The following is a 67,102-nucleotide window of genomic DNA, read 5'->3' as shown; positions in this document are numbered from 1 at the left end:
AATGCATGTCCAATCATAAATTCTCAATTGAAGTGTTGAATCATGACCATAGGCAAGCCAGCGCATTCGTTATTCACCTAATCAAGGAAAGGTTGGTGTTGATCGGGGGGGACAAACCGCACCATATTATTGAGGATATGCGATAGCAATACGTTGTCAATATTAGTTATGACAAATGTCGTCTTGCATGCATATGGACGAATGTGGTCTTGCATGCATATGTTGTCTTTAAATCAATATATCACATATTTGATTTTACAATAAACAACTTCCCCTTATTCACCTTGATATTGACTCATGCAAAAACTTTCCGAATGAAGGTCACTCTCAAGGTGACACGAAATGTCGCATGAACCTCACGGTGTGAAATCTTTTAGGGATGTGAGAATTAAAACCAAAACATTGTATATTTGATTTTACTGTGAACCCTATTCACCTAGATCTTGATTCATGCAAACACTTTTCGAATGGAGGTCACTCCCAAGGTGACACGAAGCAAAGTATGAATCTCAATGTGAACTCTTAGGGACGCAAGAGCTAAAAATAATATATCATATATGTTATTAATCTCCCACTGAAGCATTTTAACAACATATCATATATGTTATTAAATTCCCACTTGAAGCGTTCTAACAACATATCATATACATTTTTAAATTCTCACTGAAGTGTTCTACAAATTGTTAGGGTATATTTATACTTAGGTTTATTCTGGCTAATTAAACAACCTAAGTCTATGTGGTTTATGAAAGTATAACACTTATAAATGGATTTAGCCTATGATGTATAGGTGATAAACCATTTTATTACCTCACACTACTCACACTAAGCGATCGTGTAGCAGAGCTCAGCGATCGTGTAGCATTTGGTAGGCAATCTTATAACATTTAGTAGGCGATCGTATATAAACTGGTAATATTTTGTCAGCAATCGTGTAGTTCCGAGTAAGCGGTTGCGGGGGTTTATGGGCGATCGTCTAGTGTTACTCATCGATCATGTAGAGACTTTACTATTTTAATTTTCCTCTCAAATTAAACACTCTTTCTCTCCTCCTTTACTTTACTCAGCGATCATGTAGTGACTTTATTTTTTGATTTCCTCCCTCTCCCATTTTCATTTCCCTCTCAAATTTGGTTTCCCTCCTACCAAAATTATCAAATAAAATAACATTTCCCTCTCCCATTTTCATTTCCCTCTCAAATTAAAAACTCTTTTTCTCCTCCTTCACCATCTCACTCACGACCTTCCCTTTCCCCCCAATTTTTTTTTCTTCTTCCATGCGCCCGAGAGCCCTGGCCGTTGTCAGCCTTCATTTTCCCCTTGCCTCCGTTTGCATCGTTGTTATTGAGTTTTTCATTCCGTCGTCTACTCAGTCGTACCAGCCCTCTCCCTCGTCGTCTGTTCAGCTCCCTCGTTGTCTGCTTAGTCGCGCCAGCCAGCCAACTGTGCACGTCGTTCACGAGTCTTCAGCCTTGCCCAGATTTGTAGTCGAACGCCCCCAACCGCTTCCATCATTTCAATCGCGTCCAGATCTGTAGCCGAACGCTTTTGTCGCTTCAGTCCTGCCCAGATCTATAGCCGAACGCCCCCAACCACTTCCGTCGCTTCAGCCCCGCCCAGATCTATAGCCAAACGCCCCCAACCGCTTCCGTCGCTTCAGCCCCACCCAGATCTGTAGCCAAACGCCCTCAATCCTTGTTTTGGGTAAGGTTTGGTAATTTTGTGGGTTTATATGCATAATCTTGATTATTGTTTGATTTTGGGTTAGTTCTGATAAAAACCCATTATGTTTGGGTCGTAGATTCAGGTTGTAGCGGAGTTTGAAGATTGGAAGCGTGTTGCGGGGTTGCAAGGTTTTGACTTTGGCAAATTTTTTTAACTTTTAGTAACATGTTATTAAACTTTGGTTTGATGTATATTCAGACTGGACAAATAAATCAGTGTATGAGTGTTCTTGTTCCTCTTTTGCTTTCTTTTTAGAAAAGTTGGTCGAGGCTCGAGTGAAGCATCGATTTGAGCAAACACTTCGGATAAGTGTTTTAGATGTATTTGAATGAATTTGTGATTTGGGTTTTAATGTAGCATCTTCTATAATGATTTGCTTGTTTGAATGTTTGATGATGAGATTGATTTTGAAGTGCTGGAAGGAGCTGAGTTGCTGTCCAATAGGTTTGAGACCAATCTTGGCAAGGTTTTGATAAGTTTGGAGGTTAGTATTAATAGTTTTTTTGTTACCCATTGAAGTATTGGTCTAATAATTGAGTTATTTTCAATTTTTGATGTTCAATTCAAAGATTTCATAGGATTGGACGTTTTGATAGGTATTAAGGCCTTAAAACTCTTTTGGAATTGTACATAGTTGCTGGAATTTGCATTTTGTAACCATTATTATTGAACTTTTCGTAGGTTGGATTATGTTGTTGTATTTTAACACTTATTTATATATTTTGAAATTTGATGTTATCGCCCTTTATTCTATTTTGCAGGTTGACTTGCTTAAACATGGCTTGCTTGACCCTTAGTTCTCGATCTTTAGACTTCAAAGCTCAATGTATAAATTAAATAATGTACTTTGTTGAGAGGTTATTTATTAAATAATTTGTCACTTTTGTGTTTGTTGAAAGTTCAGTTTTGTATACAAAAGCAATAGTTGAGATTTTATTTTGTGCATATACATGTGAAAGAGAAATATTGTTGTAATTTGTGAAGAGTGTTCATAGTTGAACATATGGATTTTTAGTGAATATATTGAGTTGATAGATCTTAAATGTATAATATTTATTTATTTGATGTAATTTTATTGTTGGAATACAAGGCAGAAAATGAGAATATCGATTGGGGTATTTAATTTGAAAACAAAAAGACATATACTTGACACATAAAAAACATCAAAGAGTATCATACTATACTTGACACTCGAATAAACTTGACATTCCACTAATGTCAAGTGTATTATCTTTCTTGACACAAAAATTGTATCAAGAAACATTTGCCTTGACGTTTTTTCGGAGTCAAGTTATCACACTATTCTTGACACTTGAATAGTTGACACTTTTATAAGTGTCAAGTATAGTCTTTACTTGACATTGGAAAAACGTTAAGTAATCCAGTTTCTGTAGTAGTATATGTTTATAAAACTGTTTAACAACGCTCAATTATTCGGCCATGATCCCTAGGTAGGAGGTGTTCCGTAGACCGTCAACTTAAAAACCTCCAGCCTTAGACAGGATTATAGACCGGTTGAGTTTGTAACCGTGATTTATAAGATAATGACATTTTAACTATTAAAACAAGTGTTTAACCTATGTGAGCTTGTAGCTTATCTTTGTTATGAATTTTAATGTCTAATTCAATTTTATAACAACTTATAAAATTAGACATTCTTTGCATCCATAACATTCAACAAAGGTATTCATCATTTAATATAACACTTATATTAAACAAAAGAAGCCATAAACATGCATACTATATATTTTAACAATTTATAACATATATCCAATGCATGTAACATGCTTCCTATGGTGGAATTTTAAATCTACATGGCATACAATATGCACAAACATGTTTTTTTATTTAAATATAACATACATCACATGCATAAATATTTAAACAACATTGATATGGTTCAATTTTGGCATTCAAAACAAGCAATAATAACTAAATTATTACAAAATAGGTCAAAAGACACTTCAAAACTATTTTGGACCACATGAACCAACCCGAATTGCCCGAACTAGACCTCCAGGCCTTCAAAAGATGCTGAACCGGTCCAAGGTTGGTTGACCCAGACCAAAATGGTTGAAAATCGATCAAACCAGACCTCCCACGTGAACTAGCTCACGAACGCACGCATTGCTAGACTGGGATGAGTAGCATTGCAATGCTCATCCAACGTTGCGACGCTTCGGACTGCATATGAGCAGCGTTGCAATGTTGCCTGGCAGAAGGCACTCCTTCCAGTTTTTGCTGTTGACCTTGCTTACTTCAATCTTCAAATTACAACCTAATTTTGATTTTATTGACTCCAAATAAATTACAGACTCTACAACACATATATAAGCTCATCAATCAAGAGACAATTACAAATTTAACTTAGGAATCAAAGAGAAAATTAATGTCAAATCTGATTAAAGCACCATATCAGTCCCCAAACATGCAATCATAGAAATTCACCCACCAAACTCAAATTAACATTAATTGAGTACTTAAATTACGTTCTGATACCAATTGATGGAATGTATAATTGTGTAATAGAAGCAATCAGAATCAATAAGCACTCTAATTACATTTAATTTGAGCTCTAAAAGCATGCAAAAACATATTTTACAGAAGAGGGTTTCAAACAACATACCTTTGAAGAATTCCTCCAATTCTAAGCTGCTTTTCACGAAATCTCAATTCCAAATCTACAGTGAATCACCAAGAGATCTTCTCTACTATTCTTAGCCTTGAATTTGAGTGGTGGAACTCAAGATTAGAGTGAATTTGATAAGAATTGAAGTGAGTTTTAAGGGAGGGAAATTATTTTATGTAGAAAACCATTTCCAGTAGCAAAAATCTCTCTCTAGATTTAAGAAATGCAGATAATTTTTATCTTAGATCTTCATGCAGGCACTCATGGAGACTGCCATTGACATTTTAACTACAACAAATTAATGGCCTAGATGTTTGAATGGAAAAGATCCACCTCCTACTTCCTCAAAGATTGGATTTCTCCACTAAGAGGTTTTAATTTCTAATTTTTTAATTTTATTTTTAATTAATTAAATTCAAAATTTCAAATTTTAATTTCTCAAATTGAATTAAAATTAAAAATTAATTTGATTTTAATTAATTAAACAATAATTTAATATCAAATATTAAATTAATCAAATACCTCATTTTATACATGAATCCTATTCATGTTATTAATATTTAAATATTATAATCTCTTCAATTTTATTTGATTTCATTAATTATATCAAATATAATTATACAAACCCTAATTTGAAATTGAACAATTTAAATTCAAATCCTAATTTGCAATTTAAACACTTCAAATTGAAATCATTTCAAATTCATTGAATTTTTTAATCCAATGTGTCTATGTTTTACAAGCTAGTAAAGGGACCTTATGGACCTACAAATCATGAGCTCCAACGATTTGAGATTAATTAGCTAAAACTCTTTAGACCGAATTAATCAATACTTGTTAACTACCAAGTCACACCACTATAGCTCGATAGTTGCACTCTCCTCACTATAAATATATTTATGTCCACTTGATTTAACCATAATCAGTAAATTGACCATTCACAGGTTGTTCGTAATAATGGCTGGGTCAATATGTTGTGTTACCCCAAAATTACATCTTGCTCCTTAAGTTCCACTGTTTCTCTAATGAACAATTGGTTTATGATCCATCACTAAACCAGATCCCTCTCGGGACAATGAGAGAGTGGGACCCCTTGTTCAGGAACTAGATTCAGCACTTAAGAGAACAACCTTCCTCCTATCCATAAATCGGATAAGCGTGAATTCCATCTTGCACCCTATGTCCCCAACTATCTACTCGATCTTACCCCTGAAATGGGAGGCTTATTGAGCCAGCACTGTTGAACCAACCATCACCTATGAAAATCTAAAGATAATCTCAAATAAACAGGAGTTCATAGTTAGCTTAGGATTAATATCGAGTTACCTAGGTTATCTAAGCGAAATAGTCAATCTTAAACAGTAAACAGTGTTATAAAATAAGAATGGCTTATTTCTTGGCCCAATTTTATGCAAACTCATTGCATAGGATGCCCCCACTCCTCATGTCAATACATGAATGAATCAGGATCACTTCGTTCGTAGCACTTTACAACAAATTGTAATAACTATAGAATGGGCCGCATCTGATAATGTTACCAAAATAAGGCACACAACCTTATTTGTATCCTATAGACCGTTTTGGCTATTTACTCGAACTTGATTCATCTTTATGTCTCCACATAAAATTCAAGTATTCGCATAATAGTCATGGATCTTAGTTTATTAGATTTAGTCTTTACAAATGTAATTTACAAATTCAATAACAACTTTATTGAATAAATGTTGAATGAGATTTTTATTGATAATAGAAAATGTTTAACTTTACAAATTGCGAGTTTTAGAACATTCAACCCAACAACACGATACTTGACAATACTCGATAAACATTGACTATTTAAATGATTGATTTACATGTACTATATACTCGGTGTATGTTACACGATACTCGACAATACTCGATAAACATTGACTATATATATGGTTGATTTACATGTACTATATACTCAGTTATATTGTCTCAGATTTACAAATAATGTCAAAATTTACATAGATGGTATAGGTTTACAAATAGTGGCAAAATTTACATGGAAAACCCCAATAAAAAAATTGATCTGCCCACAACTCGACATCATACTATATACAATTCAGATTCGGTTTGATTTATAAATAATGTCAAAATATTGTGTTAGATTTACAAATAATGTCAAAATTCACATAGATGGTATAAAAATTCATATAAATAATGTCAAAATTTACATAGAAAAATTGATCTGCCCTAATAAAAAAAGTGATCTGCCCATAACTTGGCACCATACTGCAACCTGAAATCATGCATCTTATCCTATCATAAGCTCTCTATACTCGTCCCGGTCACCAAGGACTCAAAGTACTTGAGACTGAATATCCCACAGTCAGGTGTATGCCCTTGTAGTACGTCTGTATTGATACGGCTCAGCTTCCAAAGACTGGGTGTAAGGTTAGGTTTTGCATCATATAGGCTGCAAAATTGTGCCAGTGAAGGGAAAGTAAAGCATAGAGGCACCAAGAATTTTAGTAGATCCTTCGTTGTGATGTACTTCAGTAGTGATTCATACAAAAGGATGCATCCGATATTCATGTCCACGACCAACATAAACAAATGTTACTTGTAGTTGACTGGGCTATAGATGTAATCAACATCTGCCCATCCGAGCTAATGTTCAGGTATCAGTCCAAGCACGTAACCGATATACTGTGCTCATTCTCCCATACTTTAGCAGCTTCTTCCATCGTTTTCCCATGTATGGCCTCGAACAAGCTATCTGGACCTTAGAGGTTCAATTGACTCTGTAAAATAGATAACAATAGATTCAAGTGTATATCAATAATGAAAAATTGTACATTAAAATTTAAACAATCTATAATATATACCAATATGTCATGTGGCAATGTCGTGAACCGATGAGCACATATCTCTAACCGGCTAATAAAATTCAGACGGAGAAACATGAATAAAGAGTTGAGAACCTGTAATTTGCAAGTTAAGTCAAAGAATGTGAATAGTAATTAACAAGCATATAAATGTAATAAAGGATGGTAATTTACGTCGTTCTCAACCTAATTACTATCACGTGTCAACTCCCGGAACAACCCCATCGTGCAATTTATCTTAAATAAGACTTCATTCCCTGGTTAGTGAGGACCCATGTCCAAGCTATTCAACCAGACCAAGAACTCATTCATCAAGTCCTCTAGAATAACGTGTGTCGGGTCGTAGGGGACGATGTCAATCAGATATTCATCGAGCTGAATGAATTTCTGTTTTTTTCCAGTCGCTCTTACCGTGTCAATTGGAAAGGTGTATGGTTGTGTTGGCTTCCTCTTCCTACTTGTTTTTCTTTGTTTCCCCTCACAGTTCAGAAGTTCTGTTGAAGGTGGAGGAATGGGGTTCTGAATCTCAGTGGCTGATGGAGGAATAGATTCACATGACTCAGTGGAAGGTGGAGGAATGGGGTCACTGGTCTTGGTGGTGGGTGGAAGAATGAGGTCCTAGAACTCTGGGTCACGAGATCAATGGCTGATGAAAGGGTTAGGTCATAGGTCTCGATGGAATGTGGAGGAATGAGGTTAATAGTCTCGATGGACTCCATGCGTAAACCCTATATAATTTACGAAGCATGTTAGGTCAAACACAACATGATATAGATTTATATTAGAATAAGTTTAAGATGATATTAGGTATCCAACACAATGACCGCAGTAGGCTGGTGATTGTTTGTACGTTGGCCTGAAGGACACACAAGTCAGACTTCACATCTTTCAAGTATGATTGTACATTGTCCAATTTATGTTCCATCATAACCACTCTCTGATCTATGTCACGGAGCAATGTATGAATGCCCATACCCCTCATGGGCTCAGAATGCGTTGTATTTAACTGAGGTGACCCTCGCTTCTTATGGGGGCATATGCTCATCAGTAGGGAGCTCGTGAAACTCACTATGAAGAGGGTAAATCTCACACTTGTCGGTAGGGAGCTCGTGAGACTGATGCTCATCGAGTTCTGGCTCGTGGGTTTGATGTTTGTGACTTTCGTAGTCATTAGAGTGACTATGAGCATCCTCATCATAGTGTGATCTATGTGTCTCTAAGAAGGTCACTCGGCATCAATGCACTCGTATACGGGTCGTTCATCGATCCTAGTGTCCCTATACCACCTATCCCTATCGGACAAGATCAATGATATGGGTGTGATCCTTGTCTATACAAAAAAACGAACAATTTGTTAGTTATATGTGACATTCACCTTAAATCCAAGTAAATTGTGATGTAATACACTAACCTCGATGGACTCAAACACATCTCGCATTATTGTTTTGGTTGGGAGTGAGTACGTACACTCCCACCTCGGGAATTGAGGTACGACATGCCCATTGAGTCAGGTTGCAACTTTTCCGGCAACCATTGAAATGATCTCGTATGCCCACACCTTCCACAATTCATAAACGATTATAAGATAAGCATAAGTAGTAACTGACATTGGCGTTACAATTAGTAGATCTCCTATGGCCAATGAATAAATATTACCTAAAAAGCATGACGAAATCCCCATTATGTTGTACTAGACGATGTAGTTTTTATTGATTTTGGACCTTTTTTTGTAGTTCTCAGACGTGCCACTCAATCCTCTATGTAGTCCAAGTAACGTCCTCTCCCACAACACATTTCCCCAATCCATGGAGTTGAAGTAATCTAAATCCTCCATGTCAATTAATAAGGTCTTGTCGACATTGGCCCTCATCTTCTCCCTTCCCATCATAACCAATTCAGTGTAGTAGACCAATGTCATCTTCACAACATCCATATCATTCTCAAACTTCATCTCTTTGTACATTGTCTCTAAAGTACCAATATGGATGTGCCCTGTGAAATCATTCTTCAAGTACTTATTACGTAGAGATTCAGTTCCTTCAGCCCTCCTCATAACTATTCGATTAGGTGACCACCACAATCCCGTCACCAATAGGAAGTCTTCTTTGGTGAATGTTACAATTGTAACATTCAAATTGAATGTCATTGAGCCCTTCCTATGGTCTTCAACCTCCCTCAATAGAATGTAAAGGACCAATGGACTATTGAAGATAATGTTCATGTCCACAAATCACCCAAATACAGTCTTCCTGAAGAGGGCAAGCTGAGTGGGAGTAAGGAATCTTGAATTTTCTAGCCATACTATACAGAACAACAAAAAAACAGGGATAAATAAGAATTCTGTTCAATACTCGATATATGATGCACGTTCCTCGATGCATGATACAAGATACTCGATTTCTCATATCCGATACATGCTACATGGTGTCCCTTACTCGCTACATTACAAGTGACTAGATGGTCGATTGTTAAGCATTCAGTTTGATTTTCCACCTTCATGCATTATCCAACTCAAACCCTAAACTCCAAACGGTCTGAAATAACAAAAATATGAAAATTGAAACGAAATAAACTTGAAGTCCAGCCAAACATGCAAGATATGAAAACAAAAATGAAAATCGTGTCGGTCGAGCATCAAGTAACATGGAAGCGTATATCAAGGAACATGATGCAGAGATAGTCAAGTTTTGAGTGAATAGTGCCAAAATACAAAAAAGAAGAAGGATGTTACCTGATGATAGTCGAGTTTCGAGTTAATGGTGCCAAACTACAAACAAGGAGAAGAATGTTACCTGAACTAGAGATAATGGAGTTTCGAGTGTAGAGGTGTTGTCGTCGAAGAATATACAATCGGACAAACAAAAAGAATAGTCTGAGCTCGTGGGAAGTGGTGAAATAATGGACTTCAAATGCCTAAAAACAGGTTATGAATTCAAAATAATCGAGTATAAATTAATCGAGCATCGAGTATGACGTTGATATGATCAAGTATACACGTGTCAATTGCAGCCATATCAAGTGACCATGAAGCTGGTATCGAGTGACCTTCAAATAGGTTATGAATTCAAAATAATCGAGTATAAAGTAATCAAGCGTCGAGTATGACGTGGATATGATCGAGTATACACGTGACGATTGCAACCGTATCGAGTGACCATGAAGTTGGGTATTGAATGACCGTGCATCGAAGAACATGTAACAAGCCATCGAGGATTGAGTAAATTCGTATTGGCAAGCGCAAGAGGTGCATCTCAAGGACGAATTAGTAAAATCACATATTTATGATGTAAGCAGAATACCACTTTCCATTTCTCATTTGGGCCTTTCAAATGAGATCATTTGTACAAAAAAAAAAAACCCTAACTTACTAATTTTTCAAACGCATTTAATGGTGTTGGTGTTCTTAGTCCACAAGCCTTGAGAAACGAGCTTTTTTTTCTCTCACTCTCTAGTTTTAGTTGAACGACATTTGGAGGTGGGGACATATTGACATATCGACAAATATTCTTGCTCCGTCCAACTAAATCAAATTGGTTGAATTAGTTTTCACTTGTTCCCCTACATGCTTCAGTCATAAGCTATGAGAATAGAAAACGCTTTTAAGGGTAACATTAGACTTGGTATAATTTCATATAAAGATACTCAATTCTCTTGTTCCCCTACATGCTCCAGTCATAAGCTATGAGAATAGAAAACGGTTTAAGGGTAACATTAGACTTGGTATAATTTTCATATAAAGATACTCAATTCTCACAGTATGAATGTTATCTCTTACCGTCTATGGGTATTATCAATATACTTATATGGTGATACTCTAAAGTTTGGCTGTCACTAAAGCAGCCTCAAAATCTGGTCTATGAATTATGTACATGGAGAAGGATCTTGATGTGAAACTCAACTGGTTGTGGCCACGCCCATAGCTTTCCTGCAGTGAGAGTTAGACATCGAAATATATGAGACCTTTTGAATATGTACACAAATATTAAGAGTAGTTGAAGACACTGGTTGCTAATGATTCATAGCCTGTTGCAAACAAATGGTTCAGTCAAGAACTTAGAACTCTCAGTAAATTTCAAAGTTGCTCTCTATTTCGAGTCTGGACTTATCAAAAGGATTGAACCATCAAAGTACTTATTTCATGGCAATCCTTTGGTGAAGAAGCATTTATGGTTCTTGAACTTTCATTGAAGAGTTTCTTAAACTTCTGTTATCCAAATTTAAAACAATTTGATCATTGCCGTGAAAAATCTCATCAAAATTAAGCGTCAGTTTTTATTATGGATAATTTAGTTTTTTTAGTTTCTAAGAACATCCAATCTCTAATCAGTTACTCAATCTACATATGCAAAGAGGTATTAAAAAAAATCTACATATCCAAGGAATTCCAATAAATCTTAATATTATTGTTCACGATAGAGATTAAATGGTTACAAACTTTAAAGTTGCTACATATTAAAGTTTAGGAACTAAATAGTTACAAATTTGAAAGCACGAAGACTAGATTATTACAAACTTAAACCTTTCTAATCTCAAGTTAGTGTTTACCTGATCAAGTTTACTGGAAAAAGGGTCTGTTCTTTAGGATTCTTTCGGTCCACTAGTTTTTGAAGGACCAGCTCTTTCCACCATGACATCATACAGTTGCTTCCCATTCTGATCATTAAAGAAAATTGCAGTTTGCTAACAAACTTCCCACCAGTCAAATTCTTCTAGTGAAGATAACAAGGTATCATTAGGAAAACCTCATTTGCATCAATTAGAACTTACAAATATTACTGGGAAGAAGTGCACTTGGCCTTCTGGCTTTGTTTGAGTTTCTTTGAAGTACACCAGAATGGGAAAATTTGGCCACCATAACTCCCAGTTCACGAAAGTGGAATATCTGCAGTAATTAGTAAATAACATGGATTCAATTCACTTTATATATGCAGTTCATTCGGGTGCGTAAAGCTACCTACTTCCAACGATTCTTTCCACCCACAAAGGCATTTTCACCAGAGTCTTCAAGCTGATCGCCTATTTTTACCTCCTAAATCACATAACATAAGACTGATCTTGTCATTCTTGAATCTAGATAACTTTTGCAGAGACATGGGTCTCAAGAGAATCAAAAAGAAATTTAAACTCCTTCACCAATGCAAAGAAAAACGAAAAATATCTCCACTTTTCCAGATTCCATATTGGATATGACGATAAACAAATATTTTCCGAATTTCAGCAGACATACCAATGCCTCATTGTCAAAGACAAATCTTACTCGAGTAGCCTGGAAGAAGGAAGAAAAACCATCAACTGATACTTAGAAAAACATACATGCATTTTCAATACCTTATTAAGAAATTTGAAGGCATCTTCTGAATATATCTTAAGATCTTAGGAGTGAAACTTTCTTTCTTGAAGGTCTATTCTTTTTTATTATTACCTGGACCAGTAGCAGTAGCCCAAGAAGACCAATAGGTACAGCTGGTAGCAAATTATCAGTATAAGCTAACCCGCCAGCAGCACCTGTTACAATTATGATGTACTTAAAAGATGAAGTGGAAGGGTAAACTGCTAAGAAAGATAATGGTCTGCATTAATTTGTTAGAGATGTAAACACAGTTCTACGTAAAATCTTAGTAAAAAAGAAAGGACAAATCCTCAATGATACAAGGTATTTCATGTAGAATCCAGAGATAAAGCAATGTGCTCGGCTAAAGTGGACTACATTAGATGATTATGAAAATACAAAATGCATTATTCTCCAAGCATAGCTTAGTCAGAGGAGTGACTTTGACACTAGAGAACCTTGCTTTCTAACATGCCAAATGATATTCACAATGTACTTTGGAGAAAGTAGAAAGTGCAATTATATGTATGTTTTATCACTGTCACCTTTTTTTACCTGGATTTTACACGACATTTGAGAACTAACCCCAAAACCCGTCAATTTTCAACAGCAGTTTTTATCCTCAAAATGTCTGGACTTCTAAAGTGTGCAAATCAAGACTTAGCAGGCAAAGAGTTCTTTAGTACCCACCAAGTAAAATTATTGGAATTCTGTAATCTGGATCAGGAATTACAGTCTCTCGGCCCTTGACCCTCCTTCCAAGCTATGAAACACAAAAGTTAGTTTCTTTTTTTCTTTTCACTATAAAGAAATAAATAATAAAAAACTGTAGAGATAAACATAGACCTACAATGAAGTGAATACAAGATGAAAGTTTTTATTCAAAAACATTGGAAGTGAAGGAATTACAACAAAATAAGTCCGCTGGCAGAATAAAAAAAAAAAAAGAAAGAAAAAAAAAAGAATTAAAACAAAATATTTGAAAGTTTAGGTACCAAAACGAAATTAATACAAAGGTTAAAGTAATCCAAACATTTTTTAAAGACTTTTTTTAGTATGAGGTGAAGATTTTACTTCAATCTGACGAGAAGGTGCAGATGTTTTAACCACAGAGTTCGGTCGTGTTGTAAATAAGCATCAAAGTTCCAACAAAAGGTTTAAGCAAACAAAATAGATCTGATGTTTTAAGAATCATAAAACCATCTAAAAAAAGTTCTGCATTTTATAAAAGCAATGTTGGAAGAAGACATATGGATAAATGCAACGCCAAAAAGACAAAAGGAATAAATTCATCAGACATTGAAAGTAAATGAAGAAAGGTGAGGAAGAAAACCACTGAGGCCACGACAGAGAAGCTACGACCGCTACATTTTATGTTTCTTCTCAGAAAACTTTTATCAAACACTATATGGGCACCATAAAATGAGCTTCTCAAATTCCTCAGAGAACCATCCACTTCTTTATCTGATCAAACACACAATTAATTCTTCTTCAGCAATTTTTTTCCCACAAAAATCAAACCCATTTCTGAGAAATTGAAATTGAGACTAAGGAGCCAAGTATCAGAATTTGTAAAGGCAAAAAGAAATGACGTCTCCCTTGAATTGAAGAAAAGGGTAAAATCCTGAAGAAACAGGGCATATATTACACAAGAGTTCTTATCTTAAGGACCTAGAAACTAAGAAACTCACTTGGGCAAGAGAAAAATCGAGAAGAAGAGAAGAGAGTGCAACCCATGATCCTGAATTCGCTTCTGTTGTCTAAAAACAAATCAAAATTGCTGCTTTTTTATGAGGACGAGAAACGAGTTGAAGTGAAAGTGTTGCCTCATGCAGAAGACTGAATTTACACAAATACCCCTGAGTCCTCACAAAAATGAGCAATTTATTTAAATGCCCTTGTAAAAAAATTTGAAACATTTGTGATGAAAATGTATGATTGATGAGTAAATTCGTGGTCTTTTGGTGCTCTCTCCTATAAGTTTGCAAACTCATTAGTTTCCATTAATTGCTGTAAATAATCTTTTTTTTTTCCCACAAATTACTTATTTTAACAAAAAAAAATCTAAGTATGACACCCAATTAAACTCCACCGATGCACAAATCAACTATTGAACAAACGCACACAAGATAAAAGTGTAGTAAAATATATTAATTATAATATCTATTTAAGTTTAGAGTAAAATTAAGACACTATCAAAGTTTAAGATCTATTTTCATTAGATTAAAATTTTAGGATTATCAAATTTGGTTAAAAACACACTTTGGTTCCTAAATTTTTATAAAAGTAATAATTTAGTTCGTGTATTTTTAAATTTGTAACAATTTAGTTTTTGAATTTTAATGTGATAATATAGTTCTTGTACTTTATAATTTGTAGCGATTTAGTTTTTACTGTGAAATATATTATTAAGATTTAATGAAATTTCTTACACACATTGATTGATAAATTGTTTAAAAATTATTTTTTTATAAACTATAAAGGCTAAAATCGTTACGTAATAAAAGTTGACACTTAAATTTGAAGAGGTTTTTTATATTAGAGGCTAAATCCTTATAAATTTTAAAATATATAAACTAAATTATTATTTATTAAAGTTTAGATAATAAATTATTAAATTGTTTAAAAATATTTAAACTAAATTATTACTCTTTAGAGTTCATAGACTAGATTACTTCTATAAATGTATTACTCTCGAGGTCAAAGAGAAGATTACTTTTATAAATGTTTAGGGACGAAAATGCATTTTTAAATGTTTAGGGACGAAAATGCATTTTTTTTAAGGATAAGAAATGATTTTTTTTTCCTTTACCAATCTAGCTTTTTGAAGGAAAAAATATCGATAGGGGTAATTTGGTAATTAAGTGGAGGGGATGATGGGCCTTATCTGGTTAAATTTGCTTCATTTCCCACCAACTAAATCACAGACAATACCATCATCAACACACTGCAGAAGCAGAACGTTAAAGCTCATCGGAAAACTTCTGAATTTCTCTCCTCAAGAACAAATTCGAACTCCAAAGCCCCATTTAAATGGCTTTCTCTACATGTTCTTCCACACCCATTTGCTCCTTTAATCACTCAAGCAAGCCCAACTCTGGTATTTTCTTCTTCAAATCAGCTCTTTATGAACTTTTCTCTGCAAAAGTTGTCTGGTTTTGTTTCTGTTGATTTCCCTTTCAAAATGTGTTTATAGTCCTTCCCTTTCGCATTTTGCAGGGGTTCTTCTTGGAAATTCAGTGCCTCAGAAGGCTTTTAGGATAAATAAAGCTTTTCAAAGAACAAACCCCATTAGGCTTTTGTCTTTTGAGGTCAAGGTATGATTGTCTCTCTTGGCATTTCTTTCCTATTTTCCTTCTTTCAAATGAAATGAACTTGTTTGGTTATGTCTGTTTTGTGGATAAGTTGTTGGAAATTCAGCGGATTGTGGAACTGGAAACTATGGAATAGTCTTTAATTCTCTACCGTTTGTCTTTGGCTAAGCGTTTTGTTAAGAAATTGACAAATAAAAATGGACAGTAAACTTAAAGCAATAGAGAATTAGTACATGGTTCGCCAACAGTGTCTTAACTACATTTATGAGTAGAGTGAGAGAGCAGTTTTATTAGAAAGAATAATTTAATTTACCGATATGCTTCTAGGGTTAGAGACTCTCGTACTTGGTCGAAGCGTTAAATAATAGATTCAAGGCATTCCAATAGATTTAATAGGAACATCTTAATGTATGAGTGGAAATGTTTGTTTGAATAACCATTAGCTAGGTAGATGAATATTAATTGAGTTGAAATACATGGATGTAAGATGAAACTGACCAAATCAAGTTGGTTTTGATGGTTAGAACTTCGAAGTATAATGGTTGGTTGGTTTGATTTCTTAAGAAAATTGGTCTTGATGTCAGTTTTGGCTTAAAACAAATCCAATTCAACCTGATTACACCTTTTTTTAATATATATATATAAGAAACCAAGCTTTCATCGAGAAAAATGAAATAATATACAAAGTAATACGAAAAAAGCAAGCCCACAAGAGTAGAAGACCCAAAGACTAGACTCCAATCCAACAAAATCAAACTAAAATCATAGTTACAAAAAGACCTCGTTACTTGATCCCTATTTAACTCACTATTGAACTGCATGAAGAAGAAGAACACAATTTAGTCTTCTTTTTCAGTTTCTCAGAATGTGTTTTATTCTTGCTTTGACAGGCTTCAGATGGTGCAGATAGTAACCAAACCACAAAATACAAAAGCATTGTTTGCACTGACTGCGATGGAAATGGTATGTGTCATCTCCATAGAAAATAGGGACCTCCTTCTTTATTCCTTCAGTTAATATGTGTTTCTTCTGTTTCAAATTCCCAACTTTCTCTCAAACTTTTGAATGGTAACAAAATATACGTTATTAACTCTTAAAAAGGATGAGGTAACTGAATGAAAGTTCTCTCTTATCAAAAAATGAAAAAAAGGTTGGTAAAATGAACCATTAGTTTGACTATGTTCTTTTGGTTATTATGAAAAGGCTGGTAGAACTTGATTTTATACAGTTGCAGGCACATTTGATCAAACTTAGAAGAAAGCAAATATGATTGGAAATAGATAAACAGAAGATCAGTTGATAGATTTTGAGAGAGACAAAGAAATAGTGTAACCTTTGGTCTTAATTCATTCAATATTTTACAGAAGATATACATCATATGTTCTCAAATGGAGGGAATAAGAGCCAACATGAGCATAGCTCAAACGGTATGAGGTTCAACTCCCAACACCCCACATGTTGTAAAAAAAAAATGAAGAAATAAGAATAACAATGTAAAGATTTTGTAAGCTCAATGTTGGGGAGCAATAATATATCTTCTAAATTTAATCAGCCCATTCCAACACAATATATTATCCAAATCCCATATCAAATATTAGTTCCAAGTATTGAATAAGAAACAATTGGAACTCAACTTAAAAGAAAAGATAAACCAACCTAAAACTCCTAAGCAATAAGAAGATGGTAAAATCAAGATAACGGAGGAGAAATTAACACCGAATTTATATCGGTTCACCCCATGTGGCTACATCTAGCTCTCTGCTACCGAGGCAAGTTTCACTTTAATGTCTAGGAGAAAAAGTACAAGAGTTTACAATTACTCGATAATGATTTATCTTCTCATGAATCACTCTACAAAAGCTCACAAAACTCTTAAATGGAGGTTCAAACATTGCTGCAGGCCCGAATAAAAATGCCTCTCTTTTGTTTTCTTTTCGATCTGAAAATTACACACAGCCCCACTTGAACAAAGTTGAGAGATTGAACAAGCATTGAGACTGAGTTAACATATAATTTTTTCTTCTCAATTTTTAGGTGCTGTCCTATGTTCTCAGTGTAAAGGAACAGGAGTTAATTCAGTGGATCACTTCAATGGACAGTTTAAAGCTGGTAGCTTATGCTGGTTGTGCAGGTACTGATGAACAAACTCTCCTTGATCTTAATGTTGTTTTGTCTGTCTTATTACTTGGCTTCATTCTAGAGGTTTGAATTATAAAGACATGTAAACCAAAATGGTTTAGATAATTTACAACTTGCAAGTACTAGGATGGAAAATAGTGAGTGGTCAAGCTTTCATCTAATTCTTCCAAATATAAGTTGCACAATTTGTAAGTTTAATTGTAAGGAGGTGTTTGGCTCACAAACCAAGCAACCGTATGTGGGCTTAAAGTTTCACTCTGATGGTCCTAACGGGTCATCTACTTAACTAGAACGTTCCCTAACAGTGTATAAACCATTGCATTTACAATTAGTTCAATAATTACACTAACCTCTCGATCGTGATATATGCCTTGATTAGTTGAGTTATGCTGGAGTTGACACAAACCATTGCATCTATTATCAACGAGTTCAGTCTAATTCCAAAGAACCTATTTAGAGTTCTCATTGCATTTGTTGAAATAAGGCTATTTCAATCACAACCATTGTTCCTTTCGAGATATCTGATAGATTTTCTTGAAATAATTAATGATATAGAGTAGATTATAATCTTATTAATGATAAAATTTGAGGTTCTGAACTAGTTAATGTCTTTAACAATGCAGAGGCAAAAGGGATATCCTTTGTGGGGGCTGTAATGGAGCTGGTTTTGTGGGTGGATTTATGAGTACAGCTGACAGTTAGTACTTTGTACTGCAAAGTATGAATTTTCTTTCACCTGCATCAGAAATTGGAGTATTTTAAGTCAATTAATGACCTATCTGAGATGAAAAAACGTATTAATTTGAGTAATTTTGTATAATGGTTCACATAATTCCCAAGTTTGTAATTGAAAATTATGAATGCTTTTCTGCTTTGGTTGCATTCCCCCGAAGATTTGAGATTTTTGAGATGTAATATATGACCAGTATATGATTTTCGGTTTCTCAATTATAAAAAAAAATTGTCCCAAGAAAAGTCTTCTTTTTTTAAATTTTATTTTAATGTTTAATAGCATATTGAGATAATTAGTAAAATACAAACGATTAAATTTAATACTATACGTCAAAGCTAAAGATATTCATAGAAGTTGGGAATTAGGTTTTCACTTGTCATCTATTTAGTTGTTAAGTTTATGGGAGACTAATAAATGACTATTTTTAAATATAGAAAAATGAATCAAAATATTTACAAATATAGTAAAATTTTACTGTCTTTCTACAACAAATCAGGATAGACTTTATTTGTATCTATTCGTGTCATTACATATAAGAGATATCTTGTTATTATTTGTAAATATTTTCAGTAGTTTTGTTATTTAAAATAATTTCTTCCTAATAAAAGAAAATTAATATTATCAATTCAATCCAAATAAATTAAACAATATCTATATATAACAAATGGAGAACTAACATATGGATCATATTTCTAACCTCTGTCTCTAGACCGAAAGGAACGTCTCTTTAGCAAAACTAGTATAGCCAAGACGGTTAATTACATTTTTAAAAAACTTGATATTTGAATCTTCACACCTACATAGTTGGACTCATCGTGTTAATTTTTTTTTCTTTTTTGTCTATGTAAGATGTTTTCATCGATATTTTCATATATCTACGAGTTTGACATCAACAAATGAGTGAATTGACACTTCTATTCTATCGTAAAAAATCTATGTAAGATTAAAAAAAGAAAGAAGTAACGAGATATAACTAATGTGGATTTACAATATAAGTAATAAACATTTTAACTTGTTTACAGAGTGTAAAATGTACTTTTTTTAATTTTTTTAAAAATATTTATCGATATCAACATTTTATCAGTATTTCCATTAAAATTTTCTTCGATATAAATATATTTAAAATATTGGTTGGACTAAATAGAAATGCTTTAAAAACTTAAAAAGAAAAAGGTTAAATTATAACAAATACCCTTGAACTTCCTTTATTTAAAAAATCTATATCTATACTATATTAAATAGAGACATATGCAAGAATCTTTATCTTCCTATATTGCCCTTCCATTTTAAACAAATTCTCATTATACCCTCCTATCTCTTAGGTTAGTTACTACTTATTATACCCTTATTAGTTATTAATATTGTTGAATCTATTTACTCCACCCTTTCATGTGATTGTTTGTCATGATTGTGTTTCATAAATCCTTCTTGGTAACCCACCTGATTTCTCCATATTTACAACATGTTCCAAATTTTTCCTTCAAATCTCTATAAAGGAATCGTAATGATGTTGAAGCATGACATTGACCTTATTTTTGTATTGTCTACACTTCTGGTAATTTATCTTTTTATGATTTCAAATTGAATAGTTTGTGAAAATCTCTAATCTAAATCCAAACCAAATTCAATGTCTTTGTTTTTCTATGTAGAGGTTAATTTCCAAATTTATATCCATATTATTATTGTATACATAGTTATTTCTACGAGCATTATAAATTCTTCTCATTCTTAATTCTAAATCCATCATTGTAGATGTTATAGTTCAATCTACCATTGTAAATTTAGTCTATCCTTTTTGTTATTTTTTTAAAATTAGTAAGTTTAAATTTTCAAATTTATTTCCTTATTATTATCGTATACATAGTTCTTTCTATGAACATTATAGGTTCTTCCCACTCTCAATATGAAATCCATCATTGTAGATGTTTTGGTTCAGTTCACCATTATACATTATATTTAATCATACCTTTTGTTGATTTTTTAAAACTTAGTAAGTTCAAATTTTCAAATTTTATTTGATCGATTTTTTAAACTTAATGTTTGATTTATTTGCTCCAATTAAATTGGTCATTTTCATTAACATACATAAAATTATTTATTTATTGTTAAAGAAATATTAAACTCCTTATTTTTTTCATTTACATGTTAAAAACAAAAGGATGTTTTATATTTTAAGAAAAAATAAATTGAAATATTTAAAATATGAAGGTAGTTTTTTCCTCCGATCCTTGTTTTTGGTGTTGTTGTTTATATATATATATATATATTTGACAATTTTTAACTTAGTGGCTACTTAAAAAAAGATTCATTAAAATCATGTATCAATAAACTCAAAAAGTAAATTTGATTAACAATACAAAAAGTTAAACAATAATTGGAGAAGATTTAATTATTATATTTTTTTTAAAAAAAAAATTATGATTTGAGATCCTAATGATAAAAAAACAACTATCAATTTCACTTATTATAAATTTTGTTTACGATAGGATTTTCCTTCGATACAAAAATTGAGATATATACTGCTTATGAAAAAAAAAAATTCTTCCTTATTTTCCTTCCAAAAAGCAACCCTCAAATAACTATCCCATAATTAAAGTAATATTTTATGGTATTATGTTACTTTCATATAAATTATATTTCACAAATTTTATTTTAATCCAACTATATCGTTGTGTATTTCAATTTGATTTATCGATCTCTTTTTGTATCTTTATTTACTATAATATTTTTATATATCTATTTATTATATTTAAATGTTAAAAGCTCTTGAAGTTTTATAATTTAGAATAAATAAATTAAAAATGAAGGTACTTCTATTTTTCTAAATAAACATTTTAGTCTAATCATAGTTTTTTATTTTGTTTTTTTTTCTTTTCAAATATTCATATCTTAGTCGTATACTAAAAAAAATTATCAAAATCAGATATCAACAAAAAAAAAATAAAAAATAAATCCAAGTAACACTTAAAAAAACCTTAAAAACATGAGAAGATTTAGTTATTATAATTTTCCTCAAAAATTGATTTGATAGGTTGGATCCTAATATAATAGAAAAACAACATTCAATTTTGTTTACAAAAGATTTTTCTTTATTCAATGTCAAAATCATTAAATATTTATTTATTTTTTTTCTAAATGAAGGTATATAATCCTTATGAAATATATTTTTTTCTTTTTCTTTTTTCCAAAAAGCAACCATCAAAGAACTACCCCTACCCCATAATAAAAGTAATTTATATTCTTATGTCACTCTTTACCAATTTACTTCACAAATTTTATTCCAAGTATATAATTTTGTATATTAATTTGATTCATCCATCTATTTTTATATATTTATTTATTATAAATTAACTTGAAATAAGAAATATATAGTTCTGATTTTTTAAAACTTTATTTACTAATTAAATACAATGAATATTCAGTAAAATTTAAATTATTTTTTAAAACTTTACGTTATATTTTTTTTTTCAACTAATACATTTTAAAAGTTGCAATATTATCTCGAACTTTCATAAATGTTCAAAACTACCATTGAAATAAAAATCCTTTAGAATTTAGAACAAAAATCGAGACTTGAAACTGTGTGATGACGACCTAAAACGATGAGTTTGATCTATATTTTATATTTAAATCACTACCACACCATTTAATATCTCAATTTTCATCCAACATTCTAATTTTTTTTATTCTAATGATACTTTTGGAATATTTATAAAAGTTAAGAACGATATAATTATTTTTAAAAATATATGATATTTTTTAAACAAATGATAAAGTCACGACCTATGAAGCACAGATTGGCTACACGATACGGATACGATCGGATAAGGCGATTCGCTAATTTCTAAAAAACTAAGATACAGATACGTCTAAGGATACGTTATTTTTTTTATATGTATATTTTAAATATATATATATTTCTAAAAAAACGAGGATACTGATATACATTTTTTTCTTTAAAAAAAAATATAGGATATAGATAAATTTAGCATATAAGTTCATAACAATAGATAGAATACAAACATTGAAATACAATACAAAAAAACAACATTTAAGATATTGAAGCACAATAGTTAATAAAATACAATACAAAAGTGACTCATATTGCAAAAAAGAAAGAAGAGGAATATTAGAGAGAAGCATGAAGATAAACGAAAAACTTATTGTTGAAGATATTTAAATAGTTTATATTTTGATGGATTTTGTGGAGACTCAAATGTAAAGATGGAGATTAGATGATTCTAGTCTAGCGAGTTTTTTAAATAGGTTGCCTAATTTTAGATTGAGAAAGATTAGATGAGTTACTTGTCTTTTCCTTAAAAAAAAAAAGTACAAAGATATGTCAAATCGCGGATACATATGTCAAAAGTATTTAAAAGTATAGATACGTCAACTCTCGCAAGGTCACGGCCAAACAGATCCGACTACGATTACAAGTTGACCAAAATACCCTCAGTTCACCAGTATGTGTTGATACCGTTGCCGTCATCGAGGACATAACAGTAATTGCACAACTCTCCTCACCGTCTTCCTTATTCGCCGCCCCGCCGTGAGTTCCAGTATCAGCTTCCCTTTCTCCACGCAAGGTACTCTCTTTCTCCATCTTTCTCCATCTTTCTTTCTTCTTCTATTTCCAATCTTCTTTCTTCCTCCAGACGTGTTCGATTTAGTGAGATTCACCGTCTCTTTTCCCTTTCTATTGATTCGATCTAAATTGCTAGTACTAATTGGCGGATATTTTCAGAAACGGACGTATTTCAACAATCAGAACCTTGGAGAGGAAGATTTTGACACTGTGGGTTGTCAATATCCGTAAGTTTCGTCTCCATTTTTGAAGTCATTTAACTTCTCCCAATTCCCATTTTTAGGGTTGTTTGTATATGATATTTGTGGATGATTTTCTCTGGAGTTAACCTTTTGTATTCTCGATCATTAAACGGTACGCGAGAGGTTTCTGTTTCATCAAAATTAATTGTTTAATTTCTGAGAAAATATCTGCGCATCATTAGGCAGCCGATTTAGGGTTTGGGATAAATTATAGTTGAGAAGTATCTTACAGCCTCATTATGGTGGTTATTTTCAAATTTCATACTCTTTTTGGGTTACGGATATTGAACATTGCGCAATGCTTACCAGCCGTTTGATGAAATTCTTCTATGAAGTGGTATGCTTGTATTTGTTCGTCCTTCATTCCTCCTTAGTGTGGCTGTCACTTTCTTAGTTTCTGCTCTTCTGGTGTGACGAACATTGAACATTGCATAGTGGCCACCAAATGTTCGATGATATTCTACCATAAAATGGTATATTTGTTCATGATCACCCTTCTTCATACCCCTTCAATGTGGCTGTCACTTCCAAATTTCTTCTCCTTTGGGATGATGAACATTGAACTTTATATAGAGCCCACCAAATGTTTGACGAAATTCTTCTTGTAGGTGGTATAGTTGTATTGTACATGTTCATCGCTCTTGCTTTCCCACATATAAACAAAAAAGATTGTCATTTGAGAATTGAAACTTCTTGTTTTAGATTCAAATGTAACTTTACCATGATTGTTTTTTTTTTTCTGTTTGTGTCAACTTGGGTGAAATTCTAAGTTTCTGTCTATTTGGTATTCAAGTTTTAAAAAGTATCTTACAGGTTCTTGAACTTAAAAAATGTTTGGTAGATCCTTGATACATCCAAATTTTAAAAAAGTAACCAATGTATTAAATATAAAACTGAATTTATGTCTAATTGGGCCATAAACTTTCAATGTCATGTCTAGTTGGTCCTGAATAATAAATGCTGAATAGGTCAAGGACCTATTAGATAAAAAATTGAAACTTGAAGGATCTATTTGACACAATTGAAAGATTAAGGACCTATGAGACACTTTATTAGTACAAGGACATGTTAGATACAAAGTTGAAAGTTTAGGAACCTACTGGACACTTAAAATTTACAGACTAGATAGACACAAATTTGAAAGTTTAGGCCTTAGGGACTAAATCTATAATTTAACCATCTATTTTTCTCTTGAAGCTTTGATTTTTAAGTATTAGTTATGATTTCAGATCTGTACAATGAAGAAAGGCTTGCACCCTCAAATGCAGTGGATATCATATGTCACTCAGAGTGGCAGATTGATGCACGTTATGATGACCAAGATACACCATGTTGGTAAAGTTTACCACTTGAGAGCAAGGCGCCAAATGGCTGAAAGTGTTGGGCAGATTGCGAGGTTCAAACGTCGTTACGAGAAAATGATTGCTGAAAATGTTGAAAATGCTGATAAGTGAGGTTCAAGGCAGCTCAAGGATCAGCTGTTCACTTGGATCATTATGGATTCCTTTTGAGAGCATGATCTTGTGAGTGTTTAGAATTTAAAGTTCACTTCTTTCAATGGAGTCTATCTCTTTACATAGCCCAGCATTTTACAGGACACTGAGTTATTTCTTATAATTGTTTTGATGTGCTTTTATCATTAGAATGATCTAATCTGCATTTTTATTTTCTATTCAATAACTGTGATCATTTTCCCATTATTTGTTTTTAACCGGGAGTGGGAGCTTTGCTCCCCTAGAGACTATATGTGGGGCATCTGCGTCCGCCCCAAGGCCAGACTTAGGAGACGTCAAGGGTTTTTTCATTTTTGGTATTAAGCTCACCCAAAGGTTCGAACTTGGAACCTTTAAGCCGGTTTGACAAAGAGACCCTAGTGGGCCAACAGGGCTGCCCCTTGGGAGGCATTTTCCACCTTGTTTACCTAATTGTCTAATCAAACTCACAGGGCTTGTTATGCTAATAAAAGCCTACTAAATAGTAGAGTTGTTGACTTAGATATACTCTAGTTGTTAGGTATTTAATACCTCCTCTAACCCCTATGAATTCCAGGTTTGAATCCCTTAAAAAAGTTTGGTATTCTTTTTGGATAACTTTGGTGTCCGAGGGAGAAATTATTGAGGTTGGAACAATGCAGTCGTTTGTCTTGTACTGTTCGAGATAAGAAACTATAAACTATAGGTCGAAGTGTTTAGTTAAGTAGTGGTGACTATATTGAGTATTTTTTTTGCTCAAGATGCATTGCTATAATGTGTGGATCATTAGCTTAGCTTTTTAGCAGATGGCTTCCATTTTGAGCTTACATTTTCTTTCACCATTTCCTAGTTTCCTGGAAAAGGGTCTTACACATGGTAAAAGTGAAGTATACATTTATGCAGTATTTGTTTTTGTCATTGACAAATCATGGTGTTTAATGCTCCTGATCCATTCCTTTTGCTTGTTTGATTATTTTCGCTCTTCGGCTCGCTCTCGTTACATGTTTAGTAGGCAAAGGTTGCTAAATATATCGTAAACATTACCATTCCTTTATAAGATTCTACATCATTTGAACTTTAGTTTTACATGTGTTACTGTTAGTATCAAAAGTACTCCACACGAACATCAAAGGAAGACATACAAAACTAAAAGGGAACTTCCTTATAGTTGGTGATATCTGAACCATCCTCTACTTGGCTACTTCTTCTAGCACTGGAACGTTCTTCCATGTATCCTCTAATCCATTCATTTGCAACGGTGGCAATGAGAAGACGCTCACAGTCGAGCTCCTACTTCGGATTTCCTTCAAAACCCGTAATGCAGACACAGTGCTTTTCATATAAAGTGACTCCATATACTCAATCTCTGATAGTTCCTTAGTTGCTTTAAGCAGATCATCAATGTTGGTGGTGGCTGGCTTTGTAGGAGCACCGACTTCATCGACTCCATTTGAACAAGAAGAAGGCAGCTCATTCAAAGGGAATAGAAGATCCAGCATCATCTCACACTGCTTCACGAGCGAGTAAAGCAGGTCGGTTGTAAAGAAAGGCTGTTGCAGAACCTTCTGACTGTAGGGTAGGCGGATCAGCGCACCAGTCCTTTTGTCATACTTCTTTAAGATTTTCACAAGTCCTATAATAAAAGGGTATGCAAGTTGTGAGCAGTAAAGAATTTCTTCAGTATTATAAAGTGTTTTTCTTTTTCAAAGGCAACCGAAGCATATTCTTAGCATAAAGGAATTGATTCAACAGTTTGTGGCCACAATTCGAAGCGTCTATAATATTAAAGATATCATTATGTGCCGGAAGAACATTAAAATAGCATAAAGTTCATCAATACCACAGAATTTTCATCATCATCGAAGAAAAGAGACAAAATTTCATATTCTAGACTTGACTGCAAAATGGTATAAATATACATTCAAGCATCGTAATTGCCAGCCAACCAATACATAAAGTAGGGAAAGGATACATGAAAGGCAAAAGGGAAAAAAATGTGTAAATTGCAAAAATCTACCACTAAAATAGAGTTAGATGTAATTATTACTTCAAATTTTTAATGGTAAAAATTGAGCCTTCCAGCTGGTACAAGAGTTAAAATTAGAATTTCAAATTAGAAATTATATAAGTTCGAGGGTTATTTTCTATCTACGATCACTACAAATTTGATGGTTTTATTTTCATAATTGTTTGAATGTGTAATTGCGCATGCGTGATTTTTGCAATTTAAAAAAGAAAAAAAACACCAAAGGATGCACACCTGTAAAGTTAAGGGCACTATAATTTTCCAAGAGAACCATTTCTCCATGGAAGTCCACAATTTCCTTGCGAATTTTAACCATCTCTTCATTGGAATCCATTGCTTTTCCGATCCTATCTTGTAGCTCCTGAATTATATTAAAAAAGAAAAGTGGAAGCAATTTGGTCATCAGCATGGACCTGTAATGATGATTGGTTATAACTTCTAAACAGATGAAATTCAAGAATTTAATCTTCTATTGGAACAAATTTCTTAAACCAGAGATTTTCCTCTACTCGAAATCTTGAATGAATGTGAATCATCAAACAGTTCTACATATCGACACAAACCAGATACATAAACATTAAACAATCTCCGAAAATCATGTTTACAGAATTCCAGGATTAAGTGCCTAAATCGATCCAAGGACATCTGAATCATAATTTTAACAAACAATCTCCGAAAATCTTGTTTACAGAATTTTCAGGATTAAATGCCTAAATCGACCCATTAAATTTCTCTCTCTCTCTCTCTCTCTCTCTTTTTTTTAATAAAAAAAAATGCCTAAGATCCAAGGACATTTAAGAATCATATTTTTCTGGTGTTCGTTCATGCGGCTAGGTCAAATTCCAGTATTGAATCGCATACCTACATCATTAATTGCAAAAGGAATGAAGTAAATCCGAAGTCTAATTCAATTTCTTCTCTCCAGAACAAACCGAAACACAGATCTCAACGCTCTCCTAATCAGAACGAGAAATTGAAAACTAGAGTCGAAGAAGAAAATTACCTTCAATCTGATGATGTACTCTTCCTCCTTTTCAACAAAGAAACTATTAAATTTCTCAAGCTCATCCTCCAATAACTTAATGAAATTCATCTCCTCACTCGATGAAGAATCGTCCTCCGCATCAATTCTCGGCCGCTTGCTCAGTCGTTCACCGCCTTTAGGCTCAACAAGCTTGAGCCGCTTCTTCAACTCCTTGTAGGACAAAAATTTATCCCGCCACTCAGGCAAAGTTTCTTCGATCTGGTTGCTCAGACTCTTGCCGAACTTCATAACCACAGTTTCCGACGGCCGGAAAAATGAACTGATAATCGAATTCTGGTGGTGGTGATGGCAATGGCGATTGTGAAATGAAGTAGTTAGAAAGGAGAATTGAAGGAATATAACGGTAAGAGAGAGAATATTCGAAGAATTTTTCTTCGAATATCCCTTTTATCTTCTTTAAGCATATTTCGGGGTTTTATTCCTTTCCCTCAAAGCGATGGATGAGGATTTATAATTAATTTTTAATACTTTTTTCTCTCTACTTATTACATGTAAGCTTCTGATTGGTTGGTTGGGTTGAGTTAACATATTCTCTATTTTTTTTATACTTTAAAGTGGACTTTCATTTTGAAAGTTGTTAAAGAAACACAATATTAGGTTTTTTTATTTTTTATTTTTTTAATTTGGTGTGTTAGATTTTAATTGAAATTAGTGAGTCTTAAAATAATTTTAATTTTTGTTGGATTAGTGGATGAATACAATTGAGTCGAATATCTAGAAAAAAGTAACTAACACCTACTCTAGTTCAATACTTAAAATGAATAAAATTGAAGGTTTATAATAGAAATTAAGGGAGCTAAACAAAAAGATAAGAATTGATTATTGTTTATCAAGTTTGGAATAGAAACTAAAATTTTTCAATTTTTTATGATTGGAAATAGGGGTTTATAAATAAATTTTATTTGTCAAAACGAGCGCAGCTTAATTAGTATACATTATGTGTTATGAACTAAAAAGTTTACGATTTGAATCCTCTCACCTTTATTATAATAAACAAAAATTAAAAATATATTGACAAAATAATAATAATAATACGAAGACGACGACTTAAATCTTGTTTCTATGGGCAAATTGTTGCCATTTAAAAGTAATTACATTTCTATTTGTTTTGTTTTTGTTTCACAATACTTCACTGAGCTTAGATTTCTCCCCATTTTAGATAAGAGCTAACTAATCTACCTAAAAACAAATTGTTTAAAAGAGTGAAAGATAGAGTATGGAAAGCTTTCGAAAATTGGAAGGAACACCTTTTCTCCTTGGGCGGAAAAGAGGTGCTTATCAAATCAATAGCCTAGACTATTCCAAAATATATAGTGAACTATTTTCATATTCTTAAAGGGCATTTGTAAGGAAATCAACCGAGATTATGCACAATTCTGGAGGGGTCATCAAAGGAAGGGAATAAAGCTCATTGGATTAGCTAGAAGAATATATGCAAAAGAAAGTTTGATGGTGGTTTGGATTTCAGAGACATTAGTCTATTCAATCAAGCTTTGCTTGCAAAGCATAGTTGGTGCATCCTGAGAAATCATGACAATTTGCATGCTAAATCCCTTTAAGGAAAGTATTTTAGAGATGATGACTTCTTGAAGGCCTAGCTAGGGAATAATCTGTAAGACTCCTCGATACCCCGCACCAAAAGACAACCAACCAAAACAGAAAAAACAGAGGGAAATAGAGAATAAAGAACAGGGCAATCGAAATGCTCTTTATTTATATACTTCTTCTTCAAGTCTCTCGTAAACACATAACAACCCTCTTGAAAATACCTCCCAAAATACACTAACACTCTTCCCCTAGCCTGCTCAATTGTTGACCTAAAAGAAGAAACAAAAGAAACACTCCTAGCACCTTTGAGAGAGTTGGGTACTTCTCTCCACCAAAAGCTTGCTAAGCTTTTCACCACATTCTTCTCTGCCCTCCTCCCGTACCACCATTGTCCTTTATAACTGCCTTGTGGTCCCCCCTTCTCCAACGTTTCCTTCCTTTGCTTCTTTAATTGAGGGTTCATTTCCCTTTTTACCCCTTCGTTTGTAAGTGTAAATAAATTGTGGCTTTACAATACCTCCCTTCTTGAAAAGAACCTTGTCCTCAAGGTTGAAACGGGGAAATTGTTGGTTCATGGCTCGTACGTCTTCCCAAGTGGCTTCATTTTCTAACATTCCTTTCCATTTGACCAACCATTCATTGGTAGCTAATACTTCATTCCATCTTACTCCCAATACTATCTTCGGGGTTGTTTGTAGCTCAAATTCCTTGGTTAAAATGGGCGGATGTTGTTGTACTTGATGGCCTTGTCCCAATTTCTTTTTCAGTTGCGATATATGGAACACGTTGTGTACTTTAGCCTCAGCCGGCAGGGCTAATTTATATGCAACTTCCCTACTCGCTCGACTACCTGGTAAGGGCCATAGAACCGCAATGCCAGCTTCTCACTCCTCTTCCTTACCAAGGATTTCTGCCTATATGGTCGTAATTTCAAATATACTTCTTCTTCAACTTCGAAAATCAACTCTCTTCTATGTTTGTCTGCCTATTTCTTCATCCGATTTTGAGCAATGGCCAAGTTTTCCTTCAGTGCATTGAGAGCTAGATCTCATTCTTGTAACTGTTGTTCCACTGCATTGTTGAAGGTTTTTCTATCTCCATATGTGACTAAAGGTGGAGGAGGTCTACCATAGACCGCTTGGTACGGGGTTGTCTTGATAGAGACGTGGAAGGTCGTGTTGTACCAAAGTTCAGCCTACGCTATCCATTTGTTCCATTTCTTCGGTTGCTCATTACAAAAGCAGCATAGGTAGGTCTCTAAGCAACGATTCACCCTCTTAGTTTGCCCGTCTGTTTGAGGATGGAACAAAGTACTCCTCTTCAATTTAGTCCCCATGGTCATGAACATCTCCTTCCAAAAGTTATTAAAAAATATCTTATCTCTGTCGGTTAGGATTGATAAGGGAACTCCATGGTGTCGAACCACTCCTTAGATGAATATGTCAGCTACTTGTTTGGCCGAGAAGGGGTGTTTGAGGGGTATGAAATGTGCATACTTACTTAAGAGATCCACTACCACCATTATGGAATCATAGCCCTCTGCCTTTGGTAAACCTTCCACAAAATCCATGCTCTAATCTTCCAAAATCAGATAGAGAATGGGGAGGGGTTGTAGTAAACTAGCAGGAGTTAAAGTTTCATATTTGTTCCTTCGACAGGTCTCACAACCTTCCACATATTTCTTCACATCGGTCTTCATTCCCTGCCAATATCGTTCCCCACTCATTCTTTTATAGGTCCTTAGGAACCCGGAATGCCCACCTAACACTGAGTCATGGAATGTGTGAAGCAGTGAAGGTGTCAATCTAGATCTTCGGGAGAGCACCAATCTGTCTTTATAGGTTAACCTGTTATGCTGCCATCTATATTTTGGTTTCCTCTCCGAATTTCCCTTCAGAATGGTGATGATCTTCTGGAGTTCCTCGTCCTCTTCAACCTCCTTCAAAACTACCTCAATGTCTATTATGGTTGGGGCTGATAAGACACTTAATTCCACCTGAGCCGGCACCCTGATAATGTATCTGCTGCCTTGTTTTGCAGGTCTGATTGATACAAGATCTCAAAGTCGTATCCAAGTAATTTTGTCAGCCAACGTTGGAATTGTACTTCTTGTTGTTCAATTAGGAACTTTAAGGCCTTTTGGTTTGGAATCACTGTGAACTTACTCCCCAACAGGTATTGCCTCCATTTCTACACTGCTAGGACTACTGCCATCAACTTCTTCTCGTAAATGGACTTGGCTTGAGCTCTTATTGATAATTTCTGACTGAAGTAGGCTATAGGCTTTAAATCTTTCGATAATACAACACCTAACCTAGTTCTAGAGGCGTTGGTTTCTATCACAAAGCAATTAAAGAAGTTAGGAAGGGCCAAAACCAGGGCTATCACTATGGCTTGTTTCAACTTTTCGAAAGCCTAATTGGCTTCTTCATCCCATTTGAACGAGTTCTTCTGAAGAAGTCAGGTAAGGGGAGCTGCAATACTTCCATACCCCTGAACAAACCTCCTATAATACCCCGTAAGTCCTAGGAATCCCTTTAATTCAGATACATTTTGCGGTTGTGGCCATCCTCTCATCACCTTGATCTTTCCATCATCGACTTCTATCCCCTTGGCTGATATCCAGTGGCCTAAGTATTAGACCCTGGTTTGGCAGAATGTGCACTTCTTTTGATTTGCATACAACCTATGATCGTGAAGGACATTGAATACTACTCCCAAATGTGTCTCATGTGTCGATATGTTCAGGTTGTACACCAAGATATCGTCAAAGAAAACTAGTACAAATTTACGAAGGAAAGGTCAAAAAACCTGGTTCATCAATGATTGGAAGGTGGCCGGCGCGTTTGTGAGCCCGAACGACATCACTAGAAACTCGTAATGACCTTCATGAGTCCTGAAGGCTATCTTTTCAATGTCCCCCTCGTTCATTCTGATTTGATGGTAACCCGACCTCAAATCAAGCTTTGAATAGACCGCTGACCCATGCAATTCATCTAACAACTCTTCAATTACGGGTATAGGGAACTTGTCGGCCACAGTTGCTTGGTTCAACTTCCGATAGTCAACACAAAATCTCTACCCGCCATCTTTCTTCTTTACTAGCAGGACAGTGCTGGAGTAGGGGCTGTGACTTGGTCGAATAATTCTGGCCTTGAGCATTTCTTCCACCAATTTCTCAATCTCTTCTTTTTGGTTATGATTATACTTGTCGGGTCTCACATTTATTGGTTTCTGGTTAGCACTCATCAGGATGCGATGGTCAACAGCTTTTCTCGGAGGAAGTTTTGTGAGTTCTTCGAATATGTCCACATTTTGCTCCAACAGAGCTCGGATCATGACTGACAGCTTCTCAGACTTGTTAGGATCGCCCTTCTCCTTATTTCCTTCCTCATTCTCGAATTCGTAGTTCTGAAACTCTACCATAAATCCTTGGTCCTCCACTTGCCATGTCTTTGTTAATGCCTTGAATGAAACCTCTGCTTTGGTCATTAACGGATCACCCCCTCAGCATAACTTGCGATTCCCTTGCCAAAAAAGACATGGTCAGTGATGGCCAATGAATTCCAATAAATCCAGTTGTGCATAACCAGGGCATTCTAACACCACGTCCATTTGTCCCAAATCAATCGCCAAGAAGTCCACCTTTACATTCAGGTCGGGGAGCTTTAATTCTGCTGCTCTACATACCCCTTCACCTCGTATGGTCGTGCCATTGCCGATCACCACTGAAAAGTTCTTCTTATTCACCGGTAATTTTAACTCCTCCACTATTCTATGGTGCACGAAATTGTGTGTTGCTCCACAGTCGATCAACACTACTACTTCTTTCCCCTTCATCTTCCCTTTCAACTTCATCGTACCTCGGGCAGACAAGCCGCACATTAATCTCAAAGCTATCTCAATGGTCTCCTCTGTTTCTAAATCTTCTTTTCCTCTTGATTTTTCCCCTTCCTCCTCTTCTCCGTTTGCCTCTTCTCCATCGTTGGTGATAAATAGCATCAAGTCGCGGTTTTCCTTAGCCTTGCATCAGTGTCCAGGTGCATATTTCTCATTACATCTAAAACAGAGTCCCTTGTCCAGTCATTCTCGGAACTCACTATCAGACATGCATTTCATCGGTGGATCCTTCTTCATGAAGTTGCTCTTAATAGGTAATGTAATTCGTTTGGTCGTCTGCACTTCCACGACCTTTCCACTCTTTCTTTCAGTTGTCAAACTCTCCTTCATTTGGGCTTCCTTTTTGCTTGGCCCAACTACCCCTAGATTTGCTAAGGCCAACTTCAGGGCCATGTTCCTCTCGCTCACTAACTGGGCTTCGTGCATACATTCTTCCAATGTATTCGGTTTTCTACTAATAATCTCGGCCCTCAATGTCGGTTCCAACCCATTTATGAATGCATCCTTGAGAACATCTTCGGCTAAATCGGGTAGGGGTGCCGAATAAGTCATGAATTTCTTCACGTAGTCCGAATACGATCCTTCCTGCCTTATCCTCAACAATCTCGCACCTAGACTCCCTTCTCCGGTAGGTCTGTAATACTCGAACATTCTCCTTTTCAGCTCTTCCCAAGTATTGATGGGTCATCGGTTGTGGCTCCATTGGAACTAGTCGACTTCATCCGGCCCAAAACTAATGACAGCTACCTTTACCTTCTATTGATCGGATAACTCATGGATCTCAAAGTAATGTTCGACCTTGTACAACCATGATTTCGGGTTTTCTCCGGCGAAAACAGGTATTTTTAACCTTTTGTACTTGCTTTTGTCAGCTTCTCCTCCTCCATTGTTGGGTGTTGAATTGGCCTCATCAATCTTTCCTTTCATTTTCATTCGTCGTCCATCAGATGCGCCTGACTCTTCAGCCTTCCGAGCATCATTGCTCTCTCTCATCTCCTCTGTAAGTTTTTCTATATTTTTGCAAAGCCCCAGCAACATTTCCTTCATTTTGGAGACTTCCTTCTCGTTTTTTTCCATTCTTTCTTCTATTTGTTTTTGAGCCATTGCACACATTCGCCCCAAGGTAAAGCAGCTCTGATACCACTCGTAAGAATCCTTGATACCCTGCACTGAAAGACAACCATAAGAGTGTCATGCAGGTATCCATTCCGAACTGGAAAAATCTCCTTGATATTTCTTTTTTCCAGACAAAATGAGTGAGAAGATGCCTGAGAGTTCTTCACCTCTTTCATCCATTCTGAGTGACGACCGGAGCCTTCGACCGGAGTTAGATCTCGAGAGAGTTAGCTCCACCGCCCATTCATAGCACCACCGGCAGCCTTGACGCACATCCGCTGGAAGCAAGTCTTTGCTTTCGGCCGGTCATTTCATTTTCCTTTATTTTCTTATATTGTATTGTATGACATTTTGTGATTAAGGAAATAGTACAATTTGTTTTCAATGCATTTCTCTATTTCCTTCGACTCCATCTCCATCTTCTTTGTTTAGCATCTTTACTTTCATTGCAACACTTAGTGAGTTTTCTTGGGTATCGCATACTTAGCCATGTGGATTAGGGATATGAAACATGTAGCATCCCACCGAGAGGTGTGCGTTGCGTGAGTGTGTGAGTAACCTTATTTGCTTAGTGTGAAGTTGCGACAACGCCTGTCTATAGGCTAACGCAATGCTTGTCTATGAGTAAAGTCAACAACAATCAACTGCCCGGGAGGGTAAGTAGTTGGTCGCATTAAGCAATGTATGCATTGTTCACTAGAGATAGGAATAATCTTAGGTCAGCCAAGTTCATGTAGTTACCTTGTCCTATAAGCACATCATTAATCATTTAGGCATACTTGGGAGAGTAGTCTAAAACCCAAATCTAAGACTCGAGAGAGTGGATTGGAACGTATAAGCAAGAGCGGGGAACTTAGAGATAAGCTCCGTTTGCTAACCTACATCGCATGCACCCTAGGAATAGGTATGATATTATGTGGTCGCCTTATTTATGTGTGTTTCACTTTGTCATCGCATAAATAAGAATAGAGGCTTATGTGTAGGTTCTATAGACTTATCACATATATTGCATGCGTTCTAGCATTAGAAGCCGTAGTATTCGCACCGAGATGTGGTTTACTATTTTATATGTGTTGCATGATCGCATGGCTTGCGTTGACTAAGGTTGCCCTTGCGGTCACTCTTAAGTATTGCAATGAAAACATCTCCGCATTTTATCTATTTTTCCATCCATTTATTTCATGTGAAAATTTGTCGTGTCTCTACTTCTCATACATATTTTCATTGCGTTGTCTGTTAGAAAGGAGTAGAAGTAGGGTTAACTTAGCAACCTCCCTTCCATTCTTTTATTTAAACCGCCGCATGCACATTACCGCATTCATTTTGCTACAAGTCCCTGTATTCGACCTCGGATCACCCGAGAAACTTGCATTCGCGTTATACTTGGCGTGAGCACAAGAAAACTTGTGATAGGACGCATGGTCATCGCATACATTCGTTAACGCATTATCATTCCAATGCATGATCATCGACGCATGACTATTAACGCATACCTTAAGAACATGCATCGCATATTGCGTCCAAGGGATTTTAGTTGTCGAATATTTGACATCTAATTTCCCATCATCACTCACTAAGCAAAGTAAGCAGTGTTTCTATAGATAGGAATAATCTTATGCTCAACGCAACCATGCGTTAAAGAGATATAAGCATGTGGCTGACCACCGAGAGGTGTGCGATGCGTTAGTATGGCGAGCTAGGATTACTATTGCGACCAAGCATTATGATGTGGTGAATTTATTCCCTCCACAATTATATTTCTCCATGCACCTATTTACACGTTAACAGTTGCCACATCTCTACCAATTCTCATAGTCAAACTTCCATTACTCAATCTATTTAGTTAGGAGTAGGAGTAGCGCATAGCAATTTAACTTCTTTCTTTTTATTTTTATTCACCGCCTCAAACACATGACTTTACAAACATCATTTAGTTACAAGTCCCTGTGTTTGACCTTGGATCATCCCGAGAAACTTGTGTTCTCGTTATACTTGGTGAAAGAGCAAGAAAACTTGTGACAGGAATGCATGGTCATCGCATACACGATTAATACATATTGTATATTCTTCATATTAACGTATGACCATCAACACGTAGAATTCCATGCATATCAAGAGTGCATTTTCCTCTCATCACTTGGCCACTACTCTTACCGCATCTTCCAATTGACTTGGAGTCGGCTGCTTTATGATGCGGTTACCCTCAGCATCAGGGTTATCTTGTACATCGAGCACTTCGTTAATAATTCCGAGGCAGAATTGAACAAAGTAGTATTCCATCAACTCCGCATTCTTGAAGGAACTCTCTAAAGAGAGAACCTTGAGTGGAACCAAGATCACCCCAAATCCATTTTTCATTGATTATAAGTATTACAGTAAATCAAGAACAAGATATGCATTTACATAGATTATAACATGCACTAATAAAGGAAAACTTAGGGTTTCAGAAACCCTTACCTTTGAAGACTATTCTTCAAGAATCCCTTGAATAAGTCATGAACGAAACTTCTTCTCCAAAAGAGACACCACCAAACGGAGCCTCTTGTATTCTCCTTAGGGATCGAGAACAACAGGAGGTGTGGGCTCTGTCTTAGGGTTTTGGAAGAAGGAAGGAGATGGAAAGGTGGAGAGGAAGTCTCCTTTCGTTTTTTCAAGAGAGAACTATTCTCTTAGTGTTTCATATAGAAATATTAATTTAATCAAATTCAATTAATAATAATTATACATATAATAACAACCTTATTATATGTATATAAATTATATGTCATATCTCATATAATACATAATCTATAGTTACATATTGTATCAAATACAATATAACTTATAAATGTATTTTCTCTCAACCATACATGACATTTAATATATCACATTTATAGTAAACTCACTTATATGAATCTCATTCATATAATTGATATTTGGATCATATCTAAAAATTTAACTCCTCTCAGCTTATTTATGGTATTTATATGAATCATATTTATATTAAAATTAATTACATAAATCTCATTGACATAATTAGTACTTGAATCATATTCAAATTCCTCTCATATTAACTTATATTATAATGTATAAAATACATTATATTAATTATATCACATATATAAATAATTTAATTAATTATATCATATATAACTAATTCCCTCAATTAATTTGAACATTTCAAATTAATCCAAAAATAGTTTTCAATTTAAATCCCTGTTGAGCTATAGAATGGACCTTATGGACCTAAAGATTAAACTCTAACGATACTTGGATAATTAATTAAACTCTTTAATTAAATTACCCAACATCTGTTAACTGTCGGTCATTCTACTAAAGTCCGACAGCTGCACTCTTCGCACTACAGATAGATTTCTAGGTCCATTGGATATAACCAATCAACAGTGCGATGACCCTTTACAAATTGCTCATAAGTACAACTGAGCCAAAATTATCATTTTGCCTCCGTAGTTACATCTAACTTCTTAAGTACCATTGATCCCTCTAATGAACAATAAGTCATAGTCCAACTATGACCAAGTCCCTCTCGGGCCAGGATAGGGTGTGCTCACTATGTTCAAGCCCTAGAATCAGCCCTTAAGGGAACAATTTATCTACTTGTCCCTACATCGAGGAAGGAGTGAATTCCATCTCGTGTAGCTATGTTTTCAGCTCCCCAGTCAGACGAATCCCCAAAATGGTAGGCTTATTGAGTTGGCAATCGACCACTCTCACCCATACAAATCAAATGACCGCCTTCATGAGCAGGAGTTCCAACTCACTCAGGATTCATGTCATGTCACCTATGGTCATCTTAGTGAAATGTAAGTCTCTATTATTAACGGCGTTATATAAAGAGATTAATCATTTTGTGCTCTAATTTTATACAAACTCTTTGTATAGGATAGCCCAGCTCACATATCTCTACATGAATGATCAGGATCAGATTATTTGTAGCACTTTACAACACTTGTAACACCTACAAAGCGGGGTATATCCATAATGTCACCAGGATAAGAAACCCAATCTTATCCATCTACTACAGATCGTTTAGGTTATTATTTGAACAAGATCCACTTGTATGTCTCTACATACTTGTTTAAATTACATAAAATAACCTAGAATCTTAGTTTATTAGATTGAGTATATGCTTATAAAATAACACTTATTTTATTAACAACAATATGTTTATACAAAGTTTACGAACTACGAGATTACAAGGAGATTTAGGACACCAATCCCAACAATCTCCCACTTATCCTAAAGCTTAGGGAGCCTAATGTACAATACAAATAAAGTACAAAATCACAATAAACTAGGGCATAAACTATACCCTAGTAACATCTTCCGCTTGCCCTAAACAACATGCTGCATATCCTGTAGACCCAGACTTTCTAGATGACCCTCGAACACTTTAGCCATGAGAGCCTTTGTAAACAGATCAGCAACGTTGTGCTTCAAAGCAATCTTCATGACAGTCACGTCACCTCGATGCACAATCTTCTGAATCAAATGATATTTCCTCTCTATGTTCTTGCCTCTTTGGTGACTCCTAGGTTCCTTAGAATTTTCCACAGCACCACTATTATCACAATAAAGTGTGATGGGCAAAGACATATTTGAAACGACTTCCAAATCAGTAAGAAACTTCTTAAGGCATACAACCTCTTTAGCAGCATCATAAGCAGCTACGTATTCGGCTTCCATATTGAAGTATGCGATACATCCTTGCTTAATGCTTCGCCATACTATAGCTCCTCCATTCAGAGTAAACAGTGACTATGATGTGGATTTTCGAGAATCCCGATCAGTCTGAAAGCCAGAGTCTGTGTATCCTATAAGGATCAAATCCTTATCTCTATACATGAGCATATAGTCCCTCATTCTCCGAAGATACTCGGGGATCATTTTGACTGTCGTCCAGTGATCTAATCGTAGATTGGATTGATATCGACTGACAATCTCTACTGCATAGAAAATGTCAAGTCTGGTACATAATATTGCATACACAAGGCTGCCAACAGTCGATGCATAGGGAATTCGTCTCATTTTCTCAACCTCTTAAGGAGTCTTAGGACAATATTCCTTAGACAATACAATTCCATGTCTGAAAGGTAATAAACCCTTCTTGAAATTGTGCATCAAATATCTGACAAACATCTTATCAATATACGATGCTTGAGATAAAACCAACCTTTTGTTCTTACGATCCCTTATAATCTGAATCCTTAGAACAAACCGCGCCTCTCTCAAATCTTTCAGTTGGAATTGGGCAACTAGCCATTTCTTTACATCAGTCAGAAAACCTACGTCATTCCCAATGAGTATGATATCATCCACATACAGCACAAGGAAAGCTACTGAGCTGTTGATGATTTTCTTGTAAACACAAGGCTCATCAACATTCTGATCAAAGCCATAAGATTTGATTGTAACATCAAATGTCATATTCTAGGATCGAGATGTTTGTTTCAGTCCATAAATGGATCGATTAAGCTTGCAAACTTTTTGCTCTTGATCTTGTTCAATGAATTCTTCTGTTGATTCATCTAGATGGTCTCTTCAAGATTACCATTCAAAAAGGCAGTCTTGGTGTCCATTTTCTATATTTCATAGTCATAATATGTGGCTATGGACAAGAGAATCCTGATAGACTTTAACATGACAACAGGTGAGAATGTTTCTTCATAGTTCATTCCATCAACCTGTGTATAGCCTATTTCCACAAGTCTAGCTTTAAAGTTCTGTACCTTTCCATCTACACCTCTTTTCCTCTTATAGATCCATTTATAACCTATAGGTTTTACCCTATCAGGTTGATCTACAAGCTCCCAAACAGAATTGAAGTACATGGACTCCATTTCTTGATTCAAGGCTTTAATCCATTCATCCTTGTCAACATCTTCCATTGCTTGCTCTCCATCATCAGTTATGATATTTTGGGCCTTTGTTAAACCCATGTAGCGTACAGGTGGGTTCATAACCCTCCCACTACGTCGAGGCAATCTCAACTCCTGAGATGGATGACTAGATGAACTGACATCAACAAATCTTGTTGATGTATTGACCCCTTCAACAACTCTTGCTGAAGTCTCAGTAGATTCATTAGAAACTTCACTTAAAACAATTTTGCTTCGTGGCTTATGATCCCTCATATGGTTTTCTTCCAAGAAGGTAACGTTTTTCGATACAAATACCTTATTCTCACTTGGATCATAGAAGTATCCATCTCTCATTTTCTTGAGGTATCCTATAAATAGGCACACTTTTGAATGAGGTTCCAACTTTTTGGGGTCTACCATTAGCACATGGGTTAGACATCCCCAAATTTTGAAGTGGCGTAAACTACCTTTACGACCTCTCCATAACTCAAAAGGTGTTTCAGAAACACTCTTTGAGGGAACGTTGTTCAAAATATAAACTGCAGTCTTTACTGCATATCCCCAAAATGAGACAGAAAGATGAGCATAGCTCATCATAGACCGAACCATGTCTAACAGAGTTATGTTTCTCCTTTCTGATACACCATTCTTTTGAGGTGTACCTGGGGCTGAGAGTTAGGATGTGATTCCATATTCTATTATATAGTTTTGGAATCTGAAGTCCATATACTTTCTACCATGATTAGATCGTAGTGTTTTTATCTTTTTACCTAACAAGTTTTCAACTTCAGTCTTGTACTCCTTGAACTTCTCAAGAGCTTCAGACTTATGTTGCATTAGGTATAGATACTCAAATCTTGAATAATCATATATGAAAGAGATGAAATATTCATACCTTGTTCATACTCTTACATTCATCGAACCACAGAGGACTGAATTTATGAGCTCCAAGGTTTCTTTGGCTCTATAACCTTTTCTAGTAAAAGGTCATTTGGTCATTTTGCCTTCAAAGCATGACTCGCATACTGGTAAAGAGTTTTTCTTCTAAACCATTTAGAAGTCCACTTTTCACCAACCTCTCAATCCTATTGAGATTGATGTGACCTAACCTTAGATGCCATAGATGGGCAACTTCAGGAACACATTGACGCATGATCAAATCGAGGCCTTACTTGTAGAGGAATGGCTCATCCCAAAAGTAAAACTTGTTGTAGTGCATAAGCCTTTTTCTTTGTTGTGCATTTAACTCTTCGGGAAACTGCTTGGTGGTTAAGTAGTTGACAATGTCAGCATACCAAGGTTCTCGATCTTCAACTTTCAACAGGCATTTGTCAAAGAATTTTTCCTCGATTTCTGCCAGCCCTAACTGAAATTCTTTATTCTCTAAGTGTAGTAGTTAGTTAGCCACCTGATTCTCTATCCTTAATTTTCAGGTCAAATTATTGTAACAGTAGTACCTAGCGAATGAGTCTGGGCTTTACGTCATTCTTATCCATCAAGAACTTAATGGCAGAGTGTTCACTATAGGTGGTTGCAAACGTACCAACCAGATATGCTCGAAAATTTTCAATTGTAAACACCATCACCAACATTTTCTTCTCTATGGTTATATAATGTTATTGAGATTCATTAAGCATCTTGGACGCATAGAAGATAAGGTGTATAACATTTCCCTTCTTCTGACCCAACATTACTCAAACTGCTACATCGCTGGCATCACACATTAGGTTGAAAAGTTGTGTCCAATCAAAAGCCACCAATATAGGTGTTGTTGTTAACATGTACCTCAAAGTTCAAATGCATGTTGGCAGTTTTCATCGAATACATAAGGTATGTTTTGTTCTAACAATGCGCTCAGTGGACACACAATTTGGAAAAAAACCTTTGATAAATCTTCAGTGGAAACCTGCATGGCTTAAATAGCTTCTCAGGGCCTTGATATTTACAGGTGCAGGCAACTTTGCAATCATGTCTATCTTTGCGTCATCAACTTCCAATCCTACCTTAGAAACCTTATGGCCAAGCACAACACCTTTTGTCACCATAAAGTAACATTTTTCCTAATTAAGCACCAAGTTAGTTTCCTCATATCTAGCAAGGACAGCTCCAAGGTTGTTAAGGCAAGTCAAGTAAGAGTCTCCAAAGATTGAGAAATCATCCCCAAACACTTCGACAAATTGTTCCAGAAAATCGGAGAAGATGTACATCATACATCTTTGGAATATCCCTGGTGCGCTACATAGCCTAGAGGTCATGCCTCAGAACGCAGATATTGTAAAGGGACAAGTAAATGTTGTCTTATCCTGGTCTTCCAGGGTGTGATGATTTGATTATAGCCAAAATATCCATTCAAAAAGCAATAAAACTTCTTTTCGGTTAATCTGTCTAACATTTGATCAATGAAGGGGAGTGGAAAATGGTCCTTTTTGGTTGACGCATTCAATTTCCTGTAGTCATGCAGATGCACCATCTAATAATACTTTTGGATGGAATTAACTCGTTGTTACTCTTAATGACCATAGTTGTGCTGCTTTTCTTTGGCACACATTGTACTGGGCTCACCTAGCTACTATAAAAAATAAGGCATATAAACCTTACGTTGAGCCATTTGATGATTCCTTTCTTCACTACCTCCTTTGTAAGAGGATTGAGCCTGTGCTAGGGCTCAATTGATCCTATATTCCTTTATTCTAATTTGATCCTGTGAATACAGTGAGATCGGTTGATCCCTCTGATATCAGTCAACGTCTAGCTTATTGCGTGTGTATGCTTCTTTAATATATGCAATAAAAGTTGTTTATTAGTAGGAGAAAGTTTAGATGAAATTATAACAAGTAAAGTACTATTGTTTCTAAGAAAAATATATTTAAGATGGTCATGAAGAGGTTTAAGTTCAAGTGTTAGTGGTTCCTCAGAGAAAGGAGCATTGGCTTTGACTACTGCTCGTCGAGACATCCTTGGTCCACTTCCTGGTTCTCCTCTTCCCCAAGAAGTTGAATGATTCAATAAATTGATAAGATTCTGCATCATCGAGGAACTTCAGTACGTTTAACAGATTGAATTTTATTTCTTGATCATCTACACGCATGGTCAGTTCCCCTTTATGTACATCAATCAAGAGTTTTTCGGTAGCTAAAAATACGTGTCCAAGAATGATTGAGACGTCTCTATCAGCCTCATAGTTCAGAATAATAAAGTCTATGAAAGAAATAAACTTTTCAACCTTTATTAATACATCTTTGATATTTTCCTCAGGGTATGTGATGGATCTGTCAGCAAGTTGTAGCGTTACCGAGGTAGGCGTTGCTTCACCATTCTCGATCGTTTTGAAAATTGAGAGAGGCATCAAGTTGATGCTAGCTCCTAAGTCATATAACACATGACGCACATCTATTCCTCCAATCGAGCGTGGGACTGTAAAGCTACCTGGGTCTCTTTGCTTCTCAGGAATATTTATGCTGATCAGTGCGTTACACTTCTGAGTCAATGCCACAGATTCAAAGTTGCTGATCTTTCTTTTTTTCGAAATATCTTTGAGAAACTTTATGTAACTTGATGTTGATGTGTAGCTGTTTATTAACATCGAGGAATCGTTTGAACTGATTTTTGTCATTCTTTTTTTGTAGGCGTTGGGAGAAAGGCGCATTCAGACGCACATCAGTTACCCTTACGTTGGACATGCTTGGTTGAGAATGCTCTTTTTGATTCGACTCTTTCAGGTGTCGTAGTTGCTTGAGATGTTTGTACAGGTGTGTCTACAGGCGTTGAAGGATGATGATTATCTTTTCTTGGGTTTTTTTCTCTTTTCTTCCACTGGTAGTCTACCACTACATAATGTCACTGCTTGACATTTTTGCTTTCCATTGTTCTGTCCGGGTGCTTCAATGTTGCTGGGAAGAAGCCATGCGACTAGCCCTTCAGCTCACTTGCAATTTGTCCAACCTACATCTCTAGATTTCTGATCGATGATGCTTGACTTTTTAATAACTCATCATTTTGGGCTATGTACTTTTTCAATAGATTCTCAAGCGGAGGAGACAAATTTGACGCATTGCCTTCTCTGTTGAAAGACTGATGCTGTGATTGCTGTTGTATGGGCTGGAATCCAGGCAGTAGTCTTTGCCTGTGTTGCTAATGCATTCTAGACTGATCTTGCTTCTATTAGTGACCACTCCATAAAAAGTTCAGATGGTTTTTTCATCTAGGGTTGTACGTATAGAAAAATGGGTTATTCTTCACGAAATAAACTGATTGAAGATTTTGGGGGCAATTATTATAGGTATGTCGCTCTCCGCAACCCACACAACTTAACATAGGTTGCCGAATGCGTCCATCTGATGCACGCTCTGTATTTGGTCTACATTTTTCATTGTTAAATTTTTCAGCAAGTTTGTCATTACAAAAACCTGCTGAAAGATTAGTTACGATGTTAGTATCGATCACATCCTGTTGTTGCCTCCTATTGTCTGTTCTGGAATCATATGCGTCTGAACTCACTCCTTATTGTATTTGGCAATTTTATCTAAAATCTCCTTGGCTTTATTGTAAGATTTGTCCATATTGTTGCATGCGGCGGCTACCTCTGCTACCATCTGAGATGGTCTATTCAATCCTCTATAGAAAGTCTCCATCTGGATAGTTAGAGGCAATTCGTGGTTAAGGTAGTCTTTTACTAGCCTTTTGAATCTTTCCTACGCATCATTGAGTGTCTCAGGTCTCCTTACTCAAAATTCATAATCTTTCGACGCCTCATTGTTTTGATTGTGGGAAGGAAGTATTTTTGCATGAATTTCTCTACTAGTTTGTCCCACGTCGTTATCTCGCTAGGCTCCAAGGAGCTCGCCCATTGCTTGGCATCATCTCAGAGTGAATATAAGAATAAAGATAATCTAATTGCTTCTGGCACAATTCCAAGAATCACGAATGAATTATAGGTCTCCAGGAAGCATTTTATATAAGTGTGTGAGTCTTCACTGCAGTCTATTGTAGCATAAAATATTTCATTTCAAATATGGTCCCATCAGACATTGGATAAATCTCCCATGTGAAAAGTCATACAACACAAGCGATGCATATTCATGCATCAAACCCTTACTATTATTCGCCATAAGGATTGGATTTGCGGAAGCATTGGCTAACTGTTGAGCCAAATTTTGGTTATCTTAGTTGTTTGTCAATTGTTGTTGCCTTAACCTTCGACGTCTATTCGATCCATTTCTTCGTCTGAAGGTCTTCTCAATCTCTGGGTCATATCTGAGTTTCGGAGTTCTTGCTCTATTCATAAAACGTTTACAAGTCTAGGCTTAACTTGTAATACACCTTCAATTGGAAGTTCTACAAAAAGATACAATGACCAAATTCAAATTAGTTATATTGCTAGAATCCCCGACAATAGTGCCAAAAACTTGTTGCATTTACTCGTTTTGTGATTTTGAAGTTGATTGATGGTAAGAATGATTGATTATGGGGAAGATGAATGATCTATCTCTTGGTTTGAGAAGATAGATTTATGTTCAAGCACATTTTGTCAGTTCCATACAAGTTTTCTTAAGTTAGACACAAGTATAAATCTAACTCAAGTGTCCTGGTAAGTCTAAGGTCTAATGCAGGGAATTTAAAGTAGACTAATGCAAAATGGTCGACTGATCTATTGTAGCGGTTTACTAATTAGTTGATATGCGTTGGTTATATACACTGAACTACTTAGCATGCTTGCAAGAGGAAGTAGGAGTTCAAATAAAGGAGAATAGGGTACATGGATGAATGGATCATGCATTAGATAGTATGCGTTGATTTCTTAGTTAAAACAACAAGCCTATATGAGCACAGTGACAGTGAAATGGAGATGGTGAAGATGTCTACTAGAATCTAAGTTTATGTGTGTGTTGCGTTTAAAGTATGTTCTCTAATTTATGCTCAATACCTCTTGATGTGAATGCCACATTTATCCTATCTTTAGGTTGCATGTGTTAGTCAAAATGAACAGACAAATGACATGAATAACTTTATCTCTAGAATTACTCAATGCCCTAGCTTGATGAGTTCCGCAAATAACTACTTTCTCGAGAAACTAAGTGCTTTTAACTTCAAATAAACTTCACACACACAAACAACTCAATAATCTAATAGATGGGAATGAGGAAATGCTTGAAATGGAGACTGAATTAAAGAAAATATGTTTTGATACATAGAATCTCAGTTCAATCAAATAAGATAGTGAATGAGAATGCTAAGTTAGGGAGAGAAGTCAAGCCCAAGGTTCAATCTCTTGTCCTATTTGGCTCGTTTTTATGCTTGTTATTGACAACTATGTAGAAGGGATGAAGAAGATGTCTCACTCGAGCTTTTCTCTGATAGCACGTCGTTGCCAACGGTGGAAAATGGCAATCGTTCCTCCTCTTTCTTTCTTACAGTCGACAGAGATGAAGGATCTACAGATTTTATAAGTGTTTATATCTCTAACTCCTAACTAATTAACTCCTTCAACCGCAGACAACTTTTCCTTATATAGGCAATCAGATCAAGTGATGTGATTACATTAAATTTCATACCCTGAGACAGTCACCTGCCATTCTACCTCGAGCAAACGCCATCAATCAGTTGTCCATGCTCGCTAGTTGTGATTTAATGTTAATTGCACAAGCCAAATGTATCTACCATGCCAGATAAGCTGCACACATGCTCCTTGTGTTGGCTTTGTCTGCAATACTTAGTAAATTCTCTTGATTCATGCATTGTAGTGTGTTAGTGATGCAATTTTTTACTTAAAGGATACTTTTACATGAGTTTATCACATGTATACAATTTCATGCATTTTTCTTTATTATGAATGCATTTATTAGGGATGCATCGCATGATGCAATAGATTGCCATGACTCGATTCCTTGAGATGGAGTTGTCATGTGTGGTAGGGAGTAGCTTTCTTTTGACAAAGTATAATCACACGTTCGCCTCTAGACTAAGGCTATGCGGTGATCGTGTTTTGATCCCTTTTGCTGAGATTTTCCACTTTGTCCCAGGCATGGCTATCGTCTTCAACGCATCTTTCAATTCTTCTCGCATTGGTTCCTCAATGATTCGATTGCCTTTGGCCGTAGGGTCTGTGGTTAGGTACGAGAGTGTTCTGATTCATTTGAAGCTAAATCCAATCTTTGCATCTCCAATCTTGGAGACGTATTTACTATCATAGAGGGTCCCTTCATAGAATGTGTGGACCACTTGTGCTTTCAGCTTCTGTGGTCCTACACAAAATTTTGCCACCTTATGTTGCTCATTACATTCATTATGAAGGCAGGTAGTGGAGCATCCTCGAGGAAGAATCCTCTATCCAATAGTAGTGGCAATCGCTTCTTTGACGCCTTCCTCTCTACCGCCTCAATGGGAATTTTGCCCTTATCCTTTCTTCTCTCAACAGGGCTAGTAGATATCCTGCTTCCCTCTCCTCTTTCTTTTGTCAATGCGGCTCCCTCCTTCACTGCTTTGTTTCTAGATTTTTTTGGCTGCTTTTTCCTTACAACCTTCTTCTTTTTCTCCTTTCCTTTATGATTATTGCCCTTTTTGGCGATGTTTTTTTTGTCTTCTTGGCTTCTTTTGCCACATCGCTACTTTAATCCTCCATCTTTTTTTTAAATTCAACTGTGGCTTTATCCGTACTATCCAATTCCTTAGGCTCATGAGGCCTACATCTTGCTGCATTAGCGGCTTCTTCTATTTGTTCATCACGTACTTCTATATCAAATTATGTCATTTTGTGCTTCCCTTCTCAGTTCTTGGAAGCTCTACTTCATCTTCTTAGATTTTTCGGCAACCTAAGTCACTAACTGCTCCACAGAGGATGCGAAGAGATGTACTTCTTCCTCAACCACCACTTTAGCTGTGTGATGCCTTCATTACAGTGGTGTTTCCTCTTTGTTCTCTTTTTCTTCATCTAGATCTATTCTGAGTATGGCCACCTTGCTCGCCATTGTTTCATCTTCTCTTTGTCCAATCATTGCTTTTCTCTGTTGGTTTTCAACGCCTTCATTGTCCAGGATTTCTAGTGGCTGTATCAAGATCTCACCAAATACCTCCCTTTCATCTCTTCTCCTCGACTCATTAGCGCTCATCAGCTCGCTTGTGTTAGACTGATCTGGCTGCATCCCCAACTTAGGTTTTTTGGGGTAGACTTCTTTCTTGCATGTTCTGGTGATCCCCACAATGGTCTTGGTTTTTCTTTCCAATGGTGATGAAGATCATGAAAGTGCTGGGGTTTGAGGGAAGGTCATGGTTGGTGGTGTCAGGAGGGCTGGGTCGATAAAGTTGGGTCTCCGGGCAGATGAAGGGGCATTTTAGTGGAAGGGATTTTCTTCTGACGGTGTGATTTCCAGCAAACGTAGGATGCTTGTTGGTATTACGACTTTGTAAAGCTGGTCGGTGGAAGATAGTTGTGAAGAAAATCCCGATTTTGATGGTGTTGATGTGGCGTCATCCTTAATGGTTTTCTGGCTGTCCATGAGTAGGTTTTTCTGAAGGAAGGCAGGAAACCAAGTGAATTAGGGTGTTGAAATAGTCACCAAAAAGCTAGCATAGAAAGTGCTTGAGAGGAAGGTTTGTAAGTGGAAAAATGAAAAAGTGAAGATGAAAGGCCTTTTATAGGCGTTAGTGGGTAGCGCGTAAATTGAGGCATGCGTCAGTATTATGATGGCACATTTATTGAAAAGGGAAATGTGGCAGGCAATGTGGAGTAGCGCTTTCAAGTGGCACCATGTGATGGACGTCTTTTCAAATTTCCACTGATGGTTGCAATTCCACTCGGTTAAATGTATTGGATGTGTTGAAGTAATTTTTTCAATGCATCCAACACTCAATGCAATACTCTTTTGATTTTTTAAGAATCCAAATTTCATACAATTTATATTGTAATCAGCCAATCACCATAAAAGTTCAAGCCAATTTCAACAGAGAATTATAGAACTAAGAAAGAAATAAAGATAAAAGAATCATAAAACTAAGAAAGCAATAAAGATAAAAGTTAGGATGCGCCCTTGTTAAGATGCCATTATTTTGCCGCAGGAACCAACTGCATGTTCTTCACTCAGGCTTTCCAAGATCAATGGAGACTTTATTGCGATTAACTTCGCCTCCATATTAGGGTTTAATGCATTACCCATTTACTTTAAATACATTAGTTGCATTGTCATTGGTTAACCCTAAAGCATAATGCAGAAAGATTTCTTTGATTATGAATGAGCTAGACCAACACGATTGCAATTAACTGGGAAATAAATGTAGTCGCTACTTAAACAAGAGAATTTTTTGAACAACACATTAAGTTTTCTTACAGATGCATTGGTCATGCCAATGCTTAGTTCTTTCTTTATAATTTTTGCACTCTCATAAGCCTGAAGCCTCTATTCGTCAAACTCATTTAATTGTAATTTCTTCACATTGCTAGCGGCTTGCAGGTCCAGGTTTAGCTTCTTTGAAGCCCAATGAGCTTTGTGTTCTAACTTCAAAGGTAGATGGCATGCCTCACCGAATATTAACACATATGGAGACATCTCAAGAGGTGTCTTATACGCTGTGCAATAGGCCCATAAAGCTTCATTGAGTTTCATCACCTAGTCTTTTCGAGTAGTGTTTACCACATTCTCCAAGATGGATTTGATCCCTCGATTTGAAACTTCAGCCTGCTCGTTGGTCTGCTGATGGTACGTCGTGGCAATCCTATGTTGAACATTATATTTAATTAACAATTTACTATTGATGCGATTAATGAAATGTGTACCTTCATCGCTAATGATCGCTCTTGGAGTGCCAAACCGTGTGAAGATGTGCTTTTAAAAGAATTTGGATACTATTACTGCATAATTCTTAGCACAAGAAATAGCCTCAACCCATCTAGATACATAGTCAACAACTACCAAGATGTAGTTGTGGCTGTATGATGGAGGAAACAAGCCCATGAAATCTATGCCCTAAACATCAAACAATTCAACTTCTAAAATCGCTGTTAGAGGTATCTCATTTCTCTTTGAAATATCACCTATCTGTTGGCAATTGTCGTGTCATACTACAAAGTCTCTAGCGTCTTTGAACTGAAGGGATCAAATCCCTAGCAGAAGCATGTGATTGCTTTGCAAAATTGTTAGAGTTAGAAAACACACAGTGGAACTAAATTGGATCATTAAACATTCTAATTCATTAATTTTGGCTTTAAATTAAGCATGCTCATAAATTAATAAGAGGGTTTCATGACATACCTTTGAAGAAACACTTGAAACTCGAATCCAGCTGCAAATCTTCTCTAAATTAGCTTATGAACCACCACAAGGTCTTCCCTACTATCCTCTTGGTGCCTTAGATTGAGTCATGGGACTCAAAATAAGCTTGAATTAAAGGAAAAGAAGATGAGAGGTTTCTAGTTTTTAGACTTGTGAAGAACTCTTCTTTAAGACAGATTTTCAGCCAAAATCAACCATTTTGCATGCTCAATTCCACTGAGATTCTTCAATATATAATGCATGAAAATCATGCAAGAACAATTGCTGCATGAATTGCAGCTCATGCTTGGATTAATGACTGAAAATTATGGTGGAATGTGTGTAAGCTACTTTGTTGGAAAGTGAAAAAATTCCACTTTGTTTTCAATCTAACATAAACAAAATATGGTATAAAAATAATAACTAATGGATAAACAACCAAGATTAACATGCATTTAAGAGAAAAAAAGAGGGAAGAGCTAAACCATTTTGTAGATTCCCAATTTCTTCATGATTCCCTCCACGTCTTCTTCGAAACGTCTCTTCAATGATCAAAGGGCACTACCACAAGTGAAACCTTGTTATTCTCTGTGATCCCAAGAACTGGATGTGTGGTCTCCAAGACTTGGAAGACAAGGAAGCAGTAGTAGAAAAAAAGAGAGATTTTAAGAAAAGTAGTAGGCGACTTGGAAGACGAGGAAGCAGTAGTAGAAAAAAAGAGAGATTTTAAGAGAAGTAGTAGGCGACTAGGATTCAGAATTCCCAATTCATTTGTGTCACAAACATGGGTCATGAAAACCTATTTATAGAGAAGAGGGGTGACCCCCTTCTCCTAGTCTTTCCTCTCTTTCCAATTCCTTGTTCTAATTTAATTAAATAACTTTTAATTAATTAATTAATTCAATAATGAAATAACCATATATATTAAATCCAATTTAATATATATAATTAACTAATAAATACATAAACATCACATATTTATTTATCTCCGCAAAAATTAATTAATTAATTAATTAGTTAACCATTAATTAATCAATTAAACGACTATATTAAATCATATTTAATATATAATTAATCAACATATAATTATCACATATTTATATGTTTACATCTCTTTAATTTTTGAATCTTATTCAAATATTTTTCTCTCTTAATTATAGATCACATCTATAATTAACCATATTATATTAATTGCATTAATATGCAATTGATTTGAACAATTCAAACCATTCCTCTATATATCCTTTAGTGAGCTAGCAAGGGGACCTTATGGACTACAGATTGGAAGCTCCAATGATATAAGATTAATTAATTAAACTCTTTAATTAAATTAATCAATTTTCATTAATTATCGGACATTCCATTAAAGACCAATGGCTGCACTCTTCGCACTGTAGATTTATTTTTGTGTCCACAGATATAACCAATCAATAGTGAGTCGACCCTTCACAAATTGCTCATAACTATAGCTAGGTCAAAATACCATTTTACCGATATAGTTATATAACTCCTTAAATACCACTAATCCCTCTAATGAACAAACAGTTTATAGTCCAATTATAAACTAACACCTCTCGGTCAGTGAGAGGTTGAGGCCTCAATGTTCAAGACTCAGAATCAGCTATTAAGGGAGCAATTTATCTACTTTTTCTAAGATCAGGAGGGACATGGTTTATTAGTTGAACTATAAACCAATTGTTCAACAGAGGATTAGTGGAAGCTTAAGGAGCAAGATGTATTTACAAGGGTAAAATGGTAAGTTTGGCCTAGTTGTAAATACGAACGACCTGTAAAGGATCGATTTACTGATCATGGTTAACTCAAGTGGACATAAATATATCTACAGTGAGGAGAGTGCAACCATCAAGCTATAGTGGTATGTCTCGGTGGTTAACGAATATTGATTAACTCGAGTTAAAGAGTTTAATCGATTAATCTCAAATCGTTAGAGCACATGATCTGTAGGTTCATAAGGTTCTCTACTAGTTCGTAAAAGATTAAACCTTGGATTAGAATATTGAGCAAATTTGAAACGTTCAAATTCAAAATTAGGGTTTGAATTTGAAATGTTAAATTCAACTTAGGGTTTGGATAGTGATATTCAATATAATTAATGATTAATTTTATCGAAATTAAACGTAATTGGAGAGTTTAAAATATTTAAATATTGATTACATGAATAGGATTCAGGTTTGAGTTAGGTGTTCTATTAATTTAATATTTGATATTAATTTATTATTTAATTAATTAAATATGTTTAGTTAATTAATAAATCAAATTTAATTTATAAAAGTTCAATTTTTTAGAATTCAAGTTTATTTATCTAAATTAATTTAAAAATAAAATTAATTAGATTTTAAAAAAATACAAATTAAAATTAATTTTAATTTGAGTGGAAAAATCCAACATTGAAGTTTGTTAGTAGATTTTTCCACAATTCAATACCTAAGCCACCCACTTAGTGCTAATTGAAGTGTCAATTAACTTAATAAGTGAGTGTTTGCATGATTTATATTGATAAATACTCCAAATCTTAGTGGATTGCCTTCATGCAATCTGATTTCTGAGAATTTCAAGCAGAATTAGTTCTTTGCTTTCAAACTTTCTCAAACCCTCTTAATCCCTCTCAATTCTGAGTTTCCACCACTCAATCCAAGACAGGGAATAGTAGAGAAGCTCCTCTTGGTGGTCTACTATGGATTTAAAGGTCAAATTTGTGGTGTTCAGCTAGGATCAATAAAGGTATACATTCTAGAAACCCTTGTTTTAGAAAAACTGTTTTTAGCATGCTTTGAACTCAAATTAAATGTAATTAGAGTGCTTAATGATTCTGTTAGCTTCTACATTTTGCATCTTTACTCTATCAGGCTAAGAAAGTCACTCTCACTCATACAAATCAAAAGATTGTCCTCATAGATAGGAGTTCACAACTCACTCAGGATTAAGGTCAAGTCACCTATGGTCATCCTAGTGAAATGTAAGTCCCTTTTAGCAACAGTATCATATAAAGAGACTATTCATTTCACGATTTGGTCTAATACAAACTCTTTGTATAGAATACCCTTACTCATATGTCTCCACATGAATGATCAGGAACAGATCGTTTATAGCACTTTACAACAATTGTATCATCTACAAAGCAGGCCGCAAATCTTAGTGTCACCAGGATAAGGTACCCAACATTATCCATCTATTACAAATTATTTAGGTTATTACATAAACATGATCCACCTATATGTCTCTATATCAGGGGTAGTCATTCAAACCACAAAAACCGAATCGTTTCTAAAAATCAAACTGAACTGAAAACTCAGTGAAACCAAAAAATGCGGTTCGATCCGGTTTGATACCAAATTAATTCGGTTCGGTTCAGTTTCACTTTCGAAAGTCAAATTTAAAATCGAACCGAACCATTTTTAACTAATATATATATTTATTTATTTAAAAAAAAAGAGTAAAACCGAATTTAAAACTGAACCGTTTTTAATTTAAAGAACAAAATCGAATTTAAAACCAAACAAAACCGTTTTTTAATTTAAAAAATATAACATGGATTTTTTAAACATGCCAAAATCGAATTTGAAACCGAGCTGAACCGCATATATGCGGTTCGGTTTGACTACCAAACCGAATCGAACCGAACCGTTTCCACCCCTACTCTATATACATGTTTAAGTTTCATAAAATAACCTTGGATCATAGTTTATTGGATTGAATTAATGCAGTCTAAACATAAATAAAATATCTTTTATTTTATTAGATATATAATTTGTCTTTACAAACTACAAGATACACTCGATTTAAAACATTTAACTCCAACATGGATAAGGTGGGCCAGTAATACCCACATTGAAGGACTTTAGCTGCTATTCTATCTCCGCCGAAATGATCGCCAAAAGGTGACTCATGGCGTTGAAAAAGTATTTGTTGGTATGCGGTTTCAGGGATGCATTTCTTGAAAATATGATCAAGACCACGTTTGTACAGGTGGGGTTCATCTCAATAGTAGAACTTATATTCGTGCATCAGTTTCTTCTTTTGTTGTGCGTTGTAATCCTCAAGGAATTTTTTGCATACCAAGAAATTGACAATATCAGCATACTGATAGAATGTACAAGCATTTAGCAGAAGAAATCAGAATTAATAAGCACTCTAATTACATTTAATTTAAGTTTAAATGCATGCATGAAAACCATTTACAAAGAAGAGGGTTTCAGAATGTTATACCTTTGATGAATCTAAAAAATTCCAGCTCCTCTCCACAAATTGGAACTTCACAACACCAGTAGACCACCGATATGATCTTCTCTACTATTCTACAACTTGAATTAATAGGTGGAATCTCAGATTGAGGTTAGTTAGGTGAAGAGAGTGAAGAGGGTTTGAGAGATTTTTTTGAATTTCTGGAATTCAACTTGCATTTTTTTTTTTTTTACTTCAAATCTAAAATCTCAACATATTTATGAAGAAAAAATATGCAAGCACTCCAATCCTCAACTCATTGATACCTGAAGGAGCTAATTATGGTGGGTTAAGTGTTAATTAGAGGATTAATCCAACAATAATTTCCTTTTTTTTCTTTTTTAAATTCATTTTTCAAAATTAAAATTAAAATAAATTTTCACAAAACTAAATTTTAACTAAATTCAAAACTGAATTTTGAATTCCAAAAATTTCAATTTTTTTATTTAAATAGATAATTAAAAAAAATTAATTAATAATTTAATATCAAATATTAAATTAATTAAACGCCTAATTTAAACATGAATCCTATTCATGTTAATTCAATATTTAAATATTCTAATCTCTCCGATTCCATTTAATTTCAACAATATTAAATGTTTTAATTGCATCAAATACAATTAATCAAACCCTATTGAATTTGAACACTTCAAATTCAAAACCTTAATTTCGATTTCGAACATTTCAAAACCACTTAATTCAATAATCCAAGATATAATTTTATGAGCTAGTAGAGGGATCTTATAGACATAGATAATGAATTCCAACAATTTGAGATTAATTGGCTAAACTCTTTAGACTAATTTAATCAATATTCGTTAACTACTGAGACACACCACTATAGCTCAAATAGGTGCAATGACTAATGTTTTTTTTCAGCTTCTCAAATGCTTGCAAACAACATTCGTCAAAAATAAAAGGTTTGTTGATTTCAAGTAGCATACTCAATGGCCGCATGATTTTTGAGAAATCCTTAACGAATTTGCAGTAAAAGCCTGTGTGACCTAGGAAACTTCTTAAGGTTTTCATGTTCCTTGGAAGAGATAGTCTTTCTATAGCTTTCAATCACTTCTAAGCCAACTTTAGATACCTTGTGCCCCAGCAAAATTCCTTTATGCACTATGAAATGACATTTTTCTCAGTTTAATACAAGATTGGTATCCTGGCATCTTTGTAGAACCTGCTCAAGGTTGGCCAAGCATGAATTGTAGGATTTTCAAATACGGAGAAATCATCCATGAATATCTCCACTGATTCCTCCAAGCAATCAGAAAATATTTCCATCATACAGTGTTGGAAGGTACTTGACGCATTACATAATAAAAAAGGCATATGTCGAAAAGCGAATGTCCCATAAGGGCATGTAAATGTGGTTTTTTCTTAATCCTCAAGGGCGATCATTATCTGATTATATCCAGAGTATTCATCCAAGAAACAGAAGAAATCATTTCTAGTTAATCTGTCGAGCATCTGATCAATGAATGGTAATAGGAAATGGTCCTTCTTGGTTGTTGCATTTAACTTCCTATAGTCCATACAAATTCTCCACCCAGTGACATGTCGAGTGGGTACCAATTCGTTATTCCGATTTGGGATTACAGTGATACCTCTTATTTCTAGAATGCACTGGACATAACTTACCCATTTTCTATCAGAAATAGGGTAAATTATGCTCGCATCCAGCCATTTAATGATATCCCTTTTCACCACTTCTTTTATCGCAAGGTTGAGCCTGCATTGATGTTCGATTGAACCTTCTTTTCCTTCTTCTCGTCTAATTTTATGCATGCGATATGAAAGGCTAATCCCCTTTATATCTGCAATGGTCCATTTGATGGCTCAGATATATTTCTTTAAAACTTTTAACGTTGGTTTTTCATTTTCAAGGGTTAAGGTGGTTGAAATAATGACAGGTAGTGTTTCTCCCTCACCAAGGAAGGTATACTTGAGATGAAGGGAGCATTTTCATTTCCAACGCAGAAGGTTGCTCCAGCTAAGGCTTGACTATACGTTCGTCCATATGCTCTTTTTTCTGTTTTGTTGTTGTTGGTTTTTGTGTTTGCTGCAAGGTGGGCTATGGGTTAGAAACGTCTCCATTCTCTTCTTCTGCTGGTCTGACGGATGGGCTCTTTTCTTTAGTGTTTGCATTCAATGACTTCCCACTGCGCAATGTCACTGCATGACATTGCTCTTTTCCTGAATTGCTCACATGACGTAGTGCTTCTATATTACTTGACAAAGCGCCTTACAGTCTGTTCTTTAGTTCTCCTGCAGGTTGTCCCACTTGATACTTTAAATTTCTGATTGAAGATGCCTTTCCTTGTAACAAAGCATCATTTTGCGATCTGTTCTTTAGTTCTCTTGCAAGTTGTACCACTTGATACTCTAAATTTTTTATTGAAGATGCCTGTCCTTGTAAGAAAGCATCGTTCTTTTGGATATATTCTTTCAATATGTTTTCAAGTGGTGATGACAAGGAAAATGGTTGTTGTTGTGGGTCAAGCACTTAATCATGCCTTTGTTGTCCTTGGTGGAACCCAAGTGGTCCACCTCTATTCATACCATGGTTACCATGTTGATCTACATTAGGTTGTTGATTACCTCTCCAGGAAAAATTTGGACGATTCCTTCAACCTGCATTGTAAGTGTTAGAAAATGGGTTGTGCTTAATAAAGCATACCGACAGAGGGTTATGCGAGCACATTTCAGGGGTATGTGGTCCACTGCATGTTACACAACTTAGATCCACTATTTGATTCACATATTCCATTTGGTTACCATTTTTTCTGCCATTCTTGTTCATAGTCATCACCTATAGCAGTTTTGTCATTGCAGTCACTTGCATTTGTAACATTGTAATAGTGTTAGTATCTTTTTTCGAAGTATTTCCTCTCCTCAAACTTAATCGCATTCTGAATCCATTATCCTCTCAATCTTCATGATTTTGAAAGATTTGGTCCAGTATAGCTTTAGCTTCGATATGTCTTCTGCAGTAGGCCTTATTTTGCCACTGAACCGGCTGTAGTTTGTGATGCTTTGGTGATGCCATTATAAGACATTTCTATTTGCACGCAGTCAGGCAAACCATTATGCAAACAATTTTTTACCAGCTTCTTAAATCTCTTCCAAGCTTCACTTACATTTGTCAATCCTTTTGTTGAAAATTTGTGATTTCTCGCCGCCTCTTGCCATTCTCAATTGGCAGGATAAATTTCTACATAAATTTAGCTACCATTTGCTCACACGAAGTGATTTCTCTTGGTTCCAATTCGTATGCCCATTGTTTAGCCTAATCTTTTAATGAAAATGGAATAAAAAATAGTCTAATCTCTTTGGTAGTAACGTTTGGAATCACAAATGTATTGCAAATTCCAAAGAAGATTTTTAGGTGTGCATGTGGATCTTCTCTAGGTGTACCTCTAAACTGCCCTACTATTTGGATCATTTGAAGCATCACCAATTTCATTTCGGGCTTCTTCAGCTAACTGTCAAAAAATTCCTGGTGAGAAATCATACAGATTAGCGATGCATAGTCTCAAATATGTTTGTTGCAATCATTTGCTAAAGGTATGGGGTTTGTCATTGCAATGCGTTGTTGGCTGCATTCGGTGTTACTGGATTTTTTTAGTACATTAGGAACCAAGGGGTTGGGTTGCTCATCCATTGCTTGAGCTCTGTTCCTTTGACGCCTTTTTCTATTGTTTCTTATCTGACAATGGAATATCAACTCGATTTCAGGGTCATATAATAGCTGAAGTGTTGCCCTTACTCACACAATGTGTTGCACTCCTCGTACATGGATGCAATACACCCGAAATTGAGTTCCTGCAAAAATCAAAAGAAAAAGAAAATTAGCACATTCTAGTTTTTAATGTCCCCAGCAACGACGCCAAAAACTTGTTATCATTCTAGGTTGATGCGATGAAATGTCTTATGTCGTGCTTCTTCAATATGAATATTTATTAATCTAGATACAATGTTTTCTCTAGTTAGATCCAAGTATAATACTAACTAGAGTATGCCTCAGTGTGATCCGAGTGTCAAACTCAGGGATATGCGATTAAAATATGCGGTCAAGTTTTGCTCGATCTTGATGCAGTATTTTGATTATAAATTAAGGATGGAAATGTATATATCTAACTATCCTATTTAATCTAGGTGAGGGGATGGATGAAATAGATGCGATGATAACTGCAATTCAAAATAAAACAATGTGCGACGAGAACGGATGAAATACAAATAGACGAATAGGGTTGAGAAATATTCACCAAAGCAGTGTATAGGTTGAGTGTTCATGCCAGAAACTCACAATTCACAAACTACACCTCTCGGTTTTGATGCCACACCACCTTATTTCTAGAATGCATGTGTTGAGTTTTGATTGGGAAAGATTACCTTTATCTTTAAAGTTACTTTTTTCCTTGTTAGATAGGTTCCACAATCGCTTCCTTTCCTAAGGCATTAATTATTTTGTACTTAGATCAATCTCTCGATTTAATCTTAGCAATTCAATAAACACATGTCAGAACAAGATGAACACCTACTTATGCATGACTTAGTGAAAAATGTTAACTACTATCCCTCAACCCATAGATAATCTAGCTACTCATGCTTGTGGAAGAAGACAGAAATATATGAAACACGGAAGGAATTGCATTCATATTAAGAATAGTATTTATCAATCACTACACTTAATACAAATATAAAGGAATAGATGATGCAAGAAATAAAAGATAAGTGAAGAAATCAAGTTGTAGGTGACAATCTCTTGCTCCCTAAGGCTCTATGTGGTGACTGCTTTATGCTAACTGCAATGATCTGGAGGGACTCCCTCTTCCTCCCCGGACAATTATCAAGCTCTCATTCAAATTTCTCACAGAAGAAGCATAAATGAATTGTGGTTATAGAAGATTAGGGCGGAGTTTTGACAGAACTTCCCCTCTTTCATGGATGAAGTTATCTTCAACTTCTTGGGTGGGCTATTTATAAGAGTAAAAAAGTGAAGATCATCGCCTTTTTCTAATGATGGTCTGATGCTTCGCATTAAATTCCACACCCTGCTGCGCAGCCTGCTACGTGTCAAAGATCCACTGAAGATGCAATGAACCTATCACATCGGCCACCAACTTTCTCTGTTGACTTGACTTCCACCGTCCAAACATTTTTCATTTTCTTTTTGTCATTTTCTGCTTCATCGCGTGGTGCTATATGTTGTAGAATTGGTGTCCACACTGATGCGTTTTCAGTTACTGCTTGTTTTGTTTTCTTTTTTGTTCATCATGTGTTCAAAAGTGACATATTTCATACTATTTCGAGGATTGTTAGTTTTGTAATCTCATGATCACAAAGTACAGTTGTTCATGTTGATTCTTTGTCAAGTTGACGCATTTTCCTTTGATTTTTCTTAATTTTCTCAATAAAAGGGCAGAATAACTTGTATTTCTACAAGTTATCATTGGGTAAGTCAGTAAAGATGGTTTTCCCATCCGATTGGTATTGGAAGCTCAATGTTGATGCCTTTTGGTGCAACATTAGGAAGTTGGGTGGATTAGGGTGGGTGGTTTGTGACTCTCAAGACTCTTCTATCTACACTGGATTCAAAAGATTTGATAAGGGTGACCTATCAAGGCTTTTGAAGGGGAGGTTATTCGGGTTGGCATTTATTTCCTCCTCCAATTGAGAAGGGAAGCATGTCAATCTCTCCTTGTGGAGATGGATTCAATGGATATCATTGGGGCCCTAAATGATTCGACGTTGAACTCTCTGAAATAAAGAATGTGATAGATGCCATTGTTGTGCTTGTCAAGCGTTTTGACGAGGTTTCTTTTCGTTATTATAACCGTTCTTGTAAATTTGTCGCCCATTCTCTAGCACGTGTAGTGGAGAGAGGAAAATGCAATCTATTTTGATATACGTTAATGATAATAATTGGGGGGAAAAATCAATTTATACTTCTAAAATTTTGAATTCTAATACTGAAAAAGAAATTGACATTTTATGACTTAAAATTCTATGCTAATATAATTTTAACTTTTACAAGTGAATTAATCAATTAAAACCTTTGGATTTCATTTTAAAATTGTTAATATACAATATTTATACGTGTATAGATTCTTTAAATTATACATAGATTACATAATATTATAGGGAAACGTGAGAATATAATCAAATGAATAGTAGTAACTTTTTACTAGTTGAGCGATTTTTCTATTCCGTCTTTCATTATTTTTCTCTACTTAATTTAGATTGCTAATTTGGTATAATTTTAGGAAAAATAATTCTATTTAATTTAGTGTCAGCTAATTAAAATGAAATTAAATGAAAAGAATTATAGATGGTCTAAATTGATTCACTTGTGAAAATTTTAAACTAGTTTAAAAGTTCTTAAATCCAAAATCTTAAATGTTAGTTCTCAACATATTTGAAACACCTTTTATTATTATTATTTTTTAGTACAACATATTTGAAATACTTACTATCATTATATATCAATTTTGTAACCTAAAAAATAAAAAATGCCATCTATTAGAAAGAAATAATAATACGAAATTCTAAAACATTATGTTATACCTATTTAATCTTGGAAGTTTCAAATAAATATTTTTATTGGTAACTAAGTTTTTAAAAATGGTTCATAAACTCGTCTAAAAATTAATATTTGACTCATTAAATATGACGATATTTAATTAGGTGACTATTTTGTTGACATAGAAAAAATATTAAAGATTCGTTTGGTATAAATCTTTAAGTATTTGATTTTAAAAATAATTCATCTTAAAATAAATTTGAAGGATCGGATAAATCTCCCGAAAAATCTTTTGAAATATTTTCAAAGAATATATTTTAAACCGTTTCTATAAAAAAAAGAGTTTTAACTTTTTTCCTTTCCTCTAGGGACATCATCTTTTGACTACTCATCCATTAGGAACAAAGGAAATGAAAGTTTTTTTTTTTCCTTGAGATTTCGACTGATTTTGTCAATTAATTTTAAAATTGCGACGTCATCAAAGTCGATATTCATCATATGATCATCGCCGTATTACCATTATGTCAAGCCAACTAACGATCTAACAAACCTAAGAACTATATAAAACTATTTTCCAATCCTCAATAACTAAAGGTGTCTCTTTTAAAATTTCAAGGACTATAGAAACACCAATCCCAAACGTCATAGACCAAACATGTATTCTGTCTTTATATCTTTTTAATTAAAAAATATGTTAGGGTCCAATTATAAATCTAACATTTAAACCACACACGTAAGATGTTTTAACCAATTGAACGATATATGTTCAAATTACTTAACACATTTTTCTTGAAAAACTTTCTAATACTCCCGTGGTACATATTTCTTCTTATTACACTATAAATTTTGTTTTATTAATTAATGTTTTAACGTTATTGGACTTATATCATTTTTAAATGATGTTGATGTGATCTATGAATAAATAAAAGTAGAGTAGTATATGAAAAATTCTCTACTTGTTATATTAGTGTCAATTAAATGAATAATTATTCAACATTTTGGTACAAATTTTGGTGAAATTTAGAAGTGATGGTCCTAAACATTGAGGACCACAAATAACAATCCCTTTTTCTTCTAAGGGGTAGAACAATCCAAGGAAGGGAGAAAGACAAGTTTAACAAATTATGCACAAACATCTCATCATTATCAACACACAAAGGTCCTATATTTTTGGAAGTTTTCTTTGTCTGTGAAATTTGTTGTCTCTCTTTTCAAAGTAGTTAAAGTTTACATTAATTTTCCAACTAAATGTTGAAATAATTCTTACCTAAATTTCTAACACGAATGGAGTCTTTAATACGTGATGTTCAAAAAGAAAATGAGATATTGTATTTTAAAAAAATTAATTTTTTATAGTTTATAGTACAATACTTCAAATCTACTTTCGTAATTAATATTTTAGTATTATTAGATTCTACGTCATTTTAAATGATGTTGACATGATTGGCACATACTAACATATTATATGAAAATAGTTTTTTTAAGTATAAAATATCTTGTAATAAGATATACATTTAATTACTTAATTGAATTTCTTTAATTGTGGTTTTTTATTTAAAAAAAAATAAAGTTTCTTTTATATGGTGATAAATTTAACTAGGCTACTTATTCCTCTAGTTTTGAAGGAATAGAAAAAAGGTTGGTGCATTTCAACTTTGTTTTATCACTCAAAACTATAAAACTATTTTTTTTTTTTCTTTTGAAAAGAAACCATATAACTTTTAAATGAGGGGGGATTGTGATTGAGAAGATTATTCTAAAAAGCTAAGTATTGATTTTTAGTCTTTTAATTTTTAAGAATTAAGTTTATAAATGTTTATTCCACCTCTAAATTTCTTGTTTTGTGATTTAGTTTTTACCGATATTTTTGTAAACTATGTCAGGTTTTAAAGACTAGAAAAAGTAATTTTAAAAACTCATTTTTGCTTTTGGATTTTGAGTAAGAATTTAACTATTTTACTTAAGAAAGATATAAATTATTATAAGAAATTGAGGAGAAATATACCTAATATTCAAAAGCCAAAAAACAAAAAAATCAAATAATTACTGACACGTAAATATTACATTTTATAACAATAATGTTATTATTAACTTCCAATGTAACAGATTTCTTTGTCAAGTAAATTTTTTTTGTAAAAAGATTTTTTTTAAACAAAAAATTTAGCTAAATTTGAGAAAATAAAAAATCAATTGAAAACATGACTTTTCATTGAAATTTGACTAAAAATTCAAAATTTATTTTTTAGAAATAAAAATTTTGGACCGAAGAAATTAATAATAAGCAAGAAAATTTCTCAAACCAAAGTTTTATATATATATATAAAGAGTTAAAATTAAATAATTAGAAACTGTCTACAATTATAGGAACTACTAAAGTTGTAGTTCAACCTAAGTTTTTTTCATGAACATGAATAAGTGGTCAAATTTTAATTAAAGTTTTTTGAGAAGGGAGTAATTTCACAATTTATTTAAATTTAGGATTAAAATTGATAAAGAAAAAAAAATATATTTTTTTTCAATTACACAAAGAACAACAATTTATATACGGACATATAATATGAAAAAAAAAAAAAAACTCAAATATATATTCTTTCAATTTAATTAAATAATTTTTTGCAAAATGACGGAGAAATAAATTTGAGGACAATATTTAAGACTATTAATATTTTCAAAATCTCCAGATCTGATGACAATTATTTTTTAACGTTTTACATTGTATTTATATATTTTTATCCTCTTTTTCAAAGTTACGATGTACCTTTAGGTCATAAGCGATTAAAGATGTTTTAAAAAATAAACTTGAACTAATTACACATTTATAACTTGGATGAGAAATTATTACATCTTTGACTAGTTTAGAGTATTAATTATTCTTCACTCTTTACATAACCTAATTGTATACAAATTAAAAATTCAGGACCATAAATGTAATATTCAACATCTAAGGTTTCATTTTTTTTTTTCAAAGATGTAAGTAGGTATGATGGATTATCTTAACAAGAGTCTTCTAGTTTCTGAGTTGACCAATTTTAATTTGTTTTTAATTTATAAAACCATGATCTTCCTTTGTAAACTAATATCTATCCCCATCATATATTGTCACATACATATATATATATATATATACCTAAAAGCTCTAAAAATGGGTGAGAAAGAGAGTCGGATTTAACCTGAAAAAAAATGATCCAAAATGGCTTTGAACCTAAAGTTTTAAGGTTTGTCCGACCAAAGATATTTTCTACAAATAGTAAAAAAATCCTTCAAATAAAGCAAAAACGATTCCTATAAAAAGTATATATCGAAGATGTCCAACCACATAATTAGTATCATGTGGAACAGTGTCTAACCCTTGAATTTGTTGGGACTATATATAAAAAAAATGGCAAAAGAAATTATAATATTGTAATTTTAAAATTATTATGACTAAATAAAACACAGTATTATATGTCATCCTTAATTCGGATGAGCATAACTCTGACAAAAATTTTATTATTAATTTTGAGGTCAAAGTTCGATTCCTTATCTCACATATGGTAAATTAAAAAAAAATAATAATAACACAACCAGTTAAAACAACATACATGTTAAATCATGTTCAATAATACATACTTCTAATATAGATTGAAAAAGAAAAGTAGATTTCTTTCACAATAAACTTGATATTTTATACCAATGTACAGTTTACATGTGCGACATTGATACATGTATAAATTAAATAGATCCATATACATGAATTATTATTAGACTAAATTACCTCTTTGCCCTTTATTTCAAAAACATCACTCTCTCTTTAAAGTCTTTAGCTTTTTCAAAATATTTCAAAACTTTGAGCATATGAAGTTGAACAATAATTGAAACTTAAAATTCTGAGATTATTATATTGGTGCTTAGAATGAAAATTGAGACTTACACAAGTTCAATTGATCAATCACTATCACACTCAGTCCAACCTAAATTTCTATTCCAAAAGTCTTAACAAATTTATGTGTAAGAAAACATTTAGATAAGGTCATAGATAATATTACAATTTTTGAAAAATCAATGATATCTTTTAAACAAAGGGCAAACTTTCTTTCTTTCTTTTTCTTGGGGGGTAATTTAGCCTTGTTATTAATAATTTAACACTATATCATATCATATCATATTGTAGATGCACAATTTTATATATATATATAATCTCAATTAGTTAAATTAGAGAGGGTAAAAAGGTTGCTTCCCCTTGATTATGATCTTGAACTTGAATAATTTCCGATGGGTTACCATAATTTCTGCTCAGCAATTCCTCAATCATTTGCAATGCAGTTCTTTCTTCTTCTTCATCCATCTCCAAGTTCCTCATCTGGGTCCCACTCGCCGCCATTAATGCACCATCACCATCTTCCGACGAGATCAAACCAGAAAAACAGCCACTTTTTTTATTCTTCCTCATCCACCCACTGTCGCCGTCGCCGCTGCATACGGCGGCGGCGGTGGCGGAGGTTGAGGAGGAGGAGGAGTTCGTTTTTCCGAGATGAACGGTCATGACCCAGCTGGAGTCGGAGCGTTGACCAGCACGTTTCTGCCAAACGCCGATGTGGGAATTTTCGGTGTCGAGTCGGAGACACGTCATCGATGGCGACGGTGCCTTGCTGCATTTTCGGAGCTTGGCATGAAGAATCTCCGATAAGCCCTTTGGAGAAGATGAAGAAGTGATATTATTATTATTGTTGTTGTTGTTGGGTTTTCCTAATTCCTGCGCCGCTGTTTGGCTCATTGGAAAGTTGGTTTTTGCGTTCCGGCCACTCATTAAGACGGCGGCCTGATCGTAGGCTCTGGCTGCCTCCTCCGCCGTCTCAAACGTGCCCAGCCAAACCCTTCTCTTCCTATATATAGATTTTTTTTTTTGGAAGAATATGAATAAAAAAAAAAGATTATTAAGCTTTCATAAGGTTATTATTTTCTTCAGCAATATACAATTACCTATTGGCACAATTTATTTTGTTATTAACTATTGATTTTAATGTCATTAATAATTCATCAACACAACCATAACTTTACTAAATTAGATATTAATTATCTCTTTATATGTAAAAGTTTTGAATGATCTTAGTTTTAATCTTCAAATCCATATATGAAATAAAGAATTTATTGTTTTCTATGATAAAAAAATAATAAAAATATCTTTGACTTCTCAAACCTAATTTTTCAGACTTTTCTATTTAGTAAAATTCACTTTAGATAATCATTTTGTTTCTTGTTTTTGAAATGTTAATCTATCAACATTAATTCTATACCCTTACATTTCTTTAACTTCATTATCTACTCTTAAAAAAATATTTTCAAAATCAAATTAAGTCAATTTTAAATCACACACAATTTAAAAAAAATTGTTTTTTTTTTTAAATTTTGCTAGGGATTCACATGTCATGAAAAAACATACAATAGAAATTAAAAGGAAGTATAGGCATAATTTCAAAAAAAACAAAATTAGTCTTAAATATTTTGTAAGTGAAAAGTGACCGAGAGATTAATAATATCATGACTCAATCTCTACTTGGTAAGCATGATAGATAGTTTAAAACTCTATTAAAAAAAAAA

General features: G+C 34.4%; 5 protein-coding genes across 6 annotated transcripts in view; 2 read left to right on the top strand and 3 right to left on the bottom strand.

Annotated features, from left to right (window-relative positions):
• Positions 1-10,904: 10,904 nt before the first annotated feature.
• LOC120079360 (uncharacterized) lies at positions 10,905-14,389 on the bottom strand. The gene is made up of 9 exons (XM_039033521.2): positions 14,227-14,389; positions 13,869-13,999; positions 13,226-13,298; positions 12,629-12,711; positions 12,434-12,472; positions 12,165-12,235; positions 11,974-12,088; positions 11,752-11,859; positions 10,905-11,131 (listed from the first exon to the last, which is right to left on the bottom strand). Exons 1-8 carry the CDS (start codon positions 14,270-14,272, stop codon positions 11,785-11,787), a joined length of 633 nt encoding a protein of 210 aa, XP_038889449.2. The 5' UTR covers positions 14,273-14,389; the 3' UTR covers positions 10,905-11,131; positions 11,752-11,784.
• A 966-nt stretch (positions 14,390-15,355) lies between these two features.
• Positions 15,356-18,963, top strand: LOC120079502 (protein BUNDLE SHEATH DEFECTIVE 2, chloroplastic-like). Its single transcript, XM_039033710.2, has 5 exons — positions 15,356-15,635; positions 15,755-15,852; positions 16,740-16,812; positions 17,884-17,980; positions 18,612-18,963. The coding sequence occupies exons 1-5, from the start codon at positions 15,569-15,571 to the stop codon at positions 18,688-18,690; spliced, it is 414 nt and encodes a 137-aa protein (XP_038889638.1). The 5' UTR covers positions 15,356-15,568; the 3' UTR covers positions 18,691-18,963.
• A 4,218-nt stretch (positions 18,964-23,181) lies between these two features.
• Positions 23,182-25,225, top strand: LOC120079925 (Ribosomal protein L31). Of its 2 annotated transcripts, none has more exons than XM_039034381.2 (3): positions 23,182-23,307; positions 23,466-23,533; positions 24,778-25,225. In XM_039034381.2, exon 3 carries the CDS (start codon positions 24,787-24,789, stop codon positions 25,000-25,002), a length of 216 nt encoding a protein of 71 aa, XP_038890309.2. In that variant the 5' UTR covers positions 23,182-23,307; positions 23,466-23,533; positions 24,778-24,786; the 3' UTR covers positions 25,003-25,225. The 2 variants fall into 2 exon arrangements, with proteins under 2 accessions (XP_038890309.2, XP_038890310.2); XM_039034382.2 differs by lacking the exon at positions 23,182-23,307 and adding an exon at positions 23,331-23,390.
• Positions 25,226-26,039: 814 nt separating this feature from the next.
• Positions 26,040-28,547, bottom strand: LOC120079924 (SPX domain-containing protein 1-like). The gene is made up of 3 exons (XM_039034380.2): positions 28,050-28,547; positions 27,281-27,407; positions 26,040-26,653 (listed from the first exon to the last, which is right to left on the bottom strand). Exons 1-3 carry the CDS (start codon positions 28,317-28,319, stop codon positions 26,211-26,213), a joined length of 840 nt encoding a protein of 279 aa, XP_038890308.2. The 5' UTR covers positions 28,320-28,547; the 3' UTR covers positions 26,040-26,210.
• Positions 28,548-65,593: 37,046 nt separating this feature from the next.
• Positions 65,594-67,102, bottom strand: part of LOC120080144 (ethylene-responsive transcription factor WIN1-like) — a 1,807-nt gene continuing 298 nt past the window's right edge. Inside the window, exon 2 of the mRNA XM_039034712.2 lies at positions 65,594-66,387. Within this exon, the coding sequence (XP_038890640.2) occupies positions 65,712-66,387 (676 nt within the window). The 3' untranslated portion in view covers positions 65,594-65,711. The remainder of the gene's footprint in view (positions 66,388-67,102) is intronic.

This window comes from Benincasa hispida, chromosome 6, assembly GCF_027475165.1.
Source record: "Benincasa hispida cultivar pf3 chromosome 6, pf3_genome.v1.1, whole genome shotgun sequence".
NCBI lineage: Eukaryota > Viridiplantae > Streptophyta > Magnoliopsida > Cucurbitales > Cucurbitaceae > Benincasa > Benincasa hispida.
This window is presented reverse-complemented; position numbering and strand designations above follow the sequence as displayed.

Excerpts from the sequence above, each read along its gene's own strand:
- LOC120079360 (XM_039033521.2), bottom strand. The coding sequence starts at position 14,272 with ATGGGTTGCACTCTCTTCTCTTCTTCTCGATTTTTCTCTTGCCCAA. Across the intron at positions 12,712-13,225 it reads AATTCCAATAATTTTACTTG|GTGCTGCTGGCGGGTTAGCT; the intron begins GTGGGTACTAAA and ends TAATTGTAACAG. Across the intron at positions 12,473-12,628 it reads GGCTACTGCTACTGGTCCAG|GCTACTCGAGTAAGATTTGT; the intron begins GTAATAATAAAA and ends TCCTTCTTCCAG.
- LOC120079502 (XM_039033710.2), top strand. The coding sequence starts at position 15,569 with ATGGCTTTCTCTACATGTTCTTCCACACCCATTTGCTCCTTTAATCAC. Across the intron at positions 15,636-15,754 it reads CTCAAGCAAGCCCAACTCTG|GGGTTCTTCTTGGAAATTCA; the intron begins GTATTTTCTTCT and ends CGCATTTTGCAG. Across the intron at positions 15,853-16,739 it reads TTTTGTCTTTTGAGGTCAAG|GCTTCAGATGGTGCAGATAG; the intron begins GTATGATTGTCT and ends TTGCTTTGACAG.
- LOC120079925 (XM_039034381.2), top strand. The coding sequence starts at position 24,787 with ATGAAGAAAGGCTTGCACCCTCAAATGCAGTGGATATCATATGTCACT.
- LOC120079924 (XM_039034380.2), bottom strand. The coding sequence starts at position 28,319 with ATGAAGTTCGGCAAGAGTCTGAGCAACCAGATCGAAGAAACTTTGCCT. Across the intron at positions 27,408-28,049 it reads AGTACATCATCAGATTGAAG|GAGCTACAAGATAGGATCGG; the intron begins GTAATTTTCTTC and ends AATATAATTCAG. Across the intron at positions 26,654-27,280 it reads TAGTGCCCTTAACTTTACAG|GACTTGTGAAAATCTTAAAG; the intron begins GTGTGCATCCTT and ends CTTTTATTATAG.